The 72,089-nt window shown below is 45.8% G+C and overlaps 1 long non-coding RNA gene across 1 annotated transcript; it reads right to left on the bottom strand.

Annotated features, from left to right (window-relative positions):
- Window positions 1–37,543: 37,543 nt before the first annotated feature.
- Window positions 37,544–59,944, bottom strand: LOC138655156 (uncharacterized). Its single transcript, XR_011316722.1, has 3 exons — window positions 59,887–59,944; window positions 38,229–38,273; window positions 37,544–37,623 (listed from the first exon to the last, which is right to left on the bottom strand). It is a non-coding gene; the product is annotated as an uncharacterized lncRNA (long non-coding RNA).
- Window positions 59,945–72,089: the final 12,145 nt, after the last annotated feature.

The following is a 72,089-nucleotide window of genomic DNA, read 5'->3' as shown; positions in this document are numbered from 1 at the left end:
GGCAACGCATCCGGGTTCCAGCACCGCCAGCTGGTTCTCGGCAGTGTTTTTGTCACAGGTACTCCCTCGTGCCAAGCCTGGTTTCAGCACCGTCAGCTGTTTCCGGGTTGTGTCAAGCTCACTGAGACACCTATGCTTGCCTCGTCGTGGTGCGGTCGGGTTAGCCAACTCCAGGGTGCCTCCAGTTTAGGAGCTTCCTATGTGGGCTGCGTGAACTGGTAGTCAAGGCTGGTTCTGTAGTGCCAGTAGGCCCAGCTCCCCCTGTAGGACTGTTGGGGTTCGGTAACTGCGGCTGCCTCGCGGCCTAGCTGTTCTCTCCTCTCCTGTGGACCTTCGGGTCCACCACCTGGTTCCAGCACCGTCAGCTGGTTCCGGGCCGAGCCTTTGGCTTAGGTGCCTCCTCCTGGGTATCCGAGTTCCGCCAACGCCAGGCGGTCCTTGGTAGTGCTTTTAAGCGCGGGCACCTACAGCTTAGGAACCGGGTTCCAGCACCGTCAGCTGGTCCTCGGTCGTGCCATTGGCTCTTGCACACTGGGGCAACGCATCCGGGTTCCAGCACCGCCAGCTGGTTCTCGGCAGTGTTTTTGTCACAGGTACTCCCTCGTGCCAAGCCTGGTTTCAGCACCGTCAGCTGTTTCCGGGTTGTGTCAAGCTCACTGAGACACCTATGCTTGCCTCGTCGTGGTGCGGTCGGGTTAGCCAACTCCAGGGTGCCTCCAGTTTAGGAGCTTCCTATGTGGGCTGCGTGAACTGGTAGTCAAGGCTGGTTCTGTAGTGCCAGTAGGCCCAGCTCCCCCTGTAGGACTGTTGGGGTTCGGTAACTGCGGCTGCCTCGCGGCCTAGCTGTTCTCTCCTCTCCTGTGGACCTTCGGGTCCACCACCTGGTTCCAGCACCGTCAGCTGGTTCCGGGCCGAGCCTTTGGCTTAGGTGCCTCCTCCTGGGTATCCGAGTTCCGCCAACGCCAGGCGGTCCTTGGTAGTGCTTTTAAGCGCGGGCACCTACAGCTTAGTAACCGGGTTCCAGCACCGTCAGCTGGTCCTCGGTCGTGCCATTGGCTCTTGCACACTGGGGCAACGCATCCGGGTTCCAGCACCGCCAGCTGGTTCTCGGCAGTGTTCTTGTCACAGGTACTCCCTCGTGCCAAGCCTGGTTTCAGCACCGTCAGCTGTTTCCGGGTTGTGTCAAGCTCACTGAGACACCTATGCTTGCCTCGTCGTGGTGCGGTCGGGTTAGCCAACTCCAGGGTGCCTCCAGTTTAGGAGCTTCCTATGTGGGCTGCGTGAACTGGTAGTCAAGGCTGGTTCTGTAGTGCCAGTAGGCCCAGCTCCCCCTGTAGGACTGTTGGGGTTCGGTAACTGCGGCTGCCTCGCGGCCTAGCTGTTCTCTCCTCTCCTGTGGGCCTTGGGGTCCACCACCTGGTTCCAGCACCGTCAGCTGGTTCCGGGCCGAGCCTTTGGCTTAGGTGCCTCCTCCTGGGTATCCGAGTTCCGCCAACGCCAGGCGGTCCTTGGTAGTGCTTTTAAGCGCGGGCACCTACAGCTTAGTAACCGGGTTCCAGCACCGTCAGCTGGTCCTCGGTCGTGCCATTGGCTCTTGCACACTGGGGCAACGCATCCGGGTTCCAGCACCGCCAGCTGGTTCTCGGCAGTGTTTTTGTCACAGGTACTCCCTCGTGCCAAGCCTGGTTTCAGCACCGTCAGCTGTTTCCGGGTTGTGTCAAGCTCACTGAGACACCTATGCTTGCCTCGTCGTGGTGCGGTCGGGTTAGCCAACTCCAGGGTGCCTCCAGTTTAGGAGCTTCCTATGTGGGCTGCGTGAACTGGTAGTCAAGGCTGGTTCTGTAGTGCCAGTAGGCCCAGCTCCCCCTGTAGGACTGTTGGGGTTCGGTAACTGCGGCTGCCTCGCGGCCTAGCTGTTCTCTCCTCTCCTGTGGGCCTTGGGGTCCACCACCTGGTTCCAGCACCGTCAGCTGGTTCCGGGCCGAGCCTTTGGCTTAGGTGCCTCCTCCTGGGTATCCGAGTTCCGCCAACGCCAGGCGGTCCTTGGTAGTGCTTTTAAGCGCGGGCACCTACAGCTTAGTAACCGGGTTCCAGCACCGTCAGCTGGTCCTCGGTCGTGCCATTGGCTCTTGCACACTGGGGCAACGCATCCGGGTTCCAGCACCGCCAGCTGGTTCTCGGCAGTGTTTTTGTCACAGGTACTCCCTCGTGCCAAGCCTGGTTTCAGCACCGTCAGCTGTTTCCGGGTTGTGTCAAGCTCACTGAGACACCTATGCTTGCCTCGTCGTGGTGCGGTCGGGTTAGCCAACTCCAGGGTGCCTCCAGTTTAGGAGCTTCCTATGTGGGCTGCGTGAACTGGTAGTCAAGGCTGGTTCTGTAGTGCCAGTAGGCCCAGCTCCCCCTGTAGGACTGTTGGGGTTCGGTAACTGCGGCTGCCTCGCGGCCTAGCTGTTCTCTCCTCTCCTGTGGACCTTCGGGTCCACCACCTGGTTCCAGCACCGTCAGCTGGTTCCGGGCCGAGCCTTTGGCTTAGGTGCCTCCTCCTGGGTATCCGAGTTCCGCCAACGCCAGGCGGTCCTTGGTAGTGCTTTTAAGCGCGGGCACCTACAGCTTAGTAACCGGGTTCCAGCACCGTCAGCTGGTCCTCGGTCGTGCCATTGGCTCTTGCACACTGGGGCAACGCATCCGGGTTCCAGCACCGCCAGCTGGTTCTCGGCAGTGTTTTTGTCACAGGTACTCCCTCGTGCCAAGCCTGGTTTCAGCACCGTCAGCTGTTTCCGGGTTGTGTCAAGCTCACTGAGACACCTATGCTTGCCTCGTCGTGGTGCGGTCGGGTTAGCCAACTCCAGGGTGCCTCCAGTTTAGGAGCTTCCTATGTGGGCTGCGTGAACTGGTAGTCAAGGCTGGTTCTGTAGTGCCAGTAGGCCCAGCTCCCCCTGTAGGACTGTTGGGGTTCGGTAACTGCGGCTGCCTCGCGGCCTAGCTGTTCTCTCCTCTCCTGTGGACCTTCGGGTCCACCACCTGGTTCCAGCACCGTCAGCTGGTTCCGGGCCGAGCCTTTGGCTTAGGTGCCTCCTCCTGGGTATCCGAGTTCCGCCAACGCCAGGCGGTCCTTGGTAGTGCTTTTAAGCGCGGGCACCTACAGCTTAGTAACCGGGTTCCAGCACCGTCAGCTGGTCCTCGGTCGTGCCATTGGCTCTTGCACACTGGGGCAACGCATCCGGGTTCCAGCACCGCCAGCTGGTTCTCGGCAGTGTTTTTGTCACAGGTACTCCCTCGTGCCAAGCCTGGTTTCAGCACCGTCAGCTGTTTCCGGGTTGTGTCAAGCTCACTGAGACACCTATGCTTGCCTCGTCGTGGTGCGGTCGGGTTAGCCAACTCCAGGGTGCCTCCAGTTTAGGAGCTTCCTATGTGGGCTGCGTGAACTGGTAGTCAAGGCTGGTTCTGTAGTGCCAGTAGGCCCAGCTCCCCCTGTAGGACTGTTGGGGTTCGGTAACTGCGGCTGCCTCGCGGCCTAGCTGTTCTCTCCTCTCCTGTGGACCTTCGGGTCCACCACCTGGTTCCAGCACCGTCAGCTGGTTCCGGGCCGAGCCTTTGGCTTAGGTGCCTCCTCCTGGGTATCCGAGTTCCGCCAACGCCAGGCGGTCCTTGGTAGTGCTTTTAAGCGCGGGCACCTACAGCTTAGTAACCGGGTTCCAGCACCGTCAGCTGGTCCTCGGTCGTGCCATTGGCTCTTGCACACTGGGGCAACGCATCCGGGTTCCAGCACCGCCAGCTGGTTCTCGGCAGTGTTTTTGTCACAGGTACTCCCTCGTGCCAAGCCTGGTTTCAGCACCGTCAGCTGTTTCCGGGTTGTGTCAAGCTCACTGAGACACCTATGCTTGCCTCGTCGTGGTGCGGTCGGGTTAGCCAACTCCAGGGTGCCTCCAGTTTAGGAGCTTCCTATGTGGGCTGCGTGAACTGGTAGTCAAGGCTGGTTCTGTAGTGCCAGTAGGCCCAGCTCCCCCTGTAGGACTGTTGGGGTTCGGTAACTGCGGCTGCCTCGCGGCCTAGCTGTTCTCTCCTCTCCTGTGGGCCTTGGGGTCCACCACCTGGTTCCAGCACCGTCAGCTGGTTCCGGGCCGAGCCTTTGGCTTAGGTGCCTCCTCCTGGGTATCCGAGTTCCGCCAACGCCAGGCGGTCCTTGGTAGTGCTTTTAAGCGCGGGCACCTACAGCTTAGTAACCGGGTTCCAGCACCGTCAGCTGGTCCTCGGTCGTGCCATTGGCTCTTGCACACTGGGGCAACGCATCCGGGTTCCAGCACCGCCAGCTGGTTCTCGGCAGTGTTCTTGTCACAGGTACTCCCTCGTGCCAAGCCTGGTTTCAGCACCGTCAGCTGTTTCCGGGTTGTGTCAACTTCACTGAGACGCCTATGCTTGCCCCGTCGTGGTGCGGTCGAGTTAGCCAACTCCAGGGTGCCTCCAGTTTAGGAGCTTCCTATGTGGGCTGCGTGAACTGGTAGTCAAGGCTGGTTATGTAGTGCCAGTAGGCCCAGCTCCCCCTGTAGGACTGTTGGGGTTCGGTAACTGCGGCTGCCTCGCGGCCTAGCTGTTCTCTCCTCTCCTGTGGGCCTTCGGGTCCACCACCTGGTTCCAGCACCGTCAGCTGGTTCTCGGCAGTGTCTTTTGCTCTTGTACCTTCTGCTCCCCATCCTGGTTCCAGTACCGTCAGCTGGTTCCGGGCAGAGCCTTTGGCTTAGGTGCCTCCTTCTGGGTATCCAAGTTCCACCAACGTCAGGTGGTCCTTGGTAGTGCTTTCAGGCACGGGTACCTCCTGCTTAGTAACCGGGTTCCAGTAACGTCAGCTGGTCCTCGGTAGTTCCATTGGCTCTTGGACCTTCGGCTACCCATCCGGGTTCCAGTACCGTCAGCTGGTTCTCGGCAGTGTCTTTTGCTCTTGTACCTTCTGCTCCCCATCCTGGTTCCAGTAACGTCAGCTGGTTCCGGGCAGAGCCTTTGGCTTAGGTGCCTCCTTCTGGGTATCCGAGTTCCGTCAACGTCAGGCGGTCCTTGGTAGTGCTTTTTAGCACGGGTACCTCCTGCTTAGTAACCGGGTTCCAGTAACGTCAGCTGGTCCTCGGTAGTTCCATAGGCTCTTGAACCTTCGGGTAGCCATCCGAGTTCCAGTTCCATCAGCTGGTTCTTGGCATTTTCTCAGCCTTCTTGTACCTTCTGCTACATTTCCAAGTTGAAGACCCTAACGTCGACGACCCGGAAGACCACCACGATGACGACGACACGGAAGACCACCCCGATGACGACGACGACGACGGCGGAGACGACGACGGCGGAGATGACGACACTGGAGACGACGACCCTGGAGACGACAACATGGAAGACCGAGAAGCAGAAGAACAAGAGGCTGCAGAACAAAGAGCAGAAGAACATTAAGCATAAGACTTAATATCAGAGCAAAAGATATTATCTAAATTATATGCAGAAGAAGACTAAGCAGTGTATGGGGGTGAGTCCGTTCCTCCTCGTGGTGCCCCTGGATAAAGCCTGATGCTGCAGGCCAAACTGAACGCGGACAAATGTAACTTTTGTGACTGGCAGAACGGAAGGTGTAATCTTCAAACTTTTATAGATAACAACTACGGGAATGCCTGTCACAAATGAGAATATGATGAAGAAGTAGAATAGGAAGAATAATAACAGTGGAATAAAAAGAATATGTAGAATAAGAAGAATAATAATAGTTGAATAAAATGAATATGAAGAATGTAATAAAAAAAAAAAAATAGGTAGAAGATGAAGAAGAAGATGAATAAGGTGAAGAAGTTGATGTCAAAGATGCTGATGATGATGAAGATGAAAGTGTGGGAAAAGAAAAAAAAAAAGAAAAAAAAGAAGGGGAAGGGCGTGGAATAGTGAAACATCAATATCTGACAAAATAAAAAAAAAATTTACATAGTCAATATCTTTGTCACTCCGAACGTCTTAAAAAAAAACAAAAAACATGCTATTCTATTTGATTGGGATAAACCTCTATGACTTTAATGTCTCCGCCACCTCCCCAAATACATCCGGCATTATTCTTAGTTGTTTTCCTTCATGTAGAATGAACCTACAAGGAAAGAAAGGGTTTATTTTAATTCCGATATTTTGGTCCCATTGACTTGCATTGGGATCGGGTATCGGTATCGGCGATATCCGATATTTTTTGAATATCGGCCGATCCAAACCGATACCGATACTTTCCGATATCGGAAGGTATCGCTCAACACTAGTGACCACTGTGCATAATGGCGTAATACATTATTTTACTCTCTTTTGTTGCAGTGGATGATGTTATGAAAAGATGGCGGAGCATCCGCGATCAGTACAGAAGGGAGAGGGAGCAGCGGGACAGGAGTGGGTCAGGCGCACCACCTAAAAAGAAAAAATATATATCTATTTTGATAGATTGACCTTTTTAAATCCCAGTATGGATCTCAGACCGTAAGTACAAACATCACAACATATTATACACATATGTTTAGATTGGTCAGACATTTATAATTTTTTTTTTTTCAAACATACTTTCATAACAGAACCTCAACCTCACAGAGAGGGAGACAGGATCCGAATCTGAGGTGGTCATAGACTCAGTTGGGGAAGGAGAAGAGGTGGCTGGCCCATCTTATGATCCGTCATGCTCCATCCCTCCAGGATCCTCGTCATCTGGGCATCCAGCTCCAGCAGCACCTGGCCAAGATGAGGCCCCACCACCAACAGCAGCAGCAGCATAAGCAAGCCAGGATGATCCTGACAACAGCAGCAGCCCTACTGTTCCCCTGGAGACCTCACTACACGCTGCTGTGATGTCACGGCGTGCTCGCCGAAGGAGATAGCTTCTCCAAAGTAGGAGGAATGTGGATGCTGGGGTCCTGAACTATCTTGCATGGGTTACTGCGGATGATGGGAAGGAGGGCTATTCGAGGAGCCTGGCCCGGTACTTACGTCCCCTAGCCCGTGAGGTGAGGCTACGTGTGAGCGGGTGTTTTCAAATCCTTATTGATACATGCACCCCCCCAAATGACCCATATGAGCTGATGGAGTTTATTGAGAGTTGGCAGCTGTCATCACGTAACATCCTGCGGCTGCCAAGGTCTCAACAGGTGCATGCTCAACAGGGAATTGAAGCACCTCCTTCGCGTGAGCCTACTCCTCAACCCCTACCCACACAAAACCCACCATGGCAACCTCAGTACCATATGCCAGACTACCATCAGCCTTCCCAATATGGCCACTTGTCCAGACCCAGTGCTGGAAGCGGGTCCCCACCTGGGTTTGGATGACATGGCCATATTGTGGGTGGATATGAGTCAAGGCCATATTTTCAACAACATGAGGGCTACAGTCAGATTCCTTATGGCCAATACACAACTGGCCCATATGATCAAAGGCTGAATATTCCTCCTGCCCACACAGCATCCACACAGGGTGAAGGACAATTGGCCCAACAAAGGCCACCTGAGCAGGACCCTGAGCTTCCCCCATCACCTCCACCTACTTACAGAAACCTGTAATTTTTTTTTATGTTGTTTTGGGGTTTGTGAGACATAAACATGTGTTCTATATGTGTGTGCTGTCATAGCACTTTGTTATGCTGTTCATGTTGTAAAAAAACTTTGCCAAGTTGAATTGGCTGAAAAAACCATATTGAAAAAATATGGATTTGAGTTAAACACAAAAGGCTTTTTCGTTAAGTAAAAAATATAAAAAGCCAAATTACGTTTGTGGGACAATCATTGTTACATCACACACATATGCTCTGTTCATAACCATATGTGAATTAAGTAAATACAACACACAGAGTTCAGAATATAATTTTTTGGGGGGTAAACTTTGAATATAGTTTGAAAGTAAAAAATCACAAATGAGAAACATCATAATCTTGCCAGGGAGTCGCACCCTGAATAGAAACAAAATAATTGGGGAAAACATCCCTAACTTTAATGCCAGAAAGGGGACGGCCCGGAGGATGGCCATGTGGTGTAGACCTAATCACATTGCTCAACATGTGTTCAGCAATATCAGCTGAGGAGCAATCATGTATGCTGGTAAAATTGTGCAAAATAACACAGGCTTTTATGACTTCATTGATTGTAGCCTCACTAAGCTAAATGGCAGACTGGAGGACACGCCATTTGGCTGCCAGAATACCAAATGCGCACTCCACCAGTCTCCGCGCCCTGGAAAGCCACAAATTAAAGACCCTCCGCCGGTGGTCCAGGTTGTGCCGGGGATAAGGCCTCATGACGAGCCTCGTCAGTTGGAACGCCTCATCTCCAACAAGAGCAAAAGGCACTGCTTCCGCATTGGAGCCTGGGAGTTGTTGTGGTGGTGGGAGGTCTAACTGGTTGTCACGTAGCCGCCGACCCATAATGAACGAATTGAAGACCCTAGAGTCTCCAGTTTGGCCATAGGCCCCAATGTCTACAATTATAAACCTGTAGTTACTGTCAACTACAGCTAACAGAACTAAAGAGAAAAACTGCTTATAATTGTAGAATTGGGAGCCAGAATTCGGCGGCTTACGCATCCATGGCTCCAATGCAGTTTGGGAAGTCACAAGTGTTCTGGAAACCAAGGGCTACTTTGAGCCAATCAGCCTGTTTTGGCTCAGGCATCACAAGTTCCTGGAGTTTAGCCCATATTTGACTACAGGTTGACCGCACAATGCCCGAAATTGTCGACCGCCCAATCAGAAACTCCAGGTGTAGTCCTACATACGACAAGCCAGTGGACAGGAAGCTGAAAGTGAAAAAAAAGTAATATTAGGTAGGTAACAAGAGTTCACACAAAACATGAAGAAAAAAAAAAAAAAAAGAGCATGAACCGCACATCCCAAAATCATACGTTGATCTAAAGCCGCTAGGCAAAAAATAATATAACTGAATATGAGGTTTTCAGTTTAACATTCTGATCAGACTGTATGAAGCCCACTGCCCCTTCACGGCAAACCTCGTAGTGGGTCCTATCGCCCTAACAGAGCGGAGCCGTGCGGCGCCCACCGCCACAGCGGCCATGCACCAGCCTCATATTCAGTTATATTAATTTTTGCCTAGCGGCTTTAGATCAACGTATGATTGTGGGATGTGCGGTTCATGCTCTTTTTTTTTCTTTTTTGCAAAGCATGTTCTAGACTTCTTCTTGGACCAGCACTCCTCCCATTTGGCTCAGGTGATTTTAATTAGCAGGAGACTGCAAAGTAAGGGGTGTAGCCCATTTTGGCTCTCACTGAAGAGCTGTAGGAAGGTGAGTTTAAGTGCTCCTTTCATTTTGGTGTTGGTGCTGTGTGGCGGCCATTGTTGCTGTGGCTTTGTGCTGGTGGGGCGGCGCGGTCTGGAGTCTTGGGGACTCAGTCTTGCAGCATGGGTGCTGTGGGGCAACAGGCCGTCCGCCCTGCTGGTGCATGGCCGCTGTGGCGGTGGGCGCCGCACGGCTCCGCTCCGTTAGGGCGATAGGACCCACTACGAGGTTTGCCGTGAAGGGGCAGTGGGCTTCATACAGTCTGATCAGAATGTTAAACTGAAAACCTCATATTCAGTTATATAAATTTTTGCCTAGCGGCTTTAGATCAACGTATGATTTTGGGATGTGCGGTTCATGCTCTTTTTTTTTCTTTTTTGCAAAGCAAAACATGAAGAAGCACAAGTAGATTGTATATTTTCAAAAACATGATTAACGCTGTAAAATGAAAAATTTACCTAGGGTACTTAACTATAACATTAGACACACTTTTTTGGATTTGCTTGTGCCCTAATGTACACATATACTTGAAAAAAGCTGCTAGAACACAACACATTAAAAAAAAAGATGATCATCATACAGTATGTGAGGATGTGGAATACATACTATAAGGTAAGGAGAAGACGTTCCTCTGCGGATATGTCTTTGCGCATCCTTGTGTCCTGATAGGTGATACCTGGACGTAATATCTCCAACAATATATCAAAGATTCTGATGATCGTGCGACAGTGCTGATAGAACTTGTCAGGATGTGCCCTCAGAGCTGTATAGAGCCTCTCAAAATGTCCTTTAGTGAGGCGTTTGGTCAAAAGAGGATGCACCCACAATCTTCGTCTCCTCCTTCGCGGATCAACAATAACGGGATATGGCAGCCCAAATCGACGCGACAAGACCCAGTAAAACAACACCCGCTGAGTTGGGGTTAAATACAGTAGGTCAGACATGGTTTTAAGGTAATACCAACACACCCAAGAGATGCACACCAACTAAATGGCCAGATGGGAGGGTCTCACCTGCTATAGAGGGCTTAAATAGGGTTGATGATGATGATTTAAATTAATTTCAGGCCAGAAAACCGTTAAATGTCCATTTTGTGATGTTGCGTGTAAAATACGCATTACGGATCACATACGCAACATTACATGCGCAAAATACACGGCCACACTTTTGCAACGGATTACCTACGGAACACTATTTCTGAGACATTTCTGAGTATTACGCGCGTATTACGGCTGTAAAAAATGGTCCGTATTGTCCTACGCGTAGTGTGATGCCGGCCTTAGAGTTCAACTCGGCCTCGGCCTTCTGGCTATCGGAATCTGTGATAGCCAGGGAGGTAGCTACAGTAATTCACTGCTCTGCTCTGCTGGTATCACTCTCCTGTGCCTTTTCTCTCCTTCACACTTTCCACAAGTTGTTCTTTCCTTCTGTTCTCTCTCCAGGGGCTGTAGTACCTCAGACTACAGGGCTCCTTCAGACCTTCTGACACTCTATGTCTGTCTGCTCTCTTATCTGTCTGTCCCAGACTGCTGTCTGGCACTAATTGAACTGAACTGAGCTCCTTCCCTTCAGCACCACAATGATAATAAAGTGTCGAGGTAACGTTTCGACCCCGTGATGGGTCTTTATCAAACCTCACTTAAAGGAAGAGAGAAACAAGAGGAGGAGAAGATGCCACGCCATAGATAATTATAGAGGTTCCTGGAAAGAACTAAGTGTAGAATTCAGGGGTCCAGTAATGCACAGAAGGGGAACACGATCCCAAAGGCGGCTGCGGGTCCAGAGCGTGGAGCTGACTGTGGATACATGCACAGGCAGGAAAATGATGCTCTCCAGATACATGCACAGGTAGGAAAGTGATGCTCTGCAGATATACGCACACGTAGGGAAGTGATGCTCTGCAGATACATGCACAGGTAGGGAAATGATGCTCTGCAGATACACACACAGGTAGGAAAGTGATGCTCTGCAGATACATGCACCATAGCTCCCAACCGTTCCTCATACTGCGGGACTGTTTCCCATTTTGAGGCTGTGCACCACAGTCCCGCATGGGACTCTACTTCTCCCGCACAGCCAGCAGGAGAAGAAGCCAACATGTCCCCTTGTATTAGGCCACGCCCCTCCGCATCTTCTTCCTGTGCAGTGGTTCAGAAAGGGAGAGAGGACATTCTGAGGTACGTGTGTGTGTGGTGTGTGTACTGCACACATACATGCAGCTGGCCCTGATGTGCTTAAAGTACAAGGCATTATAAACAGGAGTAGTGGCAGCAGTTAGAGCAATCCAGTGCAGCCTGTTAGTCATAGGCACAGTAAAAATATATATATGTATCCTTTATATACTACAACAGTTCTGGATTGGAACCAGTAGATAGTGGTGTTGTCTGAGTGCATGCAGAGCTTGCAGAGCTGGGCTACATTGCAATGTGCAGTGTCTGTGAGGCAGCAGTGTGGACAGCGACAGGTGGTGAAATCTTTGCCTGCATTGTAAGCAGAGCTGCTGGGACACATCTACAGACCGACTGTACACTGGCATCATCATGTGGGGCCATTATACTGTATGCAGCATCATGTGGGGCCATTACACAGTATGGAGCATCATGTATGGCCATTATACAGTATTGAGCATCATGTGGGGCCATTATACAGTATGGAGCACTGTGTGGCCATTATACGGTATGGAACACTGTGTGGCCATTATACAGTATGGAACACTGTGGCCATTATACAGTATTGAACATCATGTGAGGCCATGATACTGTGCGCAGCATCACGTGGGGCAATTATACAGTACGCAGCATCATGTGGGGCCATTATACAGTATGGAGCATCATGTGTGGCCCTTATACTGTATGCAGCATCATGTGGGGCCATTATACAGTATGAAGCACACTGTGGCCATTATACAGTATTGAGCATCATGTGTGGCCATTACATAGTATGGAGCACTGTGTGGTCATTATACAGTATTGAGCATCGTGCATGGTCATTATACAGTATGGAGCACTGTGTGGCCATTATACAGGATGGAGCATCCTGTGTGGCCAATATACTGTATGCAGCATAATGTGGGGCTATTATACAGTATGGAGCACTGTGTGACCATTATACAGTATTGAGCATCATATGTGGCCATTATACAATATGGAGCACTGTGTGGCCATTATACAGTATTGAGGATCATGTGTGGTCTTTATACAGTATGGAGCATTGTGTGACCATTATACAGTATGTTGCACTGTGTGGCCATTATACAGTATGGAGCATCATGTGTGGTCATTATACTGTACACAGCATCATGTGGAGCCATTATACAGTATGGAGCACTGTGTGACCATTATTGTTGTGAATTCTGTTGTCGAACTCCCTCCTGTGGTCGTGAATGGTACTTCGGCGAGTTCTGTCCATGGACTCCCTCTGGTGGCTGTGAGTGGAGCTGCTGCTTCTGAGGTTCCTTCCACAGGTGACGTGATTTATCCTTTGGTTGGCTGCTCTATTTAACTCCACTCAGATCGTTACTCCATGCCAGCTGTCAATGTTCCTGCATTTGTTCAGTTCGCTCTTGGATCTTTCTGGTGACCTGTCTACTTCAGCAGAAGCTAAGTTCCTACCAGTTATTATTTGTTCATTGTTGCCTTGTCCAGATGGATATCATGATTTTGCCTTACTAGCTGGAAGCTCTGGGATGCAGAGTGGCATCTCCGCACCGTTAGTCGGTGCGGAGGTCTTTTTGCACACTCTGCGTGGTCTTTTATAGTTTTTTGTGCTGACCGCAAAGATACCTTTCCTATCCTCTGTCTGTTTAGTAAGTCTGGCCTCCCTTTGCTGAAACCTGTTTCATTTCTGCGTTTGTGACTTTCATCTTTACTCACAGTCAATATATGTGGGGGGCTGCCTTTTCCTTTAGGGAATTTCTCTGAGGCAAGGTAGGCTTTATTTTCTATCTCTAGGGCTAGCTAGTTCTTAGGCTGTGAAGAGGCATCTAGGGAGAGTCAGGAACGCTCCACGGCTATTTCTAGTTGTTGTGATAGGATTAGGGGTTGCGGTCAGCAGAGCTCCCACATCCCAGAGCTTGTCCTGTGTCAGTTTAACTATCAGGTCGTGCCGGGTGCTCCTAACCACCAGGTCCATAACACATTATACAGTATTGAGCATCATGTGTGGCCATTATAGAGTATGGAGCACTGTGTGGCCTTTATACAGTATGGAACACTGTGTGGCCATTATATAGTATAGTTCACTGTGTGGCCATTATACAGTATTGAGCATCATGTGTGGCCATTATACTGTATGGAGCACTGTGTGGCCATTATACAGTATTGAATATCATGTGTGGCCATTATACAGTATGGAACACTGTGTGGCCATTATACAGTATTGAGCATGATGTGAGGCCATTATATTGTGTGCAGCATCACGTGGGGCAATTATACAGTACGCAGCATCATGTGGGGCCATTATACAGTATGGAGCATCATGTGTGGCCATTATACTGTACGCAGCATCATGTGGGGCCATTATACAGTATGGAGCACACTGTGGCCACTATGCATTATTGAGCATCATGTGTGACCATTACACAGTATGGAGCACTGTGTGGCCATTATACAGTATTGAGCATCCTGTGTGGCCATTATACTGAACACAACATTATGTAGGGCTATTATACAGTATGGAGCACTGTGTGACCATTATACAGTATTGAGTATCATGTGTGGTCATTATACAGTATGTAGCACTGTGTGGCCATTATACAGTATGGAGCATCATGTCTGGCCATTATACTGTACCCTGCATCATGTGGGGCCAATATACAGTATGGAGCACTGTGTGACCATTACACAGTATTGAGGATCATGTGTGGTCATTATACAGTATGGAGCACTGTGTGACCATTATACAGTATTTTGCACTGTGTGGCCATTATACAGTATGGAGCATCATGTGTGTCTATTATACTGTACGCAGCATCATGTGAGGCCCTTATACAGTATTGAGCACTGTGTGACCATTATACAGTATTGAGCATCATGTGTGGCCATTATACAGTATGGAGCACTGTGTGGCCATATTGTTTTCTGTTTTATAATTATTGTTTATGAAACATTGTGATCAGCAGTGCTAAATGGGTGTGGTTTGGGCATGGATATGGGTGTGACTAGTAGTGAAAAGGGTGTGGTCAGAGCTGTGTCATAAAATTTGCTGCGGCACGATGCGCGCACCGCTACCTTTGTCCCTCTTTGCCTTCTTCAAAGGTTGGGAGGTATGCATGCACAGGTAGGAAAGTGATGCTCTGCAGTTGCATGCACACGTAGGGAAGTGATGCTCTGCAGATACATGCACAGGTAGGTAAGTGATGCTTTGAAGACTTTGCAGATACATGCACAGGTAGGGAAGTAATGCTCTGCAGATACATTTACAGGTAGGGAAGTGATGTGCTGCAGATACACGTAGGGAAGTGATGCTCTGCATATATATGCACATGTAGGGAAGTGATGCTCTGCAGATAAATGCACAGGTAGTGAATTGATGCCCTGCAGATACATGCACATGTAGGGAAGTGATGCTCTGCAGATACATGCACAGGTAGTGAAGTGATGCTTTGCAGACTTTGCAGATACATTCACAGGTAGGGAAGTGATGCTCTGCAGATATATGCACTGGTAGGTAAGTGATGCTCTGCAGATACATGCACACGTAGGGATGTAATGCTCTGCAGATACATGCACAGGTAGCGAAGTGATGCTCTGCAGATACATGGACAAGTAGAGAAGCAATGCTCTGCAGACTGTCACCCTGCATGTCCCTGTGTGCAGTGAGGAGTGCAATGCTCTGCAGGAGCTGTCCACACATACCCCCACTCCCCTGATGACCCCTCACACTGTGGGTGCAGGACCTGCCATGGTGAGAGGAGAGAGGTCCTGGCGGCTCTCCTCCCTCCCTATTAGGCTGGCTCTTTCCCAGGGACACAATGATATCCCGGGTTCGAGCTCTCTGGTTACAGTATAGAGCTTAAGTTGTGTACTTACTGACTGAGCGTGCTCCTGAATGCACGCCTTGCACCTTATAAGCCCGCCCCACCCTGCCCTGATGTACCAATCAGCATCAGACCAATTGCAGCCGGGCAGTCAATCAAAGCACTGAGCTGCACAGCCAATGAGCGGCTGCAGCTCCAAGAGACTGCCACTCCCCTGACACGCCCACTACTACAACCTCGCGGGCCCGCACTGAGTTTGCTGTGCATATCCATTAGGTGGCCGGCCCTGTACAGCTGATGGGGGAGCAGCCCGGGGGCATTTGCCTCACTGCCACCCGGCCCAGCCTGCCGCTGACATGGCTCCTGCAGCATGTTATGAAGGGGTTAACGTGCGTCACTCTCAATACTAGCCCTATCACCGTTGTATTCTCTTTTAGCACCTTTGAATATTACTCTGGCCTTAACGGATATGGTTCATCGATATTTCCTGCTAGGTCACAAATCCTAAATATGTGAGTGCCAAAACTGTAGAAAAAAAAGACATAGACCACACATCCAAAAACTCATAAGTTGATTTAATTCTGCTAGGCACAGATTTAGAAAACTAAACAGGAGGTTCTTAGTTTAACATTCTGATCAGACTTTATGAAGCCCACTACCATGTCACAGTGAACCTCTCAGTGGGTCCCTAGACTAAAAGGTGCAGCATGGTGTTCAAACCATCATCGCAGCGATGATACACCAGCAGGGCGGGCGACCTGGTGCCTCACAGCACCCATGCTGCGAGGCTGAGTCCCCATGGCTTCAGGTCACAACACCCCACAAGCACAACACCACAGCAACAATGGCCACCACACAGCACAAACACCAGTGATAAATTGTAAAAAACTCACGTTCCACAAGCTCTCAGACTGTGGACTGAGAGCAAAAATAGGAGGAACTCCTCAGTCTCCTGCTAATATAAAAACACCTACACTTTTGGCCTAAATATGTGAGTCACTTTGTACACAGCCCACTCCTCGCACTGGCCATCTTTCTTCCATTATGCATGGCCCCTGCTCACACCCTGCACCATATGTCTAAACTGGAAGTAACATCTCAGTTCACTCAGGGTCTTCTTTTAGGAATGACAGGTTTTTTTCTATGGCCGGTGATCAACATCTGACTTTTATGGCTTGATCTGCGAAGTCAGTCTTCAATGTTTTACCTAAAAACTCAGTCTTTGGTGCTTGAACTACGTAGACGAGACGTCCCCAGGATCAGACTGCTCTGAGGTACAATGAGCGCAATGTCTTCCACAAGCCCGTCCTTTTGCCCTGACTTGTGCTTCACCGTCCCAGCCTTTTATATTTAGCAACTGTGCCACAGATGTCACTTGACCCAATGTCCCCCTCAAATTATTTCCTCTAGGGAACACACTCTCCATCCTTCAGTTCCTGTCTATCCAGTGCAATCAGCAGATGGTGGCATTTACTTGCAGGTGCTGTGCAATGTTGACTGAATGCAGCTTCCATTTGCCAACCCTTTACAACTGAATACAGATTTGATAGAATTTTGATTGAATTGAGATTGAAATGTCAGTCCAGGGGAAGAAGCACATTTCTCTGATAAGATATATTGCATTTTCATTTGTACTATTGATTAACAAAATTAAAATGACGGTTACTCTTTGAATACTGTGCAATTTATATTCTAGCAACATTGAAGTATATAATGCCACCTAGACTGATATACAACCAGTTCCACATTTTGTGTGCCACTTTTAAATCGTCTTTAATCATCTTCATTTTTTAACACAACACAAATGTACCCCAATGTACTTCTTTGTAAGGAAATATGCTTATAAGCAGCCATGTGTTCAGTGACTATAGAAATAATCCCTCCGCACAATGAAATGTATATTCTGTGTTATAAAGATCCATAGAGGCTCAGATACACTGCTACATATTATTCACTGACTTCTTTATTTGTTTATTCAAGGTGTTCAATGTAAAAGTTCTCATAGAAGCCAACGTAATAAATGTTTGAAATGTGGCCCTTATGATGATGACAAAGGGCCCTTGACTCACAAAGAGTCAACCTTCAGCAGGAAAGGAAAACCCCCAATGGAGGAAATCTCTCTAGCAAACCATGGCTGAAGGATTGCCTTTCATTTAGGCTTTAAGTGTTTTCAGTGGTAGAGAACAGAGACCGAGCCCGGAATCTGCCTCGTTCTGCAGTAGGAAACTCACTGTGTTTGTGAGTGCATCTAGATGCGGAATGTCCGGTTATGTCGTATCAAATGGTGGAGAACAGAGACCGATCCCCGAATCTGCCTCGTTCTGCAGTAGAAAACTCACTGTTTTTGTGAGTGCATCTAGCTGCGGAATGTCCGGTTATGTTGTATCCAATGGTGGAGAACAGAGACCGAGCCCGGAATCTGCCTCGTTCTGCAGTAGGAAACTCACTGTTTTTGTGAGTGCATCTAGCTGCGGAATGTCCGGTTATGTCGTATCCAATGGTGGAGAACAGAGACCGAGCCCGGAATCTGCCTCGTTCTGCAGTAGGAAACTCACTTGTTTTGTGAGTGCATCTAGCTGCGGAATGTCCGGTTATGTCATATCCAATGGTGGAGAACAGAGACCGAGCCCGGAATCTGCCTCATTCTGCAGTAGGAAACTCACTGGTTTTGTGAGTGCATCTAGCTGCTGAATGTCCAGTAATGTCATATTCAGTGGTGGAGAACAGAGACCGAGCCCGGAATCTGCCTCGTTCTGCAGTAGGAAACTCACAGGTTTTGTGAGTGCGTCTAGCTGCTGAATGTCCAGTAATGTCATATTCAGTGGTGGAGAACAGAGACCGAGCCCGGAATCTGCCTCGTTCTGCAGTAGGAAACTCACTGGTTTTGTGAGTGCGTCTAGCTGCTGAATGTCCAGTAATGTCATATCCAGTGGTGGAGAACAGAGACCGAGCCCGGAATCTGCCCCGTTCTGCAGTAGGAAACTCACTGGTTTTGTGAGTGCGTCTAGCTGCTGAATGTCCAGTAATGTCATATCCAATGGTGGAGAACAGAGACCGAGCCCGGAATCTGCCTCGTTCTGCAGTAGGAAACTCACTTGTTTTGTGAGTGCATCTAGCTGCGGAATGTCCGGTTATGTCATATCCAATGGTGGAGAACAGAGACCGAGCCCGGAATCTGCCTCATTCTGCAGTAGGAAACTCACTGGTTTTGTGAGTGCATCTAGCTGCTGAATGTCCAGTAATGTCATATTCAGTGGTGGAGAACAGAGACCGAGCCCGGAATCTGCCTCGTTCTGCAGTAGGAAACTCACAGGTTTTGTGAGTGCGTCTAGCTGCTGAATGTCCAGTAATGTCATATTCAGTGGTGGAGAACAGAGACCGAGCCCGGAATCTGCCTCGTTCTGCAGTAGGAAACTCACTGGTTTTGTGAGTGCGTCTAGCTGCTGAATGTCCAGTAATGTCATATCCAGTGGTGGAGAACAGAGACCGAGCCCGGAATCTGCCTCGTTCTGCAGTAGGAATCTCACTGGTTTTGTGAGTGCGTCTAGCTGCTGAATGTCCAGTAATGTCATATCCAGTGGTGGAGAACAGAGACCGAGCCCGGAATCTGCCTCGTCCTGCAGTAGGAAACTCACTGGTTTTGTGAGTGCATCTAGCTGCTGAATGTCCAGTAATGTCATATCCAGTGGTGGAGAACAGAGACCGAGCCCGGAATCTGCCTCGTTCTGCAGTAGGAAACTCACTGGTTTTGTGAGTGCATCTAGCTGCTGAATGTCCAGTAATGTCATATCCAATGGTGGAGAACAGAGACCGAGCCCGGAATCTGCCTCGTCCTGCAGTAGGAAACTCACTGTTTTTGTGAGTGCGTCTAGCTGCTGAATGTCCAGTAATGTCATATCCAGTGGAGGAGAACAGAGACCGAACCCGGAATCTGCCTCGTTCTGCAGTAGGAAACTCACTGGTTTTGTGAGTGCATCTAGCTGCTGAATGTCCAGTAATGTCATATCCAGTGGTGGAGAACAGAGACCGAGCCCGGAATCTGCCTCGTTCTGCAGTAGGAAACTCACTGGTTTTGTAAGTGCATCTAGCTGCGGAATGTCCAGTCAGTAATGTCGTATCCAATGGTGGAGAACAGAGACCGATCCCGGAATCTGCCTCGTTCTGCAGTAGGAAACTCATTGGTTTTGTGAGTGCATCTAGCTGCTGAATGTCTAGTAATGTCATATCCAGTGGTGGAGAACAGAGACCGAGCCCGGAATCTGCCTCTCTTTTGCTGATGTAAAGTCGTCTTCCTCTCTTTGCTGATGTAAAGTCGTCTCCAGCTGGATCCCATGTTCATAGTGGGTTCACAGCGAGACCGCGCCCTGCCTCACCTGCAATAGAAATGTCACAACATTAGCAAAACAGTAAAGATGATTATATGGATATGGAGACAGATTTTAACGAGCAAGACAGATGGAAAAGTTTATATGTCATTCATCATTTCCAGATTATATTGCTTGTGGAGAAAAACAAGTTGGCATATGGAGACTTAAAGGCCAGGCAATGCTTCCCAGGCAATTTGAATAATAGCCTCTTCTGAGAGGAAGAGGACGAGAACTCTCTCAAATTCCCACGGAAGAATTGTCTACAAGGAGAAAACTAAACCCTTAAACCCCATGTCAGACGTCTCTTACACAGAAAAATCAGATCTCCTGCTTTACACTGATAAGAAGCAAACACCCCGAAACACATATCGGCGATGGGAATTTCTGCTTTGGCTTCTTATCCTAGGTTATGTGGCAAGGTTTTTTAAAGAGTCGATATTGACTTTTAAGATTGCTACTTGGAATAGGTGTTCATGTCCTCTGCCTCTCTGAAGCGGCTTCTTACATTATATTACAGCACTAGTCTTTACATGCAATGAACTGATCCTAGCCTTACAGGCCATCCTCTGACAGATTGACTACTAGATTATTGATTAGTCTCTTATTGAAAGGAAATAGATTTTAGAAACATTAATAGAACCAGTCTGGAAACTCCCCTCGGTATCAGTCTGTCATTGTTAGTTTCAGTTTGCTTACTGTATGTGATAGCTGTAATTTGTATATAACCCCTTCTCATGTACAGCACCATGGAATCAATGGTGCTATATAAATAATAATAATAATAATAATAATAATATGTTGCTGGTACCAGCTAGACTCCATAGGCTAAGTTCACATTTGCGTTGTTGGGCGCAGCGTCGGCGACGTAACCAACGCATGTACACAGCGCGTTTTGCGATGCATGCATTGTCATAAGATCGTACAGAGCAGGAATTTCGGCACAGGGAAAACGCTACCAGTAGCGTCCTCTGCGCCCTGTCTATACATCAATATGATGCATGCGTCGTAAAACGCAATACAACGCATACAGGCGCATGTCCGTGCGCCCCCCATGTTAAAGATAGGGGCGCATGACGCATGCGTCGGTATGCGTCGCAGACGCTGCGCCCAACAACACAAATGTCAACGTAGCCTTACAAAGACCTGTTTTGGCTCCCAGTCTGAAGCTTTAGCTTGCACAAATAAAAATATTGCTATCAACATTTAGGTCTCGAGTGATCAATTTCTAACTACTTATCCGACTGCATGTTAATGCTAGAACATAACATACTGTATATCATTAAACATATATTTAAGTCTTAAGAACTTACTGTCGGTTTTGGCTGAGGCGGGCTTTATGTCCCGTGAAGCAATTAGGATGTTCAGATGTTTTTCTTAAAACAGGCAGAGAAGGTGGAATATGTTTTTCGTCCTCTTGATGTTCTGTAAAATACACTGTTAGTGAGACTAGTTGATCATAAAAATGACGTTGATTCTACTCTACAGTCATCCTGGGATTGGAGACCCCCAGCAGACTAGGAAATTACTAAAAGGGAAACTGTCACTATGAATACACAGTTCAATCTGCAGACATCATATAATAGATCTGGGGGATGAGTAGATTGATATATAATGTAGTTGTGTGAGAAAACATTTAGTATTACCTGTGTTTTAATAATTGATTCCTTTGCTTTTTCACCAGTTGGCGGTACTATCACTAACTGACACATTTCTTTGTACAAGTATGTATACAGAGGTAGCTGTCAACCACGGATAGGACTGCCCACTGGACCACAAATTCCAGAAAGGGCAGAAGTTTGACCTATGATATATATATATGTCATAGTTTGTGCCCTGCATTACATGCAGGCTACTATTCTGAGCCCTCATGTTTTTAGGAACATGAGAGCTGATCTGATCAGCTGTCATGTGCCCATAACAGCCGTGAGTGTAATCACGATCCACCCATAGCTGTTAACCTGTTAAATGCTGCTGTCAATCTTTAAAATGGCGGCATTTATCATGGTCACGGCAGAAGCGCATCACTAATCTCGCCCATCGTCATGCCCGTCACATAAATATGAGGTGCTAATGGGATAGCATGACAACCCGAGGTCTGCAAGAGACCCCTGTGGTTGTGATTGCTGATCTGCTATGAGCGCCGCCCTAAGGCCAGTGCTTATAGCAAATGATCAATTCTGCTACAGGTAGCAGGGCTGAAGCGAACAGATGATTGCAGCTTCAAGTCTCCTAAATAGACTATTGAAGCAAGTAAAAGTAGAAACAAAAAGGTTTTAAAATATGAAGAAAATTAAAAAAATAAAAATTCAAATCACGCTCTTTTGCCCCGTTCAAAATAAAGTGATAAAACAAAAAAATAAAATACACACATATTTGGTATTGACGAATTCAGAAACGCCTGAGCTATCAAAATATAAAAATAATTAATTTGATCAGTATACGGCGTAATGAGAAAAAAAAAAATCTAAATTTCAGAATTAAGTTTCTTTGGTCGCCGCAACATTGCAATAACAGGCAATCAAAAGATCTTATCTGCATTAATATGGCATCAATAAAAACGTCAGCTTGGTGCGCAAAAAATAAGCCCTCACCCGGCCCAAGGTCCTAAAAATTGGAGACGTTACTGGTCTAGGAAAATGGTGCCATTGGTTTTTTCTTTTTTTTTTTTTTACAAACTTTAGATTTTTTTTTACCACTTACTGTGAATAAAAAAAAAAATAGACATATTTGGCGTAAGAGAACTCATAATGAGCTGGAGAATCATAATGGCGGGTCAGTTTTAGAATTTAGTGAACATGGTAAAAAAACACAGTTGTGGAATTGCACTTTTTTTTTGCCATTTCACCGCACTTTTAATTTTTGTCCTGTTTTACAGTACACAATATGGTGTCCTTTTGTTGTTGATCCAAAGGAAAAATTGTCCCACACAAAAAAAGCCCTCAGATGACCACATTGACTAAAAGATAAAAAAAATTACAGCTCTGGGTAGAAAGGGAGATAAAACAGAAACGCAAAAACAGAAAGTCCAATGTTTTAAACAGATTAAAAAATGTTTTTTTTCTGAATCTTTCCTCACAAAACTATAAATCAATCTACTCCGCCTCCACTCCTGTATTTTCTTGGTGACAGGTTCTCTTTAAAGGGAACCTGTCTCCCCCAAAGCTAAGCCCACCGGCATCAGGGGCTTATCTACAGCATTCTGTAATGCTGTAGCTGAATAGGCCCCCACTGTATCCTGAAAGATGAAAAAATGAGGTTAGATTATACTCACCTGGGTGGGCGGTCCGATCCGATGGGCGTTGCAGTCCACTCCTGGGCCTCCCATCTTCATAGGATGACGTCCTCTTCTGGTCTTCACGCTACGTCTCTGTCGCAGGCGTACTTTGTCTGTCCTGTTGAGGGCAGAGCAAAGTACTGCAGTGCGCAGGCGCCGGGAAAGGTCAGAGAGGTCCGGCACCTGCGCATTGCAGTACTTTGCTCTGCCCTCAACAGGACAGACAAAGTATACCGGAGCTGGAGCCGCAGCGTGAAGACCAGAAGAGGACATCATCTGATGAAGATAGGAGGCGCCCGAGAGCGACGCCCATTGGACCGGACCGGGACCACCCCTGGGTGAGTATAATCTAACCTCTTTTTCTCATCTTTTATGTTACATTGGGGGCTTATCTACAGCATTCCAGAATGCTATAGATAAGCCACTGATGCTGATGGGCTTACCCCACCCTCGATTTTGGGGGTGACAGGTTCCCTTTAAAGAAGACTATTCACCAAAAATATTTTATGTTGAACTGGACTCCAGATCTGTCAAGTTTCGGCAATGGTGGACAGGTTGGAGTGTGATTGATTGAGTGTGTGGACAGGTGTCTTTTATACAGATAACAAGTTCAAACAGGTGCAGTTAATACAGGTAATGAGTGTAGAGTAGGAAAAATTCTTAAAGAAAAAACAGTTCTCCGAGAGCCAGAATTCCTGCTGGTTGGTAGGTGATCAAATACTTATTTCATGCAATAAAATGCAAATCAATGATGTAAAAATCATGAATTAAATCCAGAAAATCCCATTGTAAGAATCTGTCTCTCACAGGTGAAGTGTACCTATGATAAAAATGACAGACCTCTCCATTCTTTGTAGGTGAGAAAACGTGCAAAATAGTCATTGCATCAAATACTTATATTCCCCACTGTAAGTGAGATAAATATATAAAATAAACATCATATAAATGTTATAACCTCTAATTGGTGCAGTGATGTATAAAAAAGATGGACCAAACCACTAGAGTTACCTCTGTGTCTAGAGTTTATTCACTGACATTTTCCTTTAAGAGACTTTTTTATGAGGGCGTTTTGCCATTAAATTTATGTCATAAATGCCCTGAGTACTTACTGTCAGAGTTGACGATCGCGTTTTGATGTGACTTGAATTTGATGATTACATCACCAATCACAATGGGAGAGAATGTGATGTTTTTGAGGTTGTCCCTTTTTTCAGCCAGGGGTCCTCGAGGAGCTCCATGATCTCCAATATTCAGTTTATTCTCATGTTTTCCTGTAACAGAAACCACAGAAATCAGTATTTTGATAACAAACACTTCTCTATGTTGTTTCCCATAGATTATTAACTCTACGTCTAGGGATCTTTTACCGACAAGATTCTTTAAGAGACGATTTTTACAAGGTTGTTTTTCTTTTCATTGTGTTTCTAATATATTTTCAGAAGGGGAGAAAAAACAGAAACGCAAAAAGAGAAAACCTCAATGTCGTGACGGGATTAAAAAATGGGTTTTACTGAATCTTTCCTCACAAAACTATATTTCAATGTACTCCTCTTCCTCTGCTCTATAATATGGAACCTGCATTTTACCCTGTATTTTCTCGATGACAGGTTCTCTTTAAAGAAGACTATTCACCACTAATGTTTCTTGTTGAACTGGACACATGATGGAATATTGGCAGTAAAGTGGAATAAAACTTTTTTTAAAAAATTGCCTCAGTTAAGTAGAATTTAATAATTAAAATACTTGTCATTACTAAGGTAACTTTTGTGAAATCAGAGTGGGAATTGCCAGAGAGTTTTCACTGGGGGTGTACTTCTTTTCCCTCTATGATGCTGGCCACATCTAGATTATGGGATCCAGTTTAAGGCTGCACATTTAAAAAAGGATATTCAGAAATTAGAGTCAGTTCAAAGGTTGGAAACTAGATTATTACATGAGATGGAAGGCCACTCATAGGATGAGATGTGGAAAAGTTGGGCTTCTTACCTAAGATCTCATTAACATATATAAATATATGTGTGGTCAATACTGAGGTTTAGCACATGAGTTATTCATTGCAAGGACCATATTTGGGACAAGGAGGCACACATTACTAATGGAAGACAGACGATAACTGCAGCTAATTAGGAAAGGGTTCTTTACAGTTAGAGCAGTCAGACTTTGGAATGCTGACCACAAGTGGTAGTAATGGCAGACACTATAGCAGCTCTTAAAAAAGATCTGGAGGATTTCCTCAATACACATAACATTGTGGGTTATAGTTAATTTAGTGACAGAATGCACAATTGGTGGAGAAAGGTTGAACTTGATGGACCTAAGTCTTTTTCAACCTATGAAAGAAAAAGCATAAGCAACAAGCAACACATCAGAAAAAGAACACAGCCCCACAATAGCTTAGAGCAAGTTTCTCAATGTGTGAGATGTGAGAATACAGCCCTAATATCCTGGTCTAATCTTCTGCGTGAGTCAGTGTGGAGGCAGAGGCAGCGCAACTGAGTTTATCTGTGTCACATTACAAACCCTTCTATCAGCTTTCATCCTTCTTTGATAGCACAGTCACCATCTCTGCTGTCCTGCCTCTTCCCCACACTGTCTGTCCAGAGATGTATCAGTCATCACACTAATGTCTAATGCAAAATAAAAAAATAACAAAATCATTTTATTTCACTCTGCAGTCACTATTACATCATGTGACCATTTCAACCAGAAACAATTTGTGAAACGTCTTCTTTAAACTGCAAGTCAATAACATATTGTTATAAATTGTTTATTTATGCAAGCAAAAAAAAGTTAGAATAACAGCTGTTTTGGTGTATTTTGGGTGGGTGATGTCAGCAATCTTTTCTATCAGGGTTAAGACAAAATTAACTTACTGTCAGAGGCGGTGACCGCGTCCCCATCTGGGCCCATATTGATTACTTCATCAGGCATAGGGATCATGGTGCTGTTGAGGATATCTCTCTTTTCCACCATGGGTCCTTGTGGAGCGATATCAGTCACAATTTTTGTATGTTCCTCATGCTTTCCTGTAATGTACAATATTGAACATAGTATTAAAAGCTTCCGAAACAAAAGCTTCCAAATGTTTATTGAAAAAAAAAATTTAAACATTGGCTCAGTGGTTGGCACTACAGCCTTGCTGCAATGAGGTCCTTCGTTAAAATCCCACCAAGGACATCATTTGGAAGGGGTTTGTGTGGGTTTCCTCTGGGTTCTTCCCACACTCCAAAGACATACTGATGGGGAATCTTGATTGTAAGCCACAATGGGGACAGTGATGGCATTGTAAGTAAATAGGTAATACTGTTTTTATTAAGCTTTTTTTACCGTATATACTCGAGTATAAGCCGAGATTTTCAGCCCACTTTTTTGGGCTGAAAGTCCCCCTCTCAGCTTATACTCGAGTCATACCCAGGGGTCGGCAGGGGAGGGGGGCGGGGGCTGTGAAATTATACTCACCTACTCCTGGCGCGGTCCCTGCACGTCCCTGCTTCCACGGCGCCGGCAGCAGCTGCAGATTCTTCCTGTACTGAGCGGTCATATGGTACTGCTCATTACAGTAATGAATATGCGGCTCCACCTCCCATAGAGGTGGAGCCGCATATTCATTACTGTAATGAGCGGTAATGGTGACCGCTCAGTACAGGATGAAGCTGCAGTGTCGGGGAAGCAGGGACCTGTACAGCGCCAGGAGCAGGTAAGTATACGGGGAGGGGGAGCGCTGTGCGATAGTCACCTTTCCTCGTTCCGGGCGTCACTCTGTCTTCAGCAGTGACGCTCAGGTCAGAGGGCGAGGTGATGTGGTCAGTGCGCACCCTCTGCTGAACATCAGTGCTGAAGATGGAGTGGCGCCAGAACAAGGAGCAGGTAACTATTGAAAGTGCTGGGGGCCTGTGAGCGACGGAGAGGTGAGTATGTGATTTATTTATTTTTATTGCAGCAACAGCAAATGGGGCAAGTGTCTGTATGGAGCATCTATGGGGCCATAAGGTTTGTGCAGCACTATAAGGGGCCATAACGTTTGTGCAGCACTATATGGGGCCATAATATTTGTGCAGCACTATATGGGGCCATTACATTTGTGCAGCACTATATGAGGCCATAACATTTGTGTAGCACTATATGGGGCCATAACATTTGTGCAGCACTATATGGGGCCATAACATTTGTGCAGCACTATATGGGGCCATAACGTTTGTGCAGCACTATATGGGGCCATAACGTTTGTGCAGCACTATATGGGGCCTTAACATTTGGGCAGCACTATATGGGGCCATAACATTTGTGCAGCACTATATGGGGCCATAACATTTGTGCAGCACTATATGGGGCCATAACATTTGTGCAGCACTATATGGGGCCATAACATTTGTGCAGCACTATATGGGGCCATAACATTTGTGCAGCACTATATGGGGCCATAACATTTATGCAGCACTATATGGGGCCATAACGTTTGTGCAGCACTATATGGGGCCATAATGTTTGTGCCGCACTATATGGGGCCATAACGTTTGTGCAGCACAATATTGGGCCATAACGTTTGTGCAGCACTATAAGGGGCCATAACGTTTCTGCAGCACTATATGGGGCCATAACGTTTGTGCAGCACTATATGGGGCCATAACGATTGTGCAGCACTATAAGGGGCCATAACGTTTGTGCAGCACTATATGGGGCCATAACATTTGTGCAGCACTATACGGGGCCATAATATTTGTGAAGTACTATATGGGCCATAACGTTTGTGCAGCACTATATGGGGCCATAACATTTGTGCAGCACTATATGGGGCCATAACGTTTGTGCAGCACTATATGGAGCCATAACGTTTGTGCGGCACTATAAGGGGCCATAACATTTGTGCAGCACTATATGGGCAAGTGTCTGCATGGGGCCATAATTAACGTTTGTGGAGCATTACGGTATATGGGGCAAGTGTCTGTATGGAGCATCTTATGGGGCCATAATCAAGGTTTGTGCAGCACTATATGGGGCAAATATCTTTATGGAGCATCTTATGGGGCCATAATCAGCATTTGTGCAGCATTATATTGGGCAAATGTGTCTATGTAGCATCTTATGGGGCCATTATTAATCTTTATGCAGGATTATATGGGGCATATTTTAATATGGAGCATCTTATGGGGCCCATCATAAACTTTATGGAGCATTATATTAGGCTCCTGATTCAATATGGATATTCAAAAATACTTAACCTAATGACGTCTCAATTAATTTTACTTTTATTGGTACTTATTTTTAGTTTTGACATTTACCGGTAGCTGCTGCATTTTCCACCCTAGGCTTATACTCGAGTCATTAAGTTTTCCCAGTTTTTTGTGGCAAAATTAGGGGGTCGGCTTATACTCGGGTCGGCTTACACTCGAGTATATACGGTATATTAAAAATATGTCATAAAAGCCCTGAGAACTTACTGTCAGAGGAAATGGCCACATCCTTATCTGTTTCAATATTGATGACAACATCAACTGGACCTGGAGTAGAGATGTTGGCGTTCTCAAGGACATCTCTCTCTTTGACCATTGGTCCATCCTCATGTTTTCCTGTTAAAGAAATCAAAGAAATCATAACTTTTTGAAATAAAAGTTTCTCCATGTTTCTTATTACATCTACTGTTAGTGCTTATCTTTGACAAGTTTGAGACAGATGTCTATGCTGGAGATGCCTGTCTGTGGTGGCATCTTGGTACTTTTATTCCTAAGATTCGTAAAGGGACCCAATCCCTCCCTTGTGTTGTTTTCTGCCAACAAGCCAGCCAAGGCCCTATAGCCCTCAATTTCATCATCCTGTAATCCCAATCTTTCACATTCAATTTGATCATTACGTGCAAAAACTGTTTCCATTTAAGCTTCCTACAGAAGAGATTGATGTCTTTAGTCCAACCAAAGCAATCATATTTATTGGTAGGAACATAATTTAGGCCTTTTTTCAAAACACTATAATCCTAAGTGGATAGGGTGTAGGTGGACAAATTAATTATCTGACCCTGATTTAAACCACTTTGGGTCTCAGATAATACCAGGCCCTGGAATTCCTCTCTAAAAAGAGGAAGAGGAGGCTGAGAATAAAGTATTGTCTCCAACAATGGGTCCCATCGTATTCTGTTGTGATAAACCACCTCTTTGGGGTCCTGTTGTGTTGTATTTCCCTCTGCCTCCCCCTTATCTATGATTCTCCCACCACCTAAGGCAAATGCCCGGATTATTGCGTTCAGTATCAGATGTCTCAATATCTGATGAAGAGATATCAGAAACACTGTGTGGCTGAAAATTATAAGCCTGATTGTCCCCAAAGGTTTTAAGGTCCCTCTGGAACTGTGGCTGTTTCCTATCTTTTATAAAGGACTGGTATTTCTCAATTGAGGTTTGTAAAAGGCCCTCCCTTCTATTGAAATCAGGATCTGCCTTATGTTTCAAGATGTTATCTAAATCTATTGACTTATTTATGGTAGTTGTTTTACAGATAAGTCAAAAAGCTTTCTTTCTTCCTCCAACAGTGTCTACATAAACCTCAATGATGAGTCTACTGACTAACCCCTTAGTAAGCAACTCTGGAGATGCAGTTCTGGGTGATGGATTAAGATTAACCCTGAGACCTCTGGGCACCACTCTGTTTTTATGTTATTTTCCAGTGCCTTTATTTCCCACCAGGATTTGATATGTTCTTTATAATCAATATATAAATCACCAAAGAGAGACTTAAGGGACCGATTGGTATTAACAGTTCATAAACAGTTTGTATAAATGGGTGGGTGACGTCAGCAATATTTTCTATCAGGGTTAAGACAAAATTAACTTACTGTCAGGAGTGGTGACAGCATACTCATCTGGGCCCATGTTGATTACTTCATCACCGTCATCAGGCATAGGGATCATGGTGCTGTTGAGAATATCTCTCTTTTCCACCATGGGTCCGTGAGGAGCGACATCAGTCACAATTTTTGTTTGTTCCTCATGCTTTCCTGTAAAGTAGAATATTGAAATTAGTATTAAAATATTCCCAAACAAAAGCTTCCATATGTTTATTGAAAAAAAACATTGAAACATTGGCTCAGTGGTTGGCACTACAGCCTTGCAGCACTGAGATCCTTGGTTAAAATCTCACCAAGGACAACATTTGCAAGGAGTTTGTGTGGGTTTCCTCTGGGTTCTTCACACACTCCAAAGCCATACTAATGGGGAATCTTGATTGTGAGCCACAATGGGGACAGTGATGGCATTGTAAGTAAATCGTTAATACTGTTTTTATTAAAGGGAACCTGTCACCCCGTTTTTTCAGATTGAGATATAAATACTGTTAAATAGGGCCTGCGCTGTGCGTTACTATAGTGTATGTAATGTACCCTGATTCCCCACCTATGCTGAGAAATACATTACCAAAGTTTTCGCCTGTTAATCAGGCTGGTCTGGTCAGGTGGGCGTGGTGACATCGCTCTTTTCTTCCCCAGCTTTCCGTTGGTGGCGTAGTGGTGTGCGCATGTCCAAGTTCCGAATTCCCTGCGCGCACGTGAAGAAACAGCGCGCGATCTGCGCTGTTATCCCTTTCATCGGTGGGGATGGAGTGCTCTGCTGCGCGGGGCTTCAGGAAAATGGCCGCGGGATGCCGCGCGTGCGCAGAAGAGATCGCGGTGGCCATTTTCCCAAAGCCGAGATGCAAACTCAGCATAGGTGGGGAATCAGGGTACACTACATACACTATAGTAACGCACAGCGCAGGCCCTATTTAACAGTATTTATATCTCAATCTGAAAAAACGGGGTGACAGGTTCCCTTTAAGCTCTTTTTTATATCAAAAATATGTCATAAAAGCCCTGAGAACTTACTGTCAGTCGAAATGGGCACATCCTTATCTGTTTCAATATTGATGACGTCAACTGGACCTGGAGTAGAGATGTTGGCGTTCTCAAGGACATCTCTCTCATTGACCATTGGTCCATCCTCATGTTTTCCTGTTAAAGAGATCAAAGAAATCATAATTTTGTTTAAATAAAATTTTCTCCATGTTTCTTATAGATTATTACGTCTACTGTTTGTGCTTATCTTTGACAAGATACTTTAACAGTTTCACAACCGCCCACTGTAGATAAACGTTGGCGCTTGCTGGGCTCCGTGCAGCACCAACGTTTGTAAAGACATAGTCGGTGGTCCCGCAGCACTCATGACCCCCAGGATCCTGCAAGCACTGTAATTCCAGTGCAGAGTGATAGCTCTGACAGGTATCATCATTCCTGTGAAACACCTGAAGGGTTGATAAACTTTTTGAATTTGGTTTTGAGCATTTTGAGGGGTGCAGTTTTTAGAATGGTGTCACTTTGGGGTATTTTCTGTATTAAAATCTCCCCAAAGTAACTTCAAATGTGATGTGGTCCCTAAAATAATTGTTTTTGCAAATTTAGTTGGAAAAATGAGAAATCGCTGATCAACTTTTAACCCCTTTAACTTCCTAAGAAAAAAGATTATGTTTCAAAAATTGTGCTGATGATAGACGTGTGGGAAATGTTATTTATTATCTATTTTGTGTGACAACACTCTGGTTTAAGGACTTAAAAATTAAAAAATTGCAACATTTTCAGAATTTTCTTCACATTTTGAATATTTTCAGACATAAAAGCAATTTATATTGATCAAATTTTACCATTATAATGGAGTACAATATGTACCTAAAAAACTCTCTCAGAATCGGTGGGACCCGTTGAAGCGTTCAAGAGTTATTACCACATAAAGTGACACAGGTCAGAAGAATGAAAAAAATTGGCCTGGTCATGAAGGCAAAAAAAGGCTCTGGCGCAAAAGGGTTAAGAGACCATTTTTAAAAAGATGTTCTTCTATTAATTACATATCAAATGTCCCCAGAGTAAGTCATCCACGTCATAAAGCTGTTACCAAGTTGTAAAAAAGCAAAACAATAACTATTTGCATATAGATTTTATAGTCTTGTCCAGGGTTAGAAAAATATAATTGGTTTGTTTGAAAAATACGACCACCCCTGTCTCCAGGTTGTGCCTGGTACTGTAGCTCAGATCCAGTGAAGGGAATGCTACAGAGCTGCAATACCATGAACAAGCTGAAGATTTTGAAAGCACAGGGGTTTTTTTGTTCGTTTTATGGCAGCCATGTTTTTCTTATCCTGGAGAACGACTTTAGTGTCAGATTGGTTAGGCTGTACTTACCAAGAGGTTTAGCTGTAGTCTCTCTATCGTCATCAGTAGAACATTGAGACTCATCATTTCTCCTGGATTTATCCTTTTTCAGATGTCTTTAAAATAGTAAAATATAAGGTATATTGTGAATTACAAAGTAACATATCTTTATTCTGCAGAATGAAATATAGACTCATGTTTCTTCAGTCATTTTGTCTGTTACATTCTGCAGAAACATTGGAAATGAGTAAAATTTTGGTATTTATCAACCATTTTTCATGTACATGAAAGTTCAATATGTGTGGATCATACTGGATTGTAAGGTCATATGAAGATTAGACATGAGTGGATTTATTTGCGTGGAACTGAATTCTGCTCATATTTACAAAACTCAGAATTTTGGAGAACACAGATTTTTTCTAATTCACTCCACGCGAATAAGGTAAAGTGGAAGCTATCTGCAGCCGCCAGCTTGCGGAACAGTAGAGCGCTGCTCTCCTCTCTGACCGACTTCTGCGCTTTATTCTCGATGGCCAGTTTTCCACACCACCATTGTACCGCGCCTCTGGCCAAGTGTTCCCTTTGGATTGGAACTTTGGCTACAAGCTGGCCCAAAAAGTCTTTGCAATAGAAAGTCCCAACCAAGAGTCAACAATGGGCCAGAGTTGTGTGCAGAGAGCAGTGGGGACTTCCGGAGAGGGGCTTGGTGATGTATGAACTTTATTTTCTTCTTACATCCTTCATTTATTATGATCTGGGACTGGGGAGACCCCAGAGCATAATAGGGAACAATCAATTTGTGAAGAATAATTTTGCTGTGAATCGAATCTCTAAATAAAATCTGCATGATTTGGCAGAATTTTGTCAGAGCCTCTCATCTGTAATAAAGATGTAATTTTTTTTACAGACTCCCATGTACAATATAAATCATCCTCTGCAATACTCACCTATATATGATACTACAGATGACACCAATGAATATTCCAAGGAGGAATATGCTGATGGAAACTACAATATAAATGATGTATTTATTATTCCAATCGATCTTTGTAGGAACAATACCATCCACTGAAAAAGAAGAAAGAATATGTATGTTATATATATTCAATAACTTGTCTGTATTACACTATGCCATTATTATCAAAGCAGTCCTACAAAGGGAATCTGTCACCAGGCTTTTGCCATGTTATCTGAGAGAACCATAATGTGGAAGCATAGACCTTTATTATAGCGATGTGTCAATTACTGGACTGTTTCAATAGAATCACTGTTTAACCAGCAATTGATTATCACCGCAGGACAACTGGTCTTGCGCCTCCTAGTCCAGCCAGGCCTACAGCACTGATTAGCCACTTTCTGTCAATATACAATGTAAACACAAAACTGTGGCGGGGTTATACACAGCTCAAAAACTGAGATCTGCTCAATCTGCAGCAGAGAAATCTGTGACTCTATCATATATTCTATTGGACTGTAGGACCCGGCAAGACGATTAAAAATATGGGACTTTAGTTTTGCAAAACTATGTCTCAGGGATGATGCCATATTAATATATAATAGACTAGCTGAAGAGCCTGGCGTTGCCTGGGCATAGTAAATATCTGTGGTTAGTTATAGCACCTCACTTCTCTTATTTTCCCATCACGCCTCTCATTTTCCCAATCACATCTTTCATTTTCCCCCTCACATCTCTCATTTTCTCCCTCACACCTCTCATTTTCTCCCTCACTCCTCTCATTCCCCCCTAACACTTGTCATTTCAACCTCACATCTGTCATTTTCTGATCACTCCACTATTTTTCCTCACTCCTCTCATTTTGCACTCACACCTTTTCATTTTCACCTCACACCTCTCATTTTCACGTCATCACCTCAGTATAAACATGTTTGTCATCTCCCTTATATATAGTATACATCTGTATGTCATCTCCTGTATATAGTATATACCTGTATGTCATCTCCCCTGTATATAGTATATACCTGCTGTGTGTCATCTCCCCTATATATAGTATATACCTGGATGTCATCTCCTTCTATATATAGTATATACCTGTATGTCATCTCCTCCTGCATATAGTATATACCTGTGTGTCATCTCCCCTGTATATAGTATATATCTGTGTGTCACCTCCTCCTGTATATAGTATATACCTGCATGTCATCTTCTATATATAGCATATACCTGTATGTCATCTCCTCCTGTATATAGTATATACCTGTAGGTCATCTGCTCCTGTATATAGTATATACCTGTGTGTCATCTCCTCCTGTATATAGTATATACCTGTGTGTCATCTCCTCCTGTATATAGTATATACCTGAAGGTCATCTGCTCCTGTATACAGTATATACCTGTGTGTCATCTCCTCCTGTGTATAGTATATACCTGTATGTCATCTCCTCCTGTATATAGTATATACCTGTATGTCATCTCCTCCTCTATATAGTATATACCTGTGTGTCATCTCTCCTGTATATAGTATATATCTGTGTGTCATCTCCCCTGTATATAGTATATACCTGTGTGTCATCTCCTCCTGTATTAGACCTCATTCACACGTTATTTGCTCAGTATTTTTACCTCAGTATTTGTAAGCTAAATTGGCAGCCTGATAAATCCCCAGCCAACAGGAAGCTCTCCCCCTGGCAGTATAAATTAGCTCACACATACACATAATAGACAGGTCATGTGACTGACAGCTGCCGTATTTCCTATATGGTACATTTGTTGTAGTTTGTCTGCTTATTAATCAGATTTTTATTTTTGAAGGATAGTACCAGACTTGTGTGTGTTTTAGGGCGAGTTTCGTTTGTCAAGTTGTGTGTGTTGAGTTGCGTGTGGCGACATGCATATAGCGACTTTTGTGAGATGAGTTTTGTGTGGCAACATGCGTGTAGAAACTTTTTGTGTGTCGAGTTGCATGTGACAGGTTAGTGTAGCAAGTTGTGTGCAGCAAGTTTTGCGCATGGCGAGTTTTGCGCGTGGCGAGTTTTATGTGTGGTGCCTTTTGAGTATGTGCAAGTTTTGTGTGAGGCAACTTTTGCATGTGTTGCAACTTTTGTGCATGTGGCAATTTTTCCGCATGTGCAAGTTTTGCGTGTGGCGAGTTTTCCATGAGGTGAGTTTTGCACTTGTGGCGAGTTTTGCAAGAGCCTAGTTTTTGCATGTGGCGAGTTCTGCGCGTGGCGAGTTTTGAGCGGCGACTTTTGTGTTTTGACTTTTATGTGGCGAGGTTGGTGTATTTGTGGTGAAATGTGTGCTGAGGGTAATATGTGTTCAAGCACGTGGTAGTGTGTGGCGCATTTTGTGTGTGTGTTCATATCCCCGTGTGTGGTGAGTATCCCATGTCGGGGTCCCGCCTTAGCAACTGTACGGTATATACTCTTTGGTGCCATCGCTCTCATTCTTTAAGTCCCCCTTGTTCACATCTGGCAGCTGTCAATTTGCCTCCTACACTTTTCCTTTCATTTTTTCCCATTATGTAGATAGGGGCAAAATTGTTTGGTGAATTGGAAAGCGCGGGGTTAAAATTTCACCTCACAACATAGCCTATGACGCTCTCGGGGTCCAGAAGTGTGACTGTGCAAAATTTTGTGGCTGTAGCTGCGACGCCTCCAACACTTTTCCTTTTGCTTTTTCCCCATTATGTAGATAGGGGCAAAATTGTTTGGTGAATTGGAAAGCACGGGGTTAAAATTTCACCTCACAACATAGCCTATGACGCTCTCAGGGTCCAGACGTGTGACTGTGCAAAATTTTGTGGCTGTAGCTACGACGCCTCCAACACTTTTCCTTTCACTTTTTTCCCCATTATGTACATAGGGGCAAAATTGTTTGGCGAATTGGAACGCGCGGGGTTAAAATTTCGCCTCACAACATAGCCTATGACGCTCTCGGGGTCCAGACGTGTGACTGTGCAAAATTTTGTGGCTGTAGCTGCGACGGTGCAGATGCCAATCCCGGACATACACACATACACACACACACACACACATACACACATTCAGCTTTATATATTAGATATAATGGACAATATAGAGATCTATCCAGTTGCTTAGGTAGAGGCCGATGAGTCCCGGTGAAAAAATTTGACCTGGGCCCCCACCTGCATATTTGTCAGATGTATGGTCCCTTGTAGCATTCCAGATCCTGTGAAGACATATGTGTTTGCCCCCTCATGTACAGTGTCCCCATCTTGTAATAAAGTCCCCAATTCTTCATATAATAATAGCACCCATCCTGGCCCCTTACCGTAATAATGTCCCCATTCTAACCCATTCCTGTAATAATGTTCTCCATCCTTGACCTCATTCAGTAATAATATCCATCATCTTGATATAAAGTCTATATCCTTGGCCTCTTCCAGGTATAATGTCTTCCATCCTGGGCCCTTTCCTGGTAAAATGTCTCCCTTTCCCGGTATAATATCCTCAATCTTTTGCCTCTTCCTGGTATAATGTCATCCATCCTGGGCCCTTTCCTGATATAATGTCTCCCTTTCCTGGTATAATGTCCTCAATCCTTTGACTCTTCCTGGTATAATGTCCTAAACCATTCCTGTAATAATGTTCCTCATCCTAGACCTCATTCAGTAATAATATCCACCATCTTGATATAAAGTCTTTATCCTTGGCCCCTTCCTGGTATAATGTCCTCCATCCTGGGCTTCCTCCAGGTATAATGGTCTTCCATCCTGGGCCTTTTCCTTGTATAATGTCCCCGATCCTTTGCTTCTTCCTGGTATAATGTCCTCCATCCTGGGCCTTTCCTGTTATAATGTCTCCCTTTCCTGGTATAATGTCCCCGACCCTTTGCTTCTTCCTGGTATAATGTCCCCGATCCTTTGCCTCTTCCTGGTATAATGCCCCCCATTCTGGGCTCCTTCCAGTAATTTATATCCCCCATCCCGGCATATTTTTCCAGTAATAATGTCCCTGTTCTACAGCTCTTCTCTAACAAAAGTAAAAAATGAAATAATTCTATTTAAATTCCCCCACTCCCACTACTTGTGACATCTTCCATAGCCGGAGCAGAAGGCGGCAGCTGACTTTAGCGTGAAAGTGACGGGAAGTGCATGCCATCACTAGTATGCGTCACTCGGTGAAGATTTGTGCCGCAGTGAATCTCAGCTCAATGTATGTCTGCAGGGCCCACCTACCCAGGCCTGGTCGCACTCACTGTGACCTCGATCGTTAGGCCCTTGATCTATCTTTCTATATCCAGGCATGTAAACATATCAAAAGGACCTGTCTGTCTAGAGGAAAAAAGTTTAAAAGACATCTGGAGGCTTTTCCATAAATAGATAATATTACTAGATATCTGCTCTTGATTACTGGAGAAGAGGGATGGATCCAGGAGTGGAGTCTAATTGCAGTATTTATTAGGAAGGAACATTGGCTGCAGAACATTGGGTTTACTACAAATAGATAATAGATAACCTATCCACGTAACTATGTGACTTACATCCACAGTCCTCAGGTCCTTTGCACTGTTCCGTGCGGAGAAAACACTTGTCCTGTCCGTTTTGGCAGCCTCTGGTGTTATAGACCACCCTGGTACCAATGCCTGAAAAGAATGAGACATGAATTAGTTGTAGGAAAACACTGTAGGAACTTTTCTCAGTAGTCTTCTAGTGGAGGAGAACATCAGATGTCTACAGCTACTAATATATACATTATTCACTGCACCTAATTTACGTATCCAGACCTAGGACCATTTCTTATAAGTAACTCTAGGACTGCACAGATCACAATTATAGGAAACACCAACATGTTGGACAAATTAGTCCCCACTAGTCATAAAACTGTGTTATTTCCCTTGTGGTAATGATGAAATCACACGACTGACGATCACAGACACAAGTGACTCCATTATTCCATACGGGAAGATCTACATTTACTCTTACAATTAGTTTGAGAGCCAAGAATAGGGAATACAGGATGGGAGGGGGTAACACATGAAGACTCCGCCATGAAATGTATCATGTAACTTAATAACAATCTCAGCCACTCAATAAAAGTTATATAAGAGCAAATATTCAGTATCTCTAATGAAGCAGAGTCCGACACCCATCATATTACACTGGGTCCTATTAGGGATTGTCAGAAGGTTCTGGTGCCAGATGTGAAATGTTGTATGTGAAGGTTAGATCTTAATTGTGAGTTACTTACCGCATGTTTTTGAGCACGGACCAAAGATCAGGTGATTAGTGTTGCCTAGAAATGAAAAGTAGACATTAAAGAAGATATCTGCTGACAAAATCAGAAGTGAGATGTATTTCCTATACCTCCCTTTTATTACATGTAGAAGTTATTGTATCCAGCCCGCAGTATTACACCTCTATATCTTATCTATGTATTATTTGATTAAACGCTTGTATCAGTCCTGGCCATGTATTTAGCATTTGTTCCCTTATGACCTTTGACGTACATGTACGTCATAGGTCGTGTCCTTGTCTTTAATGCCCTTCCCATGTCAAGCCTGCATGTCTCCCAGTAGTTAATGGCTGATTCATGTGATTTTAACAGTTGTGGGTGGAGTAGTGCTCCGCCGATGGGTGTTAACCTGTTTAATGCCGCTATGAATCTCTGATATTTGCATTTCACATGTGCCGTGGGGGGGTCATATCAGAAGCTGATCGGAATACCCGTGACATGATTGTGGGGTGACGATGGGTTGCCATGACAGCCGAGGGTCTGCTGAAGATGCCGTGCTTGTTGTGAGGATCCTCTTGTGAAAGTCAGCCTGTAGCTGGCGTTCATAGGAGAACGTGGTTTGGGCTATACATGGCAGTGTTTATCCACTGTTATGTATAGCACAATCAACCAGACAATCGCAGCTTCAAGTCCCTAAAGAGGACTATTGAGTAGAGTAAAAATGCAGTAAAAAATGAAAAAAGGTCATTAAAAATTAAACACTTAAAAAAAATAATTCTAAATACACTTTTGTTATCGCTGCATTTTTAAAAGTTCAATCTATCAAAATCTAAAATAAATTTTATGCTGTAAACAGCATAAATGAGAAAAAAAATTCGAAATTACCAGAATAAAAATTTTTGGCAGCCGCAACATTGCAATAAAAAGTGACCAAAACATTGAATCAACCCCAAAAGGGTCTCTGCAAAAATGTCAACTCAGGGGGGCAAAAACTAAGCCTTCACCCAGCCTAATGGGGTAAAAGCACTTACCTGCTGGGATCGTATGCTTGGGCCAGGAATCATGGCGGCGGATGATGACAGGCGCGCCTTCCACAGATGCTAATAGCACACTCACGATTAAAAGAAATCGAAAGAGCATTTCAGCCTGGAGAAATATCGCTTAATGTGTAATACACAGTGAGCTTCTTCAGACAAAGCCTCTTCCTGCAGCGTCGCTGCCTTATAACCACACATTCCGTGATGTCACAATGGACAACACAAGGAGCGGAACACGAGGAGCGGAACACGGGTCAGATAACGGCAACCACTAAACATGGAGCAGCTCCATCAATCTATATAATTAGTATAATATTAATGGACAAGGACCAAGCCGCGTTAGAGGGAATTATGAATGTATGGGGGCCGCATAGAGAGACATTATTCATGTGTTGGGGCACAGGGAGACATTACTACTACTGGGCCACATAGGGTGACAATATTAACTCATGATGAACACATGGGGCACAGATTTACCAGATGAGTGCCACATAGGGGCCAATATTAATGTATGGGGGCAGCATAGGGGGACATTATTACTATATGGGGGCCAGAAAAAGGGACAAAATTACTGTATATGGGTCACATAGGAGGAAATGATTAAAAATTAAAATCGCCAAAGTAAAATTTTTGGCAGCCGCAACCTTACAATAAAAGGCGATCAAAACATTGAATCGACCCCAAAATGGTAACAGTAAGGCTATGTGCACAAGTTCAGGATTTCTCGCAGAAAATTCCTGAGAAAAACCTGACATTTTCTGCAAGAAATCCGCATGCGCTTTTGCCACGTTTTCGGTGCGTTTTTGATGCGTTTTTTACTGGACATTTCCCAATGCATTTTGTAGTGGGAAATCCGCAAAAAAAACGCAAAATTAATGAACATGCTGCGTTTTTTACCGCGATGCATTTTTTTTGCGGAAAAAAACGCATCTTGTGCACAAAACATGCGGAATTCATTCTAAATGATGGGATGCTTATTGTATGCTGTTTTTTGCAGTTTTATAGCGTTTTTATCGGGAAAAAATACAAAAAAACAGCAACGTGTGCACACAGCCTAACAATGTCAACTCAGGGCGCAAAAAGTAAGCCTTGACCCAGCCTAATGAGGTTTACCCCATAATATGTGAATATTTGGAAAAGTACTTACCTGCTGGGATTGTAGGCTTTGGCGAGGAATCATGGCGGCGGATGATGACAGGCGCGCCTTCCACAGATGTTAATAGCACACTCGCGATTAAAAGAAATCGAAAGAGCATTTCAGACTGGAGAAATATCGCTTAATGTGTAATACACAGTGAGCTTCTTCAGACAAAGCCTCTTCCTGCAGCGTCGCTGCCTTATAACCACACATTCCGTGATGTCACAATGGACAACACAAGGAGCGGATGATGTCATCAATCTATATATGATTAATATAATATTAATGGACAAGGACCAAGCCGCGTTAGAGGATATTATGAATGTATGGGGGCCGCATAGAGAGACATTATTCATGTGTTGGGGCACAGGGAGACATTACTACTACTGGGCCACCTAGGGTGACAATATTAACTCATGATGAACACATGGGGGACAGTTTTACCAGATGAGTGCCACATAGGGGCCAATATTAATGTATGGGGGCAGCATAGGGGGACATTATTACTATATGGGAGCCAGATAAGGGGACAATATTACGGAATATGGGTCACATAGGAGGAAATGATTAATATATTAGAGGCACATAGAGGGACATTATTTTTTTTTAATTTAATTGTTTCTTGTATGTGGTAGTATTGGTACACTGTGTGCAAAACTATTAAAGGGGTTGTCAGGGACTTTAACACTGATGGGATATCCTTACATAGTAACATAGTTATTAAGGTTGAAGGAAGACTTTAAGTACATCTAGTTCAACCCATAGCCTAACCTTACATGCTTTAACATGTTGACCCAAAGGAAGGCAAAAAAATCCCATGTGGCAAAGAGTAAGATCCACATTGGGGAAAAAAATTCCTTCCCAACTCCACATACAGCAATTCATAGTTTCACTGTTCTTACAGTAAAGAATCCGCGTCTGTTATTATGCTTAAACCTTCTTTCCTCCAGACGCAGAGGATGCCCCCTTGTCCCTGTCTCAGGTCTATGATTAAAAAGATCATCAGAAAGGTCTTTGAACTGTCCCCTCATATATTTATACATTAAAATAAGATCACCACTTAGCCTTCGTTTTTCCAAACTAAATAGCCCCAAGTGTAATAACCTATCTTGGTATTGCAGACCCCCGAGTCCTCTAATAACCTTGATCGCTCTTCTCTGCACCCGCTCCAGTTCAGCTATGTCTTTCTTATACACAGGAGGCCAGAACAGTACACAATATTCTAAGTGTGGTCGCACTAGTGACTTGTATACAGGTAAAATGATGTTCTCCTCATGAGCATCTATGCCTCTTTTAATGCTTCCCATTATTTTATTTGCCTTTGTAGCAGCTGCCTGACACTGGCCACTAATTGTGAGTTTGTCATCCACCCATACACCCAGGTCTTTTTCATTGACAGTTTTGCCCTGAGGTTTAGAATTAAGCACATAATTATACATCTTATTACTTCTACCCAAGTGCATGATCCTAAATTTATCCCCATTAAAGCTCATTTGCCATTTATCAGCCCAAGCTTCCAGTTTACATAAATCATCCTGTAATATAAAATTGTCCTCCTCTGTATTGATTACCCTGAAGAGTTTAGTGACATCTGCAAATATTGAAATTCTGCTCTGTATGCCCCCTACAAGGTCATTAATAAATATGCTAAAAAGAAGAGGTCCCAATACTGACCCCTGTTGTACTCCACTGCTAACCGTGACCCAGTCCGAGTGTGCTCCATTATTAACCACCCTGTTGTGAATTCTGTTGTCGAACTCCCTCCTGTGGTCGTGAATGGTACTTCGGCGACTTCTGTCTATGGGCTCCCTCTGGTGGCTTTGAGTGAAGCTGCTGCTTCTGAGGTTCTTTACACAGGTGACGTGGGTTATCCTTTGGTTGGCTGCTCTATTTAACTCCTCTCAGATCGTTACTCCATGCCAGCTGTCAATGTTTTTACATTCGTTCAGTTCGCTCCTGGATCTCTCTGGTGACCTGCCTTCTCCTGCAGAAGCTAAGTTCCTTATAGTCTTATTTTGTTCTCTGTTTTCTTGTCCGGCAGGTTTTCATGATTTTCTCTTGCTAGCTGGAAGCTCTGGCCCCTCCTCACTGTGAGTCGGTGTGGAGGTCTTTTTTGCACACTCTGCGTGGTCTTTTGTAGGTTTTTGTGCTGATCGCAAAGTTACCTTTCCTATCCTCTGTCTATTTAGTAAGTCTGGCCTCCCTTTGCTGAAACCTGTTTCATCTCTGCGTTTGTGACTTTCATCTTACTCACAGTCAATATATGTGGGGGGCTTCCTTTACCTTTGGGGAATTTCTCTGAGGCAAGGTAGGCTTTATTTTCTATCTCTAGGGCTAGATAGTTCTTAGGCTGTGACGAGGCGCCTAGGTCTGGTCAGGAGCGCTCCACGGCTATTTTTAGTGTGTGATAGGATTAGGGCTTGCGGTCAGCAGAGCTCCCATATCCCAGAGCTCGTCCTGTATGAGGTTTAATTATCAGGTCAATCCGGGTGCTCCTAACCACCAGGTCATAACAGTACAGCTGGCCCAAAGTATTAATGCATCTCAATAGAGGGATAAGAGAACTTCTGAGACCATTTTTTTTTCTTTGCACTGTGTTTTGTCTTTCTTTTCCCCTAGACCTTTGGGTGGTTCAGGACACAGGTGTAGATATGGACATTCAAGGTCTGTCCTCTTGTGTGGATCATCTCACTGCAAGGGTACAAAACATTCAAGATTTTGTGGTTCAGACTCCTATGTTAGAGCCTAGAATTCCTATTCCTGACTTATTTTCTGGGGATAGATCTAGGTTCTTGAATTTCAAAAATAATTGTAAACTGTTTCTAGCTTTGAAACCCCGCTCCTCTGGTGACCCCGTTCAACAGGTAAAAATTATTATTTCTTTGTTACGTGGTGACCCTCAAGACTGGGCATTTTCCCGTGCGCCAGGAGATCCTGCATTGCGTGATGTTGATGCGTTTTTTCTGGCGCTTGGATTGCTTTATGATGAACCAAATTCAGTGGATCAGGCAGAGAAAATCTTGCTGGCTTTGTGTCAGGGAAGGGATGAAGCGGAGGTGTACTGTCAGAAGTTTAGAAAGTGGTCTGTGCTTACTCAGTGGAATGAATGTGCCCTGGTGGCAATTTTCAGAAAGGGTCTTTCTGAAGCCCTTAAGGATGTCATGGTGGGATTTCCCACGCCTGCTGGTCTGAATGAGTCTATGTCTTTGGCCATTCAGATCGATCGGCGCATGCGTGAGCGCAAAGCTGTGCACCATATGGCGGTATTCTCTGAGCATAGGCCTGAGCCTATGCAGTGTGATAGGACTTTGACCAGAGCTGAACATGTTGTGAGTTCTGTTTTTGGGCTCCCTCTGGTGGTTACTGATGGTACTGGGTGACTTGTCTTTCCTGGGTTTCTGGGTTCCACCTGTTCCATCAGCATATGGGAGTTTCCTATTTAACCTGGCTTTGCTGGCATTTCCTCGCCGGTTATCAATGTATCCAGTGTGTCTTGTTACCTCTGCTCCCTGCTCCTAGAACCTTCTGGACAAGCTAAGTTTGGATTTTCCTGTTTTGTGTTTTGCTTAATTTGGTTTTTAGTCCAGCCTGCAGATATGTGATTCTCTGCTGCTGGTTGCTCTAGTGGGCTGAAATTGCTTTTCATGTACCATGAGTTGGCACATGAGTTCAAGTAATTTCAGGATGGTTTTTTGAAGGGTTTTTCGCTGACCGCGCAGTTCACTTTTGTATCCTCTGCTATCTAGCTTTAGCGGGCCTCATTTTGCTGAAACTGTTTTCATACTACGTATGTGCTTTCCTCTCATTTCACCGTCATTATATGTGGGGGGCTGCTATTTGCTGTGGGGTATTTCTCTGGAGGCAAGAGAGGTCTGTGTTTCTTCTGATAGGGGAAGTTAGATCTTCGGCTGGAGCGAGACGTCTAGGATCATCGTAGGCACGTTCCCCGGCTACTTTTATTTGTGTGTTAGGTTCAGGGTCGCGGTCAGCTCAGGTTCCATCGCCCTAGAGCTTGTTTGTATCTGTGCTTGTCCTTTTTGTGATCCCCTGCCATTGGGATCATGACAGTATAACCGGCCCACAAAGTGTTAATTGTATTGGCTGAAGTAGGAGGATAAGTAGTCTGAGGAAGTTTTTTTTTTTTTTTTTTTTTTTTTTTTCCCCTCAGAGTTTGCTGCCTAGCCTTATTGCAGCCTGGCTACTTCCTCCTCCTCTTAATCTTTGAATGGCTCTGATCTCAGCTGTTTATCATGGACGTCCAGAGTTTGGCTTCCAGCCTGAATAATCTTGCCACTAAGGTTCAAAATATACAGGATTTTGTTGTACATGCTCCTATGTCTGAACCTAGAATTCCTGTCCCAGAGTTTTATTCTGGAGATAGATCTCGTTTTCTGAATTTTAGGAACAATTGCAAGTTGTTTCTTTCTTTGAAATCTCGCTCCTCTGGAGACCCTGCTCAGCAAGTCAAGATAATTATATCTTTCCTGCGGGGTGACCCTCAGGATTGGGCATTTGCATTGGCACCAGGGGACCCTGCGTTGCTTAATGCAGATGCGTTTTTTCTGGCATTGGGTTTGCTCTATGAGGAACCTAACCAAGAGATTCAGGCTGAAAAAGCTTTGTTGGCCCTCTCTCAGGGGCAAGATGAAGCAGAAATTTATTGTCAAAAATTTCGGAGGTGGTCGGTACTTACTCAGTGGAATGAGTGCGCTCTGGCTGCAAAGTTTAGAGATGGCCTTTCTGAGGCCATTAAAGATGTTATGGTGGGGTTCCCTGCGCCTGCTGGTCTGAATGAGTCTATGACTATGGCTGTTCAGATTGATCGGCGTTTACGGGAGCGCAAACCTGTGCATCATTTGGCGGTGTCGTCTGAACCGTCACCTGAGATAATGCAATGTGATAGAATTCAGTCCAGAAGTGAACGGCAAAAGTATAGGCGGAAAAAAGGGTTGTGCTTTTATTGTGGTGATTCAGCTCATGTTATATCAGCATGCTCTAAACGCACAAAAAAGGTTGATAAGTCTGTTGCCATTAGTACTTTACAGTCTAAGTTCATTCTGTCTGTGACTCTGATTTGTTCATTATCATCCATTTCTGTCGATGCCTATGTGGATTCAGGCGCTGCCCTGAGTCTTATGGATTGGTCATTTGCCAATCGCTGTGGGTTTAGTCTGGAGCCTCTGGAAGTCCCTATTCCTTTGAAGGGAATTGACTCTACACCTTTGGCTATGAATAAACCTCAGTACTGGACACAAGTGACCATGCGTATGACTCCCGTTCATCAGGAGGTGATTCGCTTCCTGGTACTGTATAATTTGCATGATGTTCTAGTACTTGGTCTGCCATGGTTACAAACTCATAATCCAGTCCTTGACTGGAAATCAGTGTCTGTGTTAAGCTGGGGTTGTCAGGGGGTTCATGATGATGCACCTCCGATTTCTATCGCTTCATCTACTCCTTCTGAGATTCCTGTGTTTTTGTCTGACTATCGGGATGTTTTTGAGGAGCCTAAGCTCAGTTCGCTTCCTCCTCACAGGGATTGCGATTGTGCTATAAATTTAATTCCGGGCAGTAAATTTCCTAAAGGTCGTTTGTTCAATCTGTCAGTGCCAGAGCATACTGCAATGCGGGATTATGTTAAGGAGTCCTTGGAAAAGGGACATATCCGTCCATCTTTGTCCCCTTTGGGAGCAGGTTTTTTTTTCGTGGCCAAGAAAGATGGTTCCTTGAGGCCTTGTATAGATTATCGTCTTTTGAATAAGATTACCGTAAAATATCAGTATCATTTGCCATTGTTGACTGATTTGTTTGCTCGCATTAAGGGGGCTAAATGGTTCACTAAGATTGATCTTCGGGGTGCGTATAATCTTATACGAATAAAGCAAGGTGATGAGTGGAAAACCGCATTTAATACGCCTGAGGGCCATTTTGAGTATTTGGTAATGCCTTTTGGACTTTCTAATGCTCCTTCAGTCTTCCAGTCCTTTATGCACGATATTTTCCGTGAATATCTGGATAAATTTATGATTGTGTATTTGGATGATATTTTGGTTTTTTCTGATGACTGGGAGTCTCATGTTCAGCAGGTCAGGAAGGTGTTTCAGGTCCTGCGGGCCAATTCCTTGTTTGTAAAAGGCTCAAAGTGTCTCTTTGGAGTTCAGAAGATTTCTTTCTTGGGGTATATTTTTTCCCCTTCTACTATTGAGATGGATCCCGTCAAGGTTCAGGCTATTTGTGACTGGACGCAGCCTACATCTCTTAAGAGTCTACAGAAGTTCTTGGGCTTTGCTAATTTCTATCGTCGTTTTATAACTAATTTTTCTAGTGTTGTTAAGCCTTTGACGGATTTGACTAAGAAGGGTGCTGATGTTGCTAATTGGTCTCCTGCGGCTGTGGAGGCCTTTCAGGAACTTAAGCGCCGGTTTTCTTCTGCTCCTGTGTTGCGTCAGCCAGATGTTTCGCTCCCTTTTCAGGTTGAGGTTGATGCTTCCGAGATTGGAGCGGGGGCGGTTTTGTCACAGAGAAGCTCCGATGGCTCAGTGATGAAGCCATGCGCGTTTTTTTCTAGAAAGTTTTCGCCGGCTGAGCGGAATTATGATGTTGGTAATCGGGAACTTTTGGCCATGAAGTGGGCATTTGAGGAGTGGCGTCATTGGCTAGAGGGTGCTAGACATCGTGTGGTGGTCTTGACTGATCACAAAAATTTGATTTACCTTGAGTCTGCCAGGCGTCTGAATCCTAGACAGGCTCGTTGGTCACTGTTTTTCTCTCGTTTCAATTTTGTGGTTTCATACCTGCCAGGTTCAAAGAATGTGAAGGCGGATGCTCTTTCTAGGAGTTTTGTGCCTGACTCCCTTGGAAATTCTGAGCCTTCTGGTATCCTTAGGGATGGGGTGATTTTGTCTGCTGTCTCCCCAGACTTGCGACGTGCTTTGCAGGAGTTTCAGGTGGCTAAACCTGATCGTTGTCCGCCTGAGAGACTGTTTGTTCCGGATAATTGGACCAGTAGAGTCATCTCCGAGGTCCATTCTTCTGCGTTGGCAGGTCATCCTGGAATATTTGGTACTAGAGACTTGGTGGCCAGGTCTTTTTGGTGGCCTTCCTTGTCGAGGGATGTGCGTTCTTTTGTGCAGTCTTGTGAGGTTTGTGCTCGGGCTAAGCCTTGCTGTTCTCGGGCCAGTGGATTGTTGTCACCTTTGCCTATCCCGAAGAGGCCTTGGACGCACATTTCCATGGACTTTATTTCGGATCTCCCTGTCTCTCAAAAAATGTCCGTCATCTGGGTTGTGTGTGATCGCTTTTCTAAAATGGTTCATCTGGTACCCTTGCCTAAGTTGCCTTCCTCCTCGTTTGCATGGGATTCCTGAGAACTTCGTTTCTGACAGGGGATCCCAGTTTGTGTCTAGATTTTGGCGGACTTTCTGTGCTAAGATGGGCATTGATTTGTCCTTTTCGTCTGCATTCCATCCTCAGACGAATGGCCAGACTGAACGAACTAATCAGACCTTGGAAACTTATTTAAGGTGTTTTGTTTCTGCTGATCAGGATGACTGGGTTACCTTTTTGCCGCTGGCCGAGTTTGCGCTTAATAATCAGGCTAGTTCTGCTACCTTGGTTTCTCCTTTCTTTTGTAATTCGGGGTTTCATCCTCGTTTTTCCTCTGGTCAGGTGGAACCTTCTGATTGTCCTGGAGTGGACATGGTGGTGGATAGGTTGCATCGGATTTGGAGTCATGTGGTGGACAATTTGAAGTTGTCCCAGGAGAAGGCTCAGCAGTTTGCTAATCGCCGTCGCCGCGTGGGTCCTCGACTTCTTGTTGGTGACTTGGTGTGGTTGTCTTCTCGTTTTGTTCCTATGAAGGTCTCTTCTCCTAAGTTCAAGCCTCGGTTCATCGGTCCCTATAGGATCTTGGAAATTCTTAACCCTGTGTCGTTTTGTTTGGATCTCCCGACATCGTTTGCTATTCATAATGTGTTTCATCGGTCGTTGTTGCGGAAGTATGAGGTACCTGTTGTTCCTTCTCTTGAGCCTCCTGCTCCAGTGCTGGTGGAGGGAGAATTGGAGTATGTTGTGGAGAAGATCTTGGATTCTCGTGTTTCCAGACGGAAACTCCAGTATTTGGTCAAGTGGAAGGGTTATGGTCAGGAGGATAATTCTTGGGTGGTTGCCTCGGATGTTCATGCTGATGATTTGGTTCGCGCTTTTCATAGGGCTCATCCTGGTCGCCCTGGTGGTTCTCGTGAGGGTTCGGTGACCCCTCCTCAAGGGGGGGGTACTGTTGTGAGTTCTGTTTTTGGGCTCCCTCTGGTGGTTACTGATGGTACTGGGTGACTTGTCTTTCCTGGGTTTCTGGGTTCCACCTGTTCCATCAGCATATGGGAGTTTCCTATTTAACCTGGCTTTGCTGGCATTTCCTCGCCGGTTATCAATGTATCCAGTGTGTCTTGTTACCTCTGCTCCCTGCTCCTAGAACCTTCTGGACAAGCTAAGTTTGGATTTTCCTGTTTTGTGTTTTGCTTAATTTGGTTTTTAGTCCAGCCTGCAGATATGTGATTCTCTGCTGCTGGTTGCTCTAGTGGGCTGAAATTGCTTTTCATGTACCATGAGTTGGCACATGAGTTCAAGTAATTTCAGGATGGTTTTTTGAAGGGTTTTTCGCTGACCGCGCAGTTCACTTTTGTATCCTCTGCTATCTAGCTTTAGCGGGCCTCATTTTGCTGAAACTGTTTTCATACTACGTATGTGCTTTTCTCTCATTTCACCGTCATTATATGTGGGGGGCTGCTATTTGCTGTGGGGTATTTCTCTGGAGGCAAGAGAGGTCTGTGTTTCTTCTGATAGGGGAAGTTAGATCTTCGGCTGGAGCGAGACGTCTAGGATCATCGTAGGCACGTTCCCCGGCTACTTTTATTTGTGTGTTAGGTTCAGGGTCGCGGTCAGCTCAGGTTCCATCGCCCTAGAGCTTGTTTGTATCTGTGCTTGTCCTTTTTGTGATCCCCTGCCATTGGGATCATGACATGAACAGCAAGAACACAGACGTCGGAATGGGCTGTGTTTTTACTGTGGTGAATCCACTCATGCTATCTCCGATTGTCCTAAGCGCACTAAGCGGTTCGCTAGGTCTGCCACCATTGGTACGGTACAGTCTAAATTTCTTTTGTCCGTTACTCTGATTTGCTCTCTGTCGTCCTATTCTGTAATGGCATTTGTGGATTCAGGCGCTGCCCTGAATTTGATGGACTTGGAGTTTGCCAGGCGCTGTGATTTTTTCTTGGAGCCCATGCAGTATCCTATTCCATTGAGAGGAATTGATGCTACGCCTTTGGCCAAGAATAAGCCTCAGTACTGGACTCAATTGACCATGTGCATGGCTCCTGCACATTAGGAGGATATTCGCTTTTTGGTGTTGCATAATCTGCATGATGTGGTCGTTTTGGGTTTGCCATGGCTACAGGTCCATAATCCAGTGTTGGATTGGAAATCTATGTCTGTGTCCAGCTGGGGTTGTCAGGGGGTACATGGTGATGTTCCATTGCTGTCAATTTCACCTTCCACTCCTTCTGAAGTCCCTGAGTTTTTATCAGATTACCGGGATGTATTTGAAGAGCCCAAATCTGGTGCCCTACCTCCTCATAGGGATTGCGACTGTGCTATTAATGTGATTCCTGGTAGTAAGTTTCCTAAGGGCCGTCTGTTTAATTTATCTGTGCCAGAGCACGCCGCTATGCGGAGTTATATAAAGGAATCCTTGGAGAAGGGTCATATTCGTCCGTCATCGTCACCATTGGGAGCAGGGTTCTTTTTTGTGGCCAAGAAGGATGGTTCTTTGAGACCTTGTATTGATTACCGCCTTCTTAATGAGAACACAGTCAAATTTCAGTATCCTTTGCCGCTGCTGTCTGATTTATTTGCTCAGATTAAGGGGGCTAGTTGGTTCACCAAGATAGATCTTCGTGTTGCGTATTATCTTGTGCGAATTAAACAGGGTGATGAATGGAAAACGGCATTTAATTCGCCCGAGGGCCATTTTGAGTACCTGGTTATGCCATTCGGGCTTTCTAATGCTCCATCTGTGTTTCAGTCCTTTATGCATGACATCTTCCGAGAGTACCTGGATAGATTCATGATTGTATATTTGGATGACATTTTGGTCTTTTTGGATGATTGGGAGTCTCATGTGAAGCAGGTCAGAATGGTGTTCCAGGTCCTTCGTGCGAATTCCTTGTTTGTGAAGGGGTCAAAGTGTCTCTTTGGAGTTCAGAAGGTTTCATTTTTGGGTTTCATTTTTTCCCCTTCTACTATCGAGATGGACCCTGTTAAAGTTCAGGCCATTTACGATTGGACTCAGCCGACATCTGTGAAGAGCTTACAGAAGTTCCTGGGCTTTGCTAATTTTTATCGTCGCTTCATCGCTAATTTTTCCAGTATTGCTAAACCGTTGACTGATTTGACCAAGAAAGGTGCTGATGTGGTCAATTGGTCCTCTGCGGCTGTAGAGGCTTTTCAGGAGTTGAAGCGTTGTTTTGCTTTTGCCCCTGTGTTTTGCTGCTGTTTTTTCTAATTTTTGGAGGATCTCTGAATCCTCTTTTTGTGCTTTTGCTGTTTAGAGATAGGACTCATAAGCGTGAGGACCCTTGACGTGGGTTATGAGCTTGCGTATTTTGGCCAGAATATAAACCAATACCTCACATAATATTTTTTTTATGTGTTTTTTGCACTTTTTTTCGGGGTGCAGTTGGGCCCATTTTCTGCTTGTAAACTGTGGTGTCTGTGCACATGGGGTGCATTTGGATAGCGCTGGGCAGGCCCGCCTGATCTAATAGAAGGGTGTCACTACTAGGCCTGCCTGGATGCTGTGCATCTCCATTGTGTGAACAGCGCCACATACAAGTTTTTATGTGCAGCTATGTGCCAAGCAGCCACCCCCTCCATTAGTTTGGTAGCTGGTGAGTGGCTGCGTCATCGGTTATGCTGCACCTGTGTTTCTATTTTACCACATGGGTCCACTGCATCCTGTTAGTGCATTTGTTTGGAGGCCTAGGCAGGTAAGAACCTCTGCCGTGTTTTGCTGCTGTTTTTTCTAATTTTTGGAGGATCTCTGAATCCTCTTTTTGTGCTTTTGCTGTTTAGAGATAGGACTCATAAGCGTGAGGACCCTTGACGTGGGTTATGAGCTTGCGTATTTTGGCCAGAATATAAACCAATACCTCACATAATATTTTTTTTATGTGTTTTTTGCACTTTTTTTCGGGGTGCAGTTGGGCCCATTTTCTGCTTGTAAACTGTGGTGTCTGTGCACATGGGGTGCATTTGGATAGCGCTGGGCAGGCCCGCCTGATCTAATAGAAGGGTGTCACTACTAGGCCTGCCTGGATGCTGTGCATCTCCATTGTGTGAACAGCGCCACATACAAGTTTTTATGTGCAGCTATGTGCCAAGCAGCCACCCCCTCCATTAGTTTGGTAGCTGGTGAGTGGCTGCGTCATCGGTTATGCTGCACCTGTGTTTCTATTTTACCACATGGGTCCACTGCATCCTGTTAGTGCATTTGTTTGGAGGCCTAGGCAGGTAAGAACCTCTGCCGTGTTTTGCTGCTGTTTTTTCTAATTTTTGGAGGATCTCTGAATCCTCTTTTTGTGCTTTTGCTGTTTAGAGATAGGACTCATAAACGTGAGGACCCTTGACGTGGGTTATGAGCTTGCGTATTTTGGCCAGAATATGAACCAATACCTCACATAATATTTTTTTTATGTGTTTTTTGCACTTTTTTTCGGGGTGCAGTTGGGCCCATTTTCTGCTTGTAAACTGTGGTGTCTGTGCACATGGGGTGCATTTGGATAGCGCTGGGCAGGCCCGCCTGATCTAATAGAAGGGTGTCACTACTAGGCCTGCCTGGATGCTGTGCATCTCCATTGTGTGAACAGCGCCACATACAAGTTTTTATGTGCAGCTATGTGCCAAGCAGCCACCCCCTCCATTAGTTTGGTAGCTGGTGAGTGGCTGCGTCATCGGTTATGCTGCACCTGTGTTTCTATTTTACCACATGGGTCCACTGCATCCTGTTAGTGCATTTGTTTGGAGGCCTAGGCAGGTAAGAACCTCTGCCGTGTTTTGCTGCTGTTTTTTCTAATTTTTGGAGGATCTCTGAATCCTCTTTTTGTGCTTTTGCTGTTTAGAGATAGGACTCATAAGCGTGAGGACCCTTGACGTAGGTTATGAGCTTGCGTATTTTGGCCAGAATATAAACCAATACCTCACATAATATTTTTTTTATGTGTTTTTTGCACTTTTTTTTCGGGGTGCAGTTGGGCCCATTTTCTGCTTGTAAACTGTGGTGTCTGTGCACATGGGGTGCATTTGGATAGCGCTGGGCAGGCCCGCCTGATCTAATAGAAGGGTGTCACTACTAGGCCTGCCTGGATGCTGTGCATCTCCATTATGTGAACAGCGCCACATACAAGTTTTTATGTGCAGCTATGTGCCAAGCAGCCACCCCCTCCATTAGTTTGGTAGCTGGTGAGTGGCTGCGTCATCGGTTATGCTGCACCTGTGTTTCTATTTTACCACATGGGTCCACTGCATCCTGTTAGTGCATTTGTTTGGAGGCCTAGGCAGGTAAGAACCTCTGCCGTGTTTTGCTGCTGTTTTTTCTAATTTTTGGAGGATCTCTGAATCCTCTTTTTGTGCTTTTGCTGTTTAGAGACCCTGTGTTGTGCCAGCCAGATGTTTCGCTCCCTTTTCAGGTTGAGGTTGATGCTTCTGAAATTGGAGCAGGGGCTGTTTTGTCGCAAAGAAGTTCTGATGGCTCGGTGATGAAACCCTGTGCCTTCTTTTCTAGAAAATTCTCGCCTGCTGAGCGTAATTATGATGTGGGCAATCGGGAGTTGTTGGCCATGAAGTGGGCATTCGAGGAGTGGCGACATTGGCTTGAAGGAGCTAAACATCGTGTGGTGGTCTTGACGGATCACAAGAATTTGACTTATCTCGAGTCTGCCAAACGGTTGAATCCTAGACAGGCTCGATGGTCGCTCTTTTTCTCCCGTTTTGATTTTGTGGTTTCATACCTTCCGGGATCTAAGAATGTGAAGGCTGACGCCCTGTCAAGGAGTTTTGTGCCTGACTCTCCGGGTGTTCCGGAGCCGGCAGGTATTCTTAAAGAAGGGGTAATTTTGTCTGCCATTTCCCCTGATTTGCGGCGTGTGCTGCAAAAGTTTCAGGCTGATAGACCTGACCGTTGTCCTACGGAGAAACTGTTTGTTCCTGATAGATGGACTAGTAGAGTTATCTCTGAGATTCATTGTTCAGTGTTGGCTGGTCATCCTGGAATCTTTGGTACCAGAGATTTGGTGGCTAAATCCTTTTGGTGGCCTTCTTTGTCACGGGATGTGCGTTCTTTTGTGCAGTCCTGTGGGACTTGTGCTCGGGCTAAACCCTGCTGTTCTCGTGCCAGTGGGTTGCTTTTGCCCTTGCCGATCCCGAAGAGGCCCTGGACGCATATTTCCATGGATTTTATTTCTGATCTCCCTGTTTCTCAAAAGATGTCGGTCATTTGGGTGGTTTGTGATCGCTTCTCTAAGATGGTCCATTTGGTACCCTTGTCTAAATTGCCTTCCTCCTCTAATTTGGTGCCATTGTTTTTCCAGCATGTGGTTCGTTTGCATGGCATTCCAGAAAACATCGTCTCGGACAGAGGTTCCCAGATTGTTTCGAGGTTTTGGCGGTCCTTTTGCGCTAAGATGGGCATTGATTTGTCTTTTTCTTCGGCTTTCCATCCTCAGACTAATGGCCAAACCGAACGAACTAATCAGACTTTGGAGACATATCTGAGATGCTTTGTTTCTGCTGATCAGGATGATTGTGTGTCCTTCTTGCCTTTGGCTGAGTTCGCCCTTAATAATAGGGCCAGCTCGGCTACTTTAGTTTCTCCTTTTTTCTGTAATTCTGGTTTCCATCCTCGTTTCTCTTCAGGGCAGGTTGAGCCTTCGGACTGTCCTGGTGTGGATGCGGTGGTGGACAGGTTGCAGCAGATTTGGACTCATGTGGTGGACAATTTGACATTGTCCCAGGAGAAGGCTCAACGTTTCGCTAACCCCCGGCGTTGTGTTGGTCCCCGACTTCGTGTTGGGGATTTGGTTTGGTTGTCATCTCGTCACGTTCCTATGAAGGTTTCCTCTCCTAAGTTTAAGCCTCGATTCATTGGACCATATAAGATTTCTTAAGTTCTTAATCCTGTGTCATTTTGTTTGGATCTTCCAGCTTCTTTTGCCATCCATAATGTGTTCCATAGGTCGTTGTTGCGGAGATACGTGGCGCCTATGGTTCCCTCCGTTGATCCTCCTGCGCCGGTGTTGGTCGAGGGGGAGTTGGAGTATGTGGTGGAGAAGATTTTGGATTCTCGTGTTTTGAGACGGAAACTCCAGTACCTGGTCAAGTGGAAGGGTTATGGTCAGGAAGATAATTCCTGGGTTTTTACCTCTGATGTTCATGCTGCCGATCTGGTTCATGCCTTTCATTTGGCTCATCCTGATCGGCCTGGGGGCTCTGGTGAGGGTTCGGTGACCCCTCCTCAAGGGGGGGTACTGTTGTGAATTCTGTTGTCGAACTCCCTCCTGTGGTCGTGAATGGTACTTCGGCGACTTCTGTCTATGGGCTCCCTCTGGTGGCTTTGAGTGAAGCTGCTGCTTCTGAGGTTCTTTACACAGGTGACGTGGGTTATCCTTTGGTTGGCTGCTCTATTTAACTCCTCTCAGATCGTTACTCCATGCCAGCTGTCAATGTTTTTGCATTCGTTCAGTTCGCTCCTGGATCTCTCTGGTGACCTGCCTTCTCCTGCAGAAGCTAAGTTCCTTATAGTCTTATTTTGTTCTCTGTTTTCTTGTCCAGCTGGTTTTCATGATTTTGTCTTGCTAGCTGGAAGCTCTGGGATGCAGAGTGGCCCCTCCGCACTGTGAGTCGGTGTGGAGGTCTTTTTTGCACACTCTGCGTGGTCTTTTGTAGGGTTTTGTGCTGATCGCAAAGTTACCTTTCCTATCCTCTGTCTATTTAGTAAGTCTGGCCTCCCTTTGCTGAAACCTGTTTCATCTCTGCGTTTGTGACTTTCATCTTACTCACAGTCAATATATGTGGGGGGCTTCCTTTACCTTTGGGGAATTTGTCTGAGGCAAGGTAGGCTTTATTTTCCATCTCTAGGGCTAGATAGTTCTTAGGCTGTGACGAGGTGCCTAGGTCTGGTCAGGAGCGCTCCACGGCTATTTTTAGTGTGTGTGATAGGATTAGGGCTTGCGGTCAGCAGAGCTCCCACATCCCAGAGCTCGTCCTGTATGAGGTTTAATTATCAGGTCATTTCGGGTGCTCATAACCACCAGGTCATAACACCACCCTTTGTTTCCTATCCCTGAGCCAGCTCTTAATCCACTTACACATATTTTCCCCTATCCCCATTATTCTCATTTTATGTATCAACCTTTTGTGTGGCACCGTATCAAAAGCTTTTGAAAAGTCCATATACACTACGTCCACTGGGTTCCCTTGGTCTAATCCGGAACTTACCTCTTCATGGAAGCTGATCAGATTAGTCTGACATGAATGGTCCCTAGTAAACCCGTGCTGATACTGGGTCATGAGGTTATTCCTCTTCAGATACTCCAGCATAGCATCCCTTAGAATGCCCTCCAGGATTTTACCCACAGTAGAGGTTAAGCTTACTGGCCTATAGTTACCGAGTTCAGTTTTTGTCCCCTTTTTGAATATTGGCACCACATTTGCTATACGCCAGTCCTGTGGTACAGACCCTGTTATTATGGAATCTTTAAAGATTAAAAATAATGGTCTATCAATGACTGTACTTAGTTCCTACAGTACTAGGGGGTGTATCCCATCTGGGCCCGGAGATTTGTCAATTTTAGTGATTTTTAGACGCTGCCGTACTTCCTGCTGGGTTAAGCAGGTGACATTTAATTGGGAATTTTCGTTATCACTAGTCATTTTGTCTGCCATGGGATTTTCTTGTGTAAATACTAATGAAAAAAAGTCATTTAGCATATTGGCCTTTTCCTCATCCTTATCCACCATTTCACCCAGACTATTTTTAAGGGGGCCAACACTATCATTTTTTAGTTTCTTACTATTTATGCAGTTAAAAAATATTTTGGGATTATTTTTACTCTCTCTGGCAATGAGTCTCTCTGTCTCAGTTTTTGCTGCCTTGACTTGCGTTTTACAGAATTTATTTAGTTTTCTGTCTTTATTTAATGCCTCATCACCACCTACTTCCTTTAATTCCCTAATGCTTTCTTTTTGTCACTTATTGCGCCCCTTACAGCTCTATTTAGCCATATTGGTTTCCTCCTATTTCTAGTATGTGTATTCCCATATGGTATATACTGTGCACAGGTCCTATCCAGGATGCTAATAAACGTCTCCCATTTTCCCCTATTGGACAAACAATCAGTAGATTTGGTTTCCAGTACCATCTCTATGCTGATGACACCCAATTATACACTTCTTCTCCTGATATCACGCCGGCCTTTTTAGAAAACACCAGTGATTGTCTTACCGCTGTCTCTAACATCATGTCCTCCCTCTAACTGAAACTGAACCTGTCAAAAACTGAACTCCTCGTGTTTTATTCCTCTACTAACCTACCTTTGCCTGACATTGCCATCTCCGTGTGTGGTTCCACCATTACTCCAAAGCAACATGCCCGCTGCCTTTGGGGTCATACTTGATTCCGAGCTTTCATTCACCCCCCACATCCGATCACTGCCTCATTCTTCTTATCTGTATCTCAAAAACATTTCTAGAATTCGCCCTTTTCTTACTTTCGACTCTGCAAAAACTCTCACTGTTTCATTCATTCATTCTCATCTGGACTATTGTAACTCTATACTATTCGGCCTCCCTCTTACCAAACTCTCCCCTCTCCAATCTGTCCTGAATGCTGCTGCTGCCAGGATCATATTCCTCACCAACCGTTACACCGATGCCTCTACCTTGTGCCAATCATTACACTGGATACCCATCCACTCCAGAATCCAGTACAAAACTACTACCCTCATCCACAAAGCACTCCATGGCTCAGCACCACTCTACATATCCTCTCTGGTCTCAGTCTACCACCCTACCCGTGCCCTCCGCTCCACTAATGACCTGAGGTTAGCATCCTTAATAATCAAAACCTCCCATTCCCGTCTCCAAGACTTTACACGTGCTGCGCCGATTCTTTGGAATGCACTACCCAGGTTAACACGATTAATCCCCAATCCCCACAGTTTTAAGCATGCCCTAAAAACTCATTTGTTCAGATTGGCCTACCGCCTCAACGCATTAACCTAACTATCCCTGTGTGGCCCATTCAAAAAAAAAAAACTTAAACCATAATCAGGTTCCTCGCATCATGTTCTCATACACTTTATGCAGTTAATAGCCTCTGTGCCTGTACTGCTACATACTTAGGGAGTGAACTGTTTCATGAAGCTTTACATGAACACCTGAGTCTTACACTATGGCTGGTCCGAATAACTAAAGCAATTGTTACCATCCACCTCTCCTGTCTCCCCTTTTTCCTCATAGTTTGGAAGCTTACGAGCAGGGCCCTCATTCCTCTTGGTATCTATTTTGAACTGTGATTTCTGTTATGCTGTAATGTCTATTGTCTGTACAAGTCCCCTCTATAATGTGTAAAGCACTGCGGAATATGTTGGCGCTATATGAATAAAATAATTATTTTTATTTGTGTATTTTTATGTCTCAGGATATCGTCCCAGTTAATTGCACTAAGATCATCTCTCATCCATTGGAAATTTGTCCTCCTGAAGTTTAGTGACCTTGTAACCCCTCTACTGCACATCTTATTAAAGGATGCATGAAAACTTATTATTTTGTGATCACTATTCCCCAAGTGACCTCCAAGCCTTATATTTGCTATGCGGTCTGGCCTGTTGGTTAATATTAGGTCTAGCAGTGCCCACCTTCTTGTTGGGTCCTGAACCAGCTGTGAAAGGTAATTGTCTCTCATAGTTGTCAAAAACCTTTTCTGGAACTGCAGGTTTCTGTTCCCTTATCTATTTCAGGGTAGTTGAAGTTCCCCATAATAATGACTTCTCCTGAGTCGCAGTTTCAATTATTTGCTTTACAAAGATATTCTTTGTTGCTTCTATGATTTTTGGAGACTTATAACTAACCCCTTTCAGTAATTTATTATTTTTTCCCCCTTCCCTTATCTCCACCCACAGGGACTCTACATTTTCATTAGATTCACCTATATTATCACGCAGGATGGGTTTTAAGGATGATTTTACATGTAAACACACACCTCCTCCTCTCTTATCCATTAGGATGAGTCATCAATGTCTGATCCTTGGGGGTGCGTCACCTGGTACACCTGCAGATCAGCTGTTCCTCGCGTCAGTTAAGGAGCCAAGGGGTAACGCTTCTCCTTGTGGAGAGTGACATGTTCAGCATGCCAAGATGAGGAGACTGTTAAGCCGCAATGTTCCTCTGGGAAATATGCAAATTGTCTCTTCAGAGAGGAAGAGAACTAGAACTTTAGTGCCATTTATAGAAAGTAGCCATCCTAAAAGTCCATGTTGACCCTTTGGGAACTGCACAGCTCCATGAACTGTATAGTGGCCACAGCAGAGTACTGCACATCCACCAGCAATTCAAGGACAGATGTGCAGTACCCGGCCGTGACCACTTTTCCATCAACAGAGCTGTGCAGCTCCGAAATGAGTACCGTAGTTCCAGTTGCCGAGCTGTAATGTGACTAAAAGTAGATGACATGCACATCCGGCCACATCAACATAAAAAATGTAGATACTTTATTGATATACACAGAACAACACAGAATAATTTAAAAGACATTTAAAAGTCAAAAAGACACAAATGCTCGCAAAGGGGCTGTGACTTGCCTTTCCTTCTACCACAAAAAATAAAGATGGAAAATACTAGAGGCTCTTGTCCAGAGATTTGTGAAAATAACACTATGATCAGCACCAAACTGTATGTACTCTATAAGCTTAACAAAGTAGTACACCCCTCATAAACTAAAATATAGATATAGGTGTGACATGTAATCATGCAGATTCTCACTTATAATCCATCAAAATAAAGGTGATGGGCTCAGTATCTCCTATGTGGTAAATGTAAACTCAAGCCATTAAATCATCCAGACATTTAAAAGGCAACATGAGGCCCGACACATAAGATATTTCCACTTGCAGGACTGAATCATAAATTAATCCTTCAGGCCAGAGGCGTAGCTAGGATTTTGGTTCAGGGGGGCTAAATTTCTGAGGGCCCCTAACCAGGTAACCTTGATTAAAACTGGGTGATGTACCCTAACAGTGGAGGAGAACCTCAGCAGATGACAGCGGTGTTACTGAAGATAATCTCTATATTAAGACCAATATTGATATTACAGCCATAGGGTCAGTGGTAGATACCAGTCCTACAGAACATATAAGACATCACAGCACAATTACAGATAATGACTTACCGCTGGAATCGTTCATTTTTCCCATCTGGCCCAGACCGACATGATAACTTCTTCCAGCCACGACTCGGCTGTAGAGAATACAACAAAGACACATTTCACTTCTCACATTCCAGCCCCATCACCATCTATTCCCAACCTGCACAAACTCCTCATCCTGCTGATACCCCAATACTGAGCCGCTGCTGTATGTGTCCCTATTACTGCCCCTGCTGTGTGGTTCTCTGTGCCTTCTAAATTCTAAAGCACCCCTCTATAATATAGTAATGCCGGATGCAAGTACCCTAGAAAACAGTGCCCACATTTTGCCCCCTAAAAAGTAATAATGCCATGTGTGCCCCTTTGATAGTTACAGTAACCTGAGTTCCCCTATAACCATAAGTGCCCACTTTACATTTAATGATGTCCCGAGTCTCCCCCTTGTACAGCTTCCCTATACACAGTATGATGCTCTCTTATACACAGTATAATTCCCGTATAGTACCACCCCCACAGTATACTGACCCCTTAGTAGCCCCCAAATTGTTTGATGGCTCCAACACTGTATGATGGCCCCCTCACTGTAACCTGCACACTGTATGAAGGCCCCTCACTGTAATCTCCACACTGTGTGATGGCCCCTTACTGTAATCTCCACACTGTATGATGGCCCCTAGATCACCTCTATATAGTATAATGCACCAGATAGTCCTAAATATAGTAAAATGCACTCCCCATAGGCCTACTCTATGTTGTATAATGCACCCCCATAAGCAGACTCTAGAGCACAAGGCAGCACCCCCATAGGCAGACCTTGTAGTATAAGACAGCACCCCAGAGGCAGACCTTGCAGTATAAGGCAGCAACCTCCATAGGCAGACCATGTAGTATAAGGCAGAACCCATAGGCAGACTTTAATATAAGGCAGCACCCCCATAAGCATTCCCTTCTCACCATCTAGAGAGCGTCTGTGCTGTTATGATCCGGTGACCTTGGAGCCGCATGGAACTTTCTCTGGAGTTGGTGGAAACTATACTGACCGCATATCCTGAACTTATCACAGCAACTAGAAGTAGCCGTGGGGTGTGCCTAACAAATCCTAGACACCTCGACACAGCCGGAGGACTAAATACCCCTATAGATGAAAATAGGAACACTACCTTGCCTCAGAGCAGAACCCCAAAGGATAGGCAGCCCCCACAAATATTGACTGTGAGTAGTAGAGGAAAGACACACGCAGGCAGGAAACAGGATTTAGCAAAAGAGGCCACTCTAGCTAAAATAGGAAAGGATAGGATAGTATACTAAGCGGTCAGTATTAAAACCCTTCCAAAAATATCCACAGCGGAAAATACAAAAAACTCCACCATCTAACTAAAGATGTGGAGCGTAGATCTGCAACTCAAGAGAATCCAGCAAGACAGAGAAAAACACTGACTCAATCTAAGCTGGACAAGAGAAAACAAATGAATAGCACAGAATTATTAAGCACACAGCATGTGTGCCACAGAAACAAAAACCAGACACTTATCTTTGCTGAAATGGCAGCAAGGCTGGAGGAACCAGACAAAGATCCAAAACCTCCCAGAACCATGGACAACTGGCAAGGACTAATGAATCCTGCACACCTAAATATCCCAGTCAGAACTGCAATCAGCAGACACACCTGGCCAGGACTGCAACTCAGGGACAACTGCATTCCCACCTACAACCACTGGAGGGAACCCAAAAGCAGAATTCACAACACTGTGCACACAGCGGTAGGCTTTGCGGATACTATCTCAGTACGCGCCTTGTGTTATTTTCTCATATCTGCTCTGCAGCACTTCATAGCATGGCATAGTGTGTCTTTTTTATTTCCCATTTGGGCTGCACCTGGCTTTGTGCCGGATCTTACTTGTTACTCTTGCCGCTCTTCGCAGATTACAGCCATAACTATAAGCATATTTCACTGGCGATGTGGATATTGTTGTAAGCGCTCTCTATATGTCAACTTATATGCACTATTTATTATATAGAGCCCTGTAGCATAGTACAGCGTGTATTGAGTTTACGCCCACCTGGGCTGTATCCAGCTATATATTGGAATTACCTGCCTCTCTTGCCGCTGTTTACAAACTATAGCCACAACCATAATATTTAACCCCTGTGTCAGCGTTTTATACATAACTGCTATGACATAACATTGTGCTGTGGTTATTAAGGCTGGGCTCTATATTACTGCATGACGTGCACTTATTTTTATATGTATCCGCCGCACTATTTATGTTGCTCTTAAAGGGCTGAAGTTATATGATAATTACGGTATATCTTGATATATAACTACTGTTAAAACTTTGTTATTGGCCTGCTGTGTGCACATTACCATATACTGCATATCCTGAAACCTTATCATATCTTATGTGTTTTTAAAAAAATATTTGTTTAAATAAATTTCTACTTTTTTCTATATAATATGATTCGAGTCACTCCTCTATTTTGCTCCTGAGTCCTATAGTATCTATGGGGTCTGAATCACTCTTCATGTGTTGGGCTACTACTTAGTACCCCCAATATTATGCACCTGGATTCGTTTGTATATCTGTAGTATAAGGCAGCACCCCCCATAGGCAGACTCTGCAGTATAAGGCAGCACCCCCAATAGGCAGACTTTTCAGTATAAGGCAGCACCCCATAGGCAGACCCTGTAGTATAAGGCAGCACCCAACAGCACCCTCATAGGCAGACACTGTAGTATAAGGCAGCACCCCCATAGGCAGACCCTGTGGTATAAGGCAGCACCCTCATAGGCAGACCCTGTAGTATAAGTGCCGTTAAAGAAAAAAACAATAAATAAAGACTTCTCTTTGTCCTTGTTTCCACGGTGCTCTGAGCACTTACTCATCTCTTGACGGCGGGTGCAAGGTAGTGACATGATCGTGCCCGCTGTCAGTGTCGACAACGTCAGACAATAACATGGGAATCATTTTAGAAGGCGCGTAGCGCTCCTTATCTCATCAATGCGGTCGGCTGTATTGGCTAAATGCCGATACAGCTGACCTTGCTATGACGGGTGGGGGCCCACTGCTGGCATCGGGCCTTCCCCCTCGCCTGCTCAGGGGCCCCACAGTGGCCAGCGGTAGAGCATGGAGATCGATTCTCCCTGCTCTGCCGCAGAATTCAACTGTATTGGCACGTTACGGTTATAGTAGCGTAGCTCAGGGTGGGCCCCCTCAGAGCATGGGGCCTGGGGCGATGGCCCCCTCTGCCCCCCAGTAGCTACGCTACTGCTTCAGATGCTTCACAAGAACTGAAGCAATGTGGAAGGAAAAAATTAACATTTAACTTTTTCACAAAAATTTTTACTTTAGACCCAAACCTTTTTTTACTTTCACAAGGGCATCAGGACAAATGGACCCCAAAATCTGTTTTGCAATTTCTCCTGAGTATGTTGATACCCCATATGTGGGGGAATACTACAGGGTGGCCCATTTATATGGATACACCTAAATAAAATGGGAGTGGTTGGTGATATCAACTTCCTGTTTGTGGCACATTAGTATATGGGAGGGGGAAAACTTTTCAAGATGGGTGGTGGCCATGGCGGCTATTTTCAAGTCGGCCATTTTGGATCCAACTTGGGACACATCAAACTTATTGAGAATTTCACAAGAAAAACAATAGTGTGCTTGGTTTTAATGTAACTTTATTCTTTCATGGGTTATTTACAAGTTTATGACCACTTATAAAATGTGTTCAAAGCGCTGCCCATTGTGTTGGATTGTCAATGCAACCCTCTTCTCCCACACTTGACACACTGATAGCAACACCATAGAAGAAATGCTAGCACAGGCTTCCAATATCCGTTGTTACAGATGCTGCACATCTCGTATTTTCACAGCATAGACAATTGCCTTCAGGTGACCCCAAAGATAAAAGTCTAAGGGGGTCAGATTGGGAGACCTTGGTGGCCATTCAACTGTCCCATGACGACCAATCCATATTCCAGGAAACTGTTCATGTAGGAATTTTCAGACCTGACACCCATAATGTGGTGGTGCACCATCTTGCTGGAAAAACTCAGGGAACCTGCCATCTTCAGTGCATGAAGAGGGCAACACATCATCATGTTGCAATTTAAGATATCCAGTGGCATTGGGGTTTCCATTGATGAAGAATGGCCCCAATATCTTTGTACCCCATATACCACACCATACCATCAATTTTTGTATTATAACATTCTTGGAGGGATCTATCCACTGTGGGTTAGTGTCAGGCCAATAGGGATGGTTTTGTTTGTTAACTTCAACATTCGCAAAAATGTTTGCCTCATCACTAGTGTTGAGCATTCCGATACCGCAAGTATCGGGTATCGGCCGATATTTGCGGTATCGGAATTCCGATACCGAATTCCGATACTTCCCGCGTATCGGATACCGGAATCGGAAGTTCCCAGAATTCAAACTGAACGCAGCAGCCAATGAGGAATGATTGGAAGTGTGGGCACATCCTGTTTAGCATGGTGGGCATGTAAGTACTGGCAAGGCTTGGATTGGCTGCTGAAATGATGTCACTCTGCACTATAAAAAACGCTGCCGCCATTTTGCGCTCACTCTGCTGTGATTTCAGTTAGGGACAGGGCGCTGTGTTCTAACTGAGGGCCAGTCGAGCTAGCTAATTGCTTTATTTTCCTTTCCAAAGGCTAATTTAGCAAAACGCTGTGTGTTCTTCACTGTTCACCTTGCTCTTGCCTTGCAGCGCTGTTTTAACAGCGTTCTGCAAGGTCTCTGTGTGTGTGTGTGTGCAGCTCACTCTGTAGTCTGTGTGCAGCCATATACCCGGTTGTATTCAGCTCAGGGGGGGTTCACACTGCCTCACACAGTTGTCCTTTTTTGCTCTTAGTGCAGCCTGCTGCACGTTTTTTCTCAAATTTCCTATTAGTGTTTTTCCACCAGTCTCCAGCTCTATTGTGGAAAAACACTACATAGGATAACCTAGAGGGGAGTTTTTGGGCCTTGCAGCGCCGTTTACGGCTGTCTGCACAGTCTCCGTGTGAGCCCAGCTCGCCCTGTAGTCTGTGTGCAGCCATAGCCGGTTGGATTCAGCTCAGGGTTCGTTACTGGCTCATACCTTGAGAAAATTTTTACTTTTTTTCAAATAGTGCAGCCTGTTTAAAATTTGAAAAAAAAAAATCCTATTAGTGTCTTTCCACTCGTATCCAGCTAAATAGTGGAAAAACACTATATAGGATAACCTAGAGGAGGGTTTTTTGGCCTTGCAGCGCCGTTTACGGCTGTCTGCACGGTCTCCGTGTGAGCCCAGCTCGCCCTGTAGTCTGTGTGCAGCCATAGCCGGATGGATTCAGCTCAGGGTTCGTTACTGGCTCATACCTAGAGAAAAATTTTACTTTTTTTCAAATAGTGCAGCCTGTTTAAAATTTGAAAAACAAAAATTCCTATTAGTGTCTTTCCACACGTATCCAGCTAAATAGTGGAAAAACACTATATAGGATAACCTAGAGGAGGGTTTTTTGGCCTTGCAGCGCCGTTTACGGCTGTCTGCACGGTCTCTGTGTGAGCGCAGCTCGCCCTGTAGTCTGTGTGCAGCCATAGCCGGTTGGATTCAGCTCAGGGTGCGTTACTGCCTCATACCTTGAAAAACAATTTCCTTTTTTTCAAATAGTGCAGCCAGTTTAAAATTTGAAAAAAAAAATTCCTATTAGTGTCTTTCCACTCGTATCCAGCTAAATAGTGGAAAAACACTATATAGGATAACCTAGAGGAGGTTTTTTTGGCCTTGCAGCGCCGTTTACGGCTGTCTGCGCGGTCTCCGTGTGAGCCCAGCTCGCCCTGTAGTCTGTGTGCAGCCATAGCCGGTTGGATTCAGCTCAGGGTTCGTTACTGCCTCATACCTTGAGAAAAATTTTACTTTTTTTCAAATAGTGCAGCCTGTTTAAAATTTGAAAAAAAAAATTCCTATTAGTGTCTTTCCACTCGTATCCAGCTAAATAGTGGAAAAACACTATATAGGATAACCTAGAGGAGGGTTTGTTGGCCTTGCAGCGCCGTTTACGGCTGTCTGCACGGTCTCTGTGTGAGCGCAGCTCGCCCTGTAGTCTGTGCAGCCATAGCCGGTTGGATTCAGCTCAGGGTGCGTTACTGCCTCATACCTTGAAAAACAATTTCCTTTTTTTCAAATAGTGCAGCCAGTTTAAAATTTGAAAAAAAAAATTCCTATTAGTGTCTTTCCACTCGTATCCAGCTAAATAGTGGAAAAACACTATATAGGATAACCGAGAGGAGGGTTTTTTGGCCTTGCAGCGCCGTTTACGGCTGTCTACACGGTCTCCGTGTGATTTAAACTAGCTCTGTAGCCCGATCTGCACCAAAAAAAAAGTTAAGTTCACCAAACACAACTTAACACTTGTGTAGGCCACATTTGAAAAATAATAAAGTTTAGTCCACAATTTACAACATTAGTGTTTCTTACACCTGTTAGGAGGAGCATTTCAGGAATAAGCACACTAAGGCCTTAGTACTTTTCTGCTTATCTTTATCTGTCAACCAAGATGAAGAGGGCAGGGAGTAAGGCACGTGGGCGTGGGCGCGGAGCAGGGAGAGGAGCAGGGAGAGGACGTGGTGATTCTGTGCCTGCTGCGGGCGCCGGTGACTCGTCGTCACTCAGTTTCAGCAGGGAACAGTCCTTCATGCGCAGCTTTGTCGGAGAGCGCCGTGCACCGCTGCTACGTGAAGACCAAATTGAAGCCGTTGTCGGGTGGATGGCAGCTAACGCCTCGGAATCGACTTCAGTTAGTGCCACATCCTCTCAGGCATAGAGCACTGGAGAGCAGCCATCTGTCTCTTCACCACCTGCCAAATTGGCCAGGCAGTCAGAGAGCCCAGGACAGGAGCCGTCTCTACTTCTGTTCTCTGAATCTCTTGGCTTGGAAACAGGGGGCCAGCCAAGCAGCATTGGAGAAATGGAAGAAGAGGCAGTGTGCAGTGATGCCCAAAAGCTTTATCTCTCTGACTCTGAAGAGGCAGGTGGGCCAGTGCCTCCGGTGACCACAGCGCAGTACGCATCTGATGATGAAACTCAGGTGCCGCTTTCTGATGCGTACTGTGCTGCCGAGACTACCCAGGAGGAGCAGTTGGTGGCAGAGGGTAGTGGAGATGATGAGGTCCTTGACCCATCGTGCCGTGAGGAACAGAAAGGTGGTGGGAGCAGCTCTGAGGAAGAGCTTCCCCTTACGGGCCAAAGAGGGAGAGGGAGGGGGAAGACTGCGGAGCCTGTAGCCTCCACTTTGGCACCCGTTAGGAGCCTGTCTCTTTCCAAAGCCAAAAAGGGCGCTCCCAAGACTTGCAGTGCCTGGTCCTTTTTTGACACAGTTGCAGATGACATTTGTTTTGTCAAATGCAAGCTGTGTCATCAGAAAGTAAAAAGAGGTAAAAGTGTCAGCAACCTCAATACCACAAATATGTGGAAACATGTGCGGAACAGGCACGCGGTGGAGTTACAGAAACACAGTGAAGACGTAGGCCAACCAACAGCGGCAGCTACCACCTCTTCATCTCGTGTTGCCTCTTCCTCCACTGTTGTCCAGAGACCTAGTGTAATTCCACCCACAGCACCACCTTCCCAGTCATCCTCACACTCCCAGTCTACTCTACAGCCATCGGTAGTCCAGGCATGGGAGAAAAGGCGGGCATTCTCGGCCAACCACCCCCGAGCACAGGCTCTGAATGCAGGCATTGCCAAACTGTTGTCCCTGGAAATGCTCTCGTTCAGGCTGGTGGAGACTGACAGCTTCCGTGACTTGATGGCATTGGCAGTCCCACAGTACAAGGTGCCCAGCCGCTTTTACTTCAGCAGGCAGGCTGTCCCTGCCCTGCACAGGCATGTTGAGGCAAACATAAAACATGCGCTACTGAACGCCGTCAGTAGCAAGGTCCACCTCACCACCGATGCGTGGACCAGTCAGCATGGACAGGGGCGATATGTTTCCCTCACTGCCCATTGGGTTAATGTTGTTGAGCCAGGTACAGATCGTGCGAGTGGCGCAGGACGTGTCCTGCCCACTCCAAGGATTGCAGGAATCCAGTCTGTACGCATCGACTCCTCCTCTTACACCAGTTCCTCTGATTCCTCTCTGCAGGATCCGTCACAGTCCACCTCCACATGGACCCGTGAACGTTTACCTATGACCGACATGAGCACAGCCGTGGCCAAACGTCAGCAGGCCGTCTTGAAACTAGTTTCATTGGGGCATCGAAGCCACACAGCGCAGGAGCTCTGGAATGCCATCAAGCAGGAGAGCGATGTGTGGTTACTGCCAGCGAATCTCCAGCCAGGCATGGTAGTGTGTGACAATGGCCGAAATCTGGTGGCAGCTTTGGCCCTTGGCAACCTCACTCACATCCCATGTCTGGCACATGTGCTCAATTTGGTTGTGCAGAGTTTTCTGAGGGACTATCCGGATCTTGATGCCCTGCTGCACAAGGTCCGCCTAGAGTGTGCTCACTTGCGGCGTTCCAGCTTGGCCAGATCCCGCATTGCTGCTCTGCAGCGCCGATTCCGCCTTCCGGAACACCGCATCATATGTGACCTACCTACCCGGTGGAATTCCACGTTACATATGTTGGAGCGGTTGTGTGAGCAGCAGCAAGCAGTTATGGAGTACCAGCTGCATCAGGCGCAAAGAAGTCGCAGTCAGCGCCGATCAGACTTCACAACCACAGAGTGGGCCACTATGAAGGACGTCTGCCAGGTTTTGCGTCCTTTTGATTATTCCACGCGGATGGCAAGTGCAGATGATGCACTAGTCAGCATGACTGTCCCCCTTATCTGCCTGCTTCAGCAAACTTTGCAAGGGTTAAGGGATGATGTGGTGGAAGAGGTGGAGGATGAGGAGTCACCTTTTCCATCAGCTTCTGGAGAGTCAGCGCCACGTGGTTCCTCACAAAGGGGTACGCAGGGGCCAATTTGTGAGGAGGATGAGGAGGAGTCAATGGAGGAGGAAGAGCTCCGTCCAGAGGAGGGAGCGACACAATTGTCCAGTGGTCAGTGTGTACAGCGAGGGTGGGGTGATGACGAGCGGGCAGAGATCATGTCTCAAGCAGGGGACAGCGTTTCTGGGCCAGTTGGCACTCTGCAGCACATGGTGGATTTCATGCTGCAGTGCCTGAGAAACGACCGCCGCATCGACCACATTCTCAACATGCCTGATTATTGGGTGTTCACCCTCCTCGATCCTCGCTACCGGGACAACGTCCAAAACCTCATCCCTGCGTTGACCCGGGAGCGTAAATTGCGGGAGTACCACGACACACTGGTGAATTCCATCATCTTCTCCTGTCCAACTGAGAGGAGTGCTGCTAGTGCTTTACAAAGCAGCTCAGTGCGTCGAGGCAGTGGGGGAGGCTCTGCCCAAAGAGGGAGCAGAAGCAGTGCCTCTCCCCAAGGCAAGCCCAGTATGGCACAACTCTGGCACACTTTTGTGTGCCCGCCCCAAATGTCTACACCATCACCGGTGGCTCCAGTCAGCAAGAGGCAACGGTTCCGTCAGATGGTGACAGACTACATGGCTTGCCCTCTTACTGTACTCCCAGACGGCTCTTCCCCGTTCAAGTTTTGGGTCTCTAAGCTGGATACATGGCCAGAGCTAAGCCAGTATGCATTGGAGGTGCTGGCTTGCCCTGCGGCTAGTGTCTTATCGGAACGTGTCTTTAGTGCCGCAGGTGGTGTACTAACAGACCGTCGCATGCGACTATCCTCCGATAACGTTGACCGGCTTACTTTCCTGAAAATGAACCAGGCCTGGATCTCGCAGGAATTTGCCACTCCTCTGCCTGATTAAGTAATTGGGTGTCATCCAGGTCTCCTGCTGTGTTCATCTTTCTACCACCTGAACTGCTATTCCTGGGCTCCAACACCGCCAGTTGCGGCTCAGAAGTGCAGGCTGCACAGTAAAAACATACGACCCAGTGTTATTGGGTTTCAGTAACGTCAGCTGATCCCCAGCTGTGTAGCCGGCAATGTGTCCTGCGACCGCCACGCTGGCACAACAACCTAAATGTAAGGGAACCTGTCCCGCCCCCCCCCCCCCCCCCGTCGTTTGTTACTGAAAGAGCCATCTTGTGCAGCAGTAATGCTGCACAAGGAAAAGGTAGCTCTTTCTTTTTAGCTCTTTGCACACGCAGAACTTAACACTTATAAAATGTGTTCACTGATACCGTTATACCGTCCCGGAGCTGGGACTTTCCTTCGTAATGTGACGCAGCACAGCCGTCATTCCTACCCCCTTGGTGCCATGCGCTGCCTCCTCAGCATTGTTTTAAGCTGTCACGGAGCCTGCGCTGTTCTGTTATCCCTTGGGCATGCCCTATTTGTGCTGCCTGTCTTCTGACATAATTTGGTGTCAGGCTGGCTGCGCCTGTGCGGCCGCGCTGCCCGAGATCCCGCCTCGCAGTGTCTTCTGATTGAGTCACACTGCGGGCCTGGGATCCATGGGCATGCGCAGTGCATATCTTCCCCTCGGGCTCTAGCTCATTTCCCTCCGCCTTCTTTAGACTGTGCGCCGTCAGCTGATCCCTAGCATGCCACGGCCGTGACACCGCACAGTCTGAAGAAGAGGGAAGGAGGGGAGTGAGAGTCGAGGTTATGCACTGTGCATGCCCATGGTTCCAAGGCCCGCAGTGGGATTACGTTAGACGAGACTGCGAGGTGGGATCTGGAGCAGCGTGGACGCACAGGCACTGACAGCCTGACACCAAATTATGTCAGAAGACAGGCAGCGCTAATTGGGCATGGCCAAGGGCTAACAGAACAGCGCAGGCTCCGTGACAGCTTAAAACAACGCTGAGGAGGCAGCGCACGGCATCAAGGGGATAGGAATGACAGCTGTGCTGTGTCCCATTACGAAGGAAATTCGCACCTCCGGAACGGTTTAACGGTATAAAGGGACACATTTTTAGTGTTTACTTCGGTGTTTGCAAGGAGCATAATTAAAAGAGCAACCTTTTCCTTTTGCATCCTTAGTGCTGCACAAGATGGCTCTTTCAGCTACAAACGTCTTGGGGGGGGGGTTAAAGGTTTCCTTTCAACTTGCTCCAATCAGGCTTCGGCCTACACTCTGTTCCTCTGCTCCTCCTGCTGTCCCTGGGCTCTAACACCGCCAGTTGGTGCCTGGAAGTGCTGTGTGCACAGTCAACAGTCGCTCCTCTGTTATTGGGGTTCAGTAACGTCAGCTGATCCCCAGCTGTGTGTGCGGCAATACCTCCAATCTGCTCCTCCTGCTGTCCCTGGGCTCTAACACCGCCAGTTGGTGCCTGGAAGTGCTGTGTGCACAGTCAACAGTCGCTCCTCTGTTATTGGGGTTCAGTAACGTCAGCTGATCCCCAGCTGTGTGTGCGGCAATACCTCCAATCTGCTCCTCCTGCTGTCCCTGGGCTCTAACACCGCCAGTTGGTGCCTGGAAGTGCTGTGTGCACAGTCAACAGTCGCTCCTCTGTTATTGGGGTTCAGTAACGTCAGCTGATCCCCAGCTGTGTATCCAGCAACGTGTCATGCGACCGCCACGCTGGCACAACTAAAATGTAAGGGGACCTGTCCCCCCCCCCCATGGCGTTTGTTACTGAAAGAGTCACCATGTGCAGCACTAATACTGCACAAGGGAAAGGTCGCTCTTGAAATTATGCTCCTTGCAAACGCTGAACTACACACTCATGTAATGTGTCCCCTCACACCGTCCAACCGTCCCGGAGGTGGGACTTTCCTTTGTAATGTGACGCAGCACAGCCGTCATTGCTACCCCCTTGGCACCGTGCGCTGCCTCCTTAGTGTTGTTTGATTCCGTCATGGACCCTGCGCTGTTATGTTATCCCTTGGCCATGCACAGTTTGCGCTGCCCGTCCTCTGACATCATTTGTTGTCGTCCTGGCTGCGCCTGTGCGTCCACGCTGCCCGAAATCACACCTCGCAGTGTCGTCTAATGTGATCCCACAGTGGGCCTGGTATCCATGGCCATGCGCAGTGCATATACTAGCCTCTCACTCCCCTTCTTCACGCTTCTTCAGACTAGGCGGCGTCAGCTGATCCCTAATAGCATGCCACGGCCGTGACGCCGCACAGTCTGAAGAAGCAGGAAGGAGGTGAGTGAGAGGCGATGATATGCACTGCGCATGCCCATGGATCCCTGGCCCGCAGTGGGACTACATTAGATGACACTGCAAGGTTGGATCTTGGGCAGC

Source organism: Ranitomeya imitator, unplaced genomic scaffold (genome assembly GCF_032444005.1).
Source record: "Ranitomeya imitator isolate aRanImi1 unplaced genomic scaffold, aRanImi1.pri SCAFFOLD_3, whole genome shotgun sequence".
Lineage (NCBI taxonomy): Eukaryota > Metazoa > Chordata > Amphibia > Anura > Dendrobatidae > Ranitomeya > Ranitomeya imitator.
The sequence above is the reverse complement of the archived record's forward strand: the minus strand, read 5'-3'. Positions and strand labels throughout refer to the sequence as shown.